Here is a 72,089-nt window from a genome sequence, read left to right as displayed (position 1 = left end):
GTGTTGCACATTTTAGCATCTTATTTATGTATACACAATTTTAACATTCAGATTTGAACTCATGCATGGTACTTGGGAGTGAATATGGGTGATGTTTAAAAAGGCGAGTTTTTGGGCAGGAGTGACCGTGAAGGGACAAGAATATGAAAGTGTGTGAATCGAGACGTGACTGACATCGGTAACTCGGTGATAGTACGCAGTTACAATAGTGCATGGAGGTGCCGGTTAGTTTAAAAAAACGTGAGAGAACTCAGTACATGAGTTTTCGAGAACTCGTGAAGGTTACGCATAAGTAATGTGCAAAGAATTTTTGAAGTCTGACCTGCGTCCTTAATGTACGAACTTCGTACATAAAAGTCTTTTTCACAAACTTCAGTTACCTGTGAAAAACTTTCCAATTAGTGATTGATTCACATTTACAAGTGTATGGCAACCGAGTAAAAAACGCTAGTAGCTCTGAGCAAATGTGCTTACCAGAGTGATGTGCCGGAAGGTTCTCCATTCGGTCGTTTGGGCTGGTAATAGTGCATGAACAACGCCATGAAGGAAGCGTCTCTGTTTATACGCTTCCTGTTATTTGATTGGACGGATGTAGTCATGTGACTCGGGCCAAGGAAGTGGTCACGGAGGATCAAAATACGTAGTTGAAGCCGCTAGTGTGTTGACTTCGATGTCAAAAAACTTTATTGAAACGTAAACGCGGTTAGTTCAAATCTGAATGTTAACATTGTGTATACATAAATAAGATGCTAAAATGTGCAACACTTGGTCGCTTTTAGCATCAAGTCCCCTGAAGAAGGGCAGTCGCCTGAAATGCATTGGGCAGACATTAAATGAAAACTATGATGTTATGAAGACAATAACATGAAACATCAATAATCTGAATAAAAGAAAAACAGAACTGTAAAAAACATCATTTGAAGAAAACCACAAAGAATTTCTATAGAGTGCGTTGAGGAGACGTTATTCCCAAGGGAGTCAACGCAACCAGATCTTTGCATCCCCAGCACAGGGGGGTTCACCTCAAGCACACCACCCACCGAGGACCTTAAAAATTGAAAACCTGAGTGCGATTTCCAATACCCGCTTATTGGACATTCAACACCCTGGTAAATGACATCAATGCGCATGTTTGACCCTGAGCCACATGGCCAATTAGATGACTGTGAAGGTGAGTACTAGCTGTGGCCTCATTGCACATGAACAACAATCTCGGTACCCCCCAGCGTAGGTACACATGCATGTATTGAACAGGGCTATGTGTAGGAATGACCAAATCGGTAGTAGGGCAGAAGTGGTGTCCTACAACACATATGACAACAGAACTTCACTTCGCATACCTACTCACACACATCTGTGTGCACACATTCTGTTTTGATTCATAACATTGCTCCACATGATCAGAGGTTGGACACCATACTCACATTGCATAAGACACATAAGTCCACAGGTCTGCCAGCAACTATCCCAAAACAATGTCAGGCTCACAGAGGTGGAGCTGTCAAAAGGGATCTACCCCCATTGTACATGCTTCAGTCAGTCCCTCCCTGTGTAGGGACCATGCTCATTGTGGTACACGATTTGTTAATCTAATCAACACTCATCACAGTTAGACACTAGTGAAGTTGCATAGACTTTATTTGCATGTGCGTGTCAGTACGGACAAGGAAACAGCCACAACATGCAGACCAATGCTTAAGACACTTACAGGCAGCATAGGAATATGTCGAGGTGCAATAAATGGGGAGGCAAAAATGGACATGAAATCATTACGGATGGCAAAGGTCTCAGCCCACCTTGCCTTGCTGGATGAGTCATGTGATGTTTGGCGTCAGCCCATTGCCCCGTGTGAGGGGACACGACTCACAGCCCATGGGATCCGCATAGTGCTGTGCCAATGGACTGCGCCGACTGTCTGCTCTGCCGACAGTGATCAGGTGAAAGGGTCCGACAAGGTCACATGTTGTGCTACATTGCCACGTGTGTACTCTCCCCCAGCAGTATTTCTGAATTGCGAACATTGCCAAACAACGCTGTGCTGCTCTGACCATGGAACTGTTTCACCAATTTGCAACACAGCCCAATAGGGGAACGCCTCAATGTGGTCACTGCACACAAGGAGATGTGCAATCTCCCATGCACATGTGCCAGTACATATGTCAAAGATCAGTGCATCCCATGCAACGCTATCTCAGTGACACTCCTGTTTTTGGTCCAACAGGCGGAGCACTGTTAGGTAATAATCCAATTCAGCTACTGTTTCATTAGATAGGCAGCCCTCCATGGGCCACTCGAATGTGCATGATCGACAGTGGAACCAGGGCTGGACGCAGGTGACGTAGGCAAGATGGAAACTCAGACGGGAACTGATTCACAAAACAGATGCAGCATTCGTGCAAGGTACAGTTCCACGTGACAGGGGTAGTGCATGTTCCCGGGAATGCCTGCCATTGCGTTTGTTGGTCTCGTAGCACCGGCACTCCTCAGACCGGTGGCAGTTCAGTGGACGATGTGCCACAGCTCCGGGCAAGAGTCGTATGTATGTGCAACGTTTGGATATATGGGTAGTTTTTAACCAATGTGTCAGGGGCATCCCTTGCAGGTGTAGGTCATGCAGGGACAAGTGTGTGTGGGGTGTGGTCACGTTGGTCTTTCATTAGCACAGTTCGTGGTGTGGGAGCCGTCGGAGGCTGGTATGGTATCTCACACAGGGCATGCCAGCTGCATTGAGAACCAAGGTCGAGGGTTCAGTTGGCCTTCTGCCTTGTGTATTGAGACAAAGGAGCTTTCATACCTAATTTTAGTCTGACCACTGCTTGCATTTCTTAAATTGATGTGGCCTTCGGGCTGACTTTGATGCGAGGCCTGTGACTTCGGGTGCACCAATTTTGAGACACCGCAGCTGTTGGGATGTTTGCATGAGCCAAGGGCTCGATTGGCCTTGTGCTCCTTGTTCAATCTCTCTCTTTCTCTCTCTTTCTTTCAGGGTACGTTATTTATCAGGTGCGATATATAACAAATATTATGAGTTTGTGGGGAATAACATGCAGATTTTGGTGTTTAAAGCACCAAAACCCACATGACGTGATGTGGTAAATTCCTTATGACTTTCCCAGGTTACATTTCAGCAGGTTTGATATGCCAAAATGTAATGCCAGTTGAAGTATTCAACTCATCCGATAATTACCGAATGTGTAAAATACAGCTAAACTCGTAATTCCAACCCGTTCATAAACAGGGGTTTGTGCTTTACTGGGCAGCTCGTAATCAGGCCCATAGTATTCAATGTTGTTCCTAAAGGGCAATCACTGCTTTATCAGGATCTATTGGTTTCCAGATTTCTGAGATGCCTATGGAAAAGAGTGAATTGCATAAAATGGAGTTTTAGGGTACCCGGTAGGAGGAACATTCAGCCCTCATTAACTAAAGAAGGTAAATATTCTTAGCAATGTTGTGCCAGAACAATCGGAGAAAGACCTGATTATGTGACTTGATATTCTATTAACATTACCTTAAAATATGCATAAAAGACTAAAATCTATTTTCCAATTTCAACTGTGCCTGATCTTCCTTTTTTGATTCTACTCATTCTTTCTATTGCACAACTTTATGTTCTATTTTCGTCTTTCGCCCGATTTTTCCACCATGTCTTTTCATGGATTTTTTCAAATAACTTTCAGTTTGAGCCAGGACCAGTTTCCAGAAGTTCGAGGTGAATAAATAAATAATGTTTTAAACTACCTTTGGTTTGTGATTTGCACGTAGGTTTAGGCCGAACATTTTCCAAGAAATTACTATTTGAAATTGAAATGGAGAGGTCAAGTGTTTTATGAATGACTCCCAACGAGTGTACAGTGTCCAAAGGTGGTCATCCAAGAACAGAGAATCACCTATTTAGCTTCATGGTCATTTCTGTCCAGAGGATGGTCAGTGGATGGTGACCAAATGTCGGTTTGACTCATCTAAGGACATCGCATCTTTAACTAAGTGGACACCTCTAACCGGCTGGGGCTTCAGAATGTGTTGGACCTGGCCCTTTTTGGCTGGTTCACCCCAAAACTTTTTGCTTTTTCCTAGCCTGTTTCTGGAACCTGGTGTTGGCAATTGTAGGCCTTGGCGCACTTTTTCACTGTGGTAAAGTGTAAAGTGCGTGAGCTATCTGTGTATGTGTGGTGAGTGACCTGCCCTCCCATAGGGATGAATGGGGAATATGTATGCCCATGGTAGTTCCTGATGTGTGGGGAGTGCAGGGTCGAGTTTGGTATGTGCGAACTCATGAGATTGAATGCTGCGCAATGGTATATGCGGCATGATTGTGTCTAGTGTAGAAGTGCCACTTTTAGAAGTTGGCATATTTGTGTAATTTGTGTCTGGCGTGTGATTGGCTGGGAGGGTCTGCCCCGGTGGTGAATGGAGTGTTTAGCATGCTGATGTGAGGGGAGGAGTGAGCCTGGGCCTGCTTGTGGATTGACTGTCTGGTCTGAGGGTCCTGAGTGAGGCTGGGTTTTCCCCACACAATGCTGGCTCCACCCCCTGGGGTGCGTCTGATGTCCCTAGCCTGGTCAGTGAAAGGAATTCCCTATAACCAGTTCTAGCTGGTTCTCACACTGCCTGCACCCTTTAGACAAAGGATTTGGGGTATAAAAAGGGTGCTGTGACACTCTAAAAATGTTCATGTTTCTGACTTGAATCCTGCCAGGGGCATGCTGCTGCTTGGGCCCAGGGGAATCCCTGGGCCCTGCCCAGCCCCTGGGTACCTGATGGACTGCTGATGTCCTGGACTCTGGAGACCTTTTTACTGGGTCCCGTTTGCTTCACTTTGCTGAAGGACCTTGATGGACTTGGACCCCTTTGCCTGGCTCTCCTGCCCCCTTCACTCATGGGGGCTGCTTTATTGCTTATAGCGCTGGGAGAGCGCTTTATTTTTGTCCCATAGCGCTTGAGAGTGCTTTTTGCTGAAGTGCGAGCGTGTCGCCGTCACGCATTTTGCGTGAGGATTGGCAGGTGCCTACCCTGCGACTTTGCCCGTATTTATTGAATTATCTAACGGGTGCTCACCCCGTTTCTACTTTTATTGTTGCAACCGAGAGTGCCCACCCCTCTTTGTGCCCCTCGGAATCACCGCCACAGCCCGGAGGAAACACCGGAAGAATAGGTCCGGCCCGCCGCCTGGTTGTGGGCAGGGCCGGGAGGACGTGTTTTTCGCTTCCCCCTGCCTGAGGGAAGCTTTTGCCTGTGTTGCCGGTCTCCCGTGCCCAGAGGGAGACCGGAGAAGAAGATGGAGGCAGCCGCTGTGGGGCTCCCGTGACCGAGAGGGAGCCCGAGAGAGGAAGAGTCGCGGCTGCAGGCGCCGGCAGGGCTCCGGTGTCATGGGGAGCCCCGCTGCCCAGCAGAGAGAGCCACCCCACCGCCAGCAGAGGAGCAGCCCGAGGAGCCCCGCACCAGAGACAGCCCGGTGAGTAGGAAGGCCGGGGGGGCTCCGTGCAGCTGCTGTTGGTGCCGGTTTAGAGGCACTGAGTCAGGGCGGCCCCGGACGGCAGTGGGCCGCCCCACCGCGTTTATGATTCAGTGAGAGGCTCGTGGGGGCATATTCGTTGAGCCTGTGAGGCTCCCTGCCCACATGATTGATTTAGAGCCACGAGGGCTCTGGGGGCATTTTCTGTTCTTCGAGCCCCGAGAGGCTTCCGCCCATATTTGATTTATGAGCCCAGCGAGGCTCGAGGGGCCATTGTTTTGCGAGCCCTGAGAGGCTCTTGAGGGACACAGTCAGGTGGTCGGAGCCCCGAGGCTCCCACGCTGTGTTTCTCCCCACCAGTTTAAGAGCCTGTGTGGCTCCAACGTTCTGCGCAATGTGACACAAGTGTTTTCAGAGCCTGTGTGGCTCCCACAGTTGGCGCAGTTCTGTCCTAGGGTCAGTGAGGACCTTGTCGCAGTTTTATTTCCCAGCTGCCCAGCAATTAGTGGGCAGCTGCACCATTTAGGTCTTGTGATTGTTCCCAGGTGCCCAGCAAGTAGTGGGCACCTGCAACATTTAGGTTTTGCGCCAGTGGCGCACCCCGGACTGGCGCTGCACTGGCAGCGCGCCCTGACATTCTGGACACAGGGCTCTTTAGTCCCTTTTTTTAGATGGGGGTTGGTATGTGATTTTATTTAGGCGCAGTGTGATTATCTATGTGATGGTAATTGCCTAATGTGAGTTTTGCACAATGTGATGTGGTGCTAGGAAATGTAATGCATTTAATATGATTACGCACCTTGATCTTACACCTCTGAATGTTTTTGGGCATCATGTGTTTTTGCACTATTGAGTTATGTTCTGGCACCTCTGAATGTTATTATGCATCATGTGTCTTCCTGGATTTTACACCTCTGAATGTGTTGGTTTATGCATCATGTGTTTTTCCTTCCCTGCACCTCTGAATGTGTTTTTGATGCATCATGTGCCTTGTTATTACACCGCTGAATGTATGTTTTATGCATCATGTGTTTTTCCTTCCCTGCACCTCTGAATGTGTTTTTGATGCATCATGTGTAATGTGTTCTTGCTTATACCCCTAAATATATATTATTCTTAGGTGGTTGTTCTTTCCAGTACAGGTGGTCCTAGTGAGGTCCTGGTTCCCTGCGTGACATTCTCCTAAGGTGGTTAGGGTTGCGTAGGTGGTACTTACCTGTTACCAGTAGTTACTGGTTGTGATTTATAACTGTTATTTTGTGCTATACTTATTCTAAGTTCTAGAAGTGCTATTTCTACTAAGTGCTGATTATGACAGTGGCCCATGTGGCCCTGTCTTGTACATAATCCCTTGTGAATATTGCCCGTGCCAGTTGGCACAATGTACATGTGTGATTTTTATCTGATGTGTTTTGACAATACAGAAGTTATTTTCATATAACCTTGTGTGGAGTTCCTTTTGTGGTGTGCCTAGGATGTTGTTGCTGTTGTGTGCTGGCGCAAATGCTTTACACGTTGCCTCCGAGTTTCGCCTTACTGCTCGTGCCAAGCTACCAAGGGGGTGAGCAGGGGTTATCTTGGCGTGTGACTCCCTTGCCCTGACTAGAATGGTGGTTTCTGCCTGGCTTTGGCGTCAGCCTGAGCCTACCAGAAATAGCCAGTTCTAACATTGTTGGTCAGCGGTGCGGATTAGGACTTGTGTTTGCGCAGTACCACAGCGACAGCTGGCTACATTACAAAACTCTGCATTTTTTAGATAGTCACATGTTTGGGATTATTGTTTGTGATTTTGTTTTTCCTCAAGAGTGTCATTTTCAGATGGTGTTCCTGCGCATTATGTTTAGTGGCAGATGAGAGAAAATGACAGGGCGGGACGCCAGTAGAGGGGGAGGTTCCCATAGATTAGGAATCCCTTGCTGGGTCCAGTGGCCAATCCCTGTTCCTGTCCCTGTGTGGGTAAATTGAAGAGAGGAAGTGTGGAGGAGGAATGGCTTGCTCGGGAGGGTGGTTATCCCCTGAGTGTATGGTGTGTGTCTGGATTCCCCAGTATGGTAGGATCCAGTGGTGGCAGCTAAAATGTCCAGTGCGTGAAGTCCCATTCCCAGTTCCCAGAGTATGGTGCCTGGTGCTCAGTAAGAGGGGTACAGGTTGAGAGTCAGGGGCAGTGAGGAACTGTCTCACCAGTCTGGAGGGGAAGTGCGTGGATGAGTGGTGTGTTGAACTAGAGGAGTTGGTGTGAGTTTTTTTTAAAGGAGCTTGCACGGGAGGTGTACCTCTGGTGGTGTGCAGGAGGTCCTGCAGAGGCACTGGACAAGAAGGTGGATGTCTGGCGGTGTGCTAGATGTCTTGCAGAGGCATTATGGAGTGATTCTAAAAGTAGTGACTTGTGTATCTGATGATCCTGTGTAGGGGAAGAGGTTCATGTGTAGCCCAGCTAGGTCCCAGTACGATGGTAGGGGTGTATGGGCTCACGCCCTGTCTCAGTGGAGGCGGAGTGAGTGTGGGACGGTGTGTCCCACGTTGACCCAAAACCCTGTCTCAGGGCCTGTAGGGTTCCCTAAGGGAGCGCCAGGTCAGGGGCCTAGGCTGTACTTACAGGTCATTTGAGGAGGATCTTCCTGTGTCCAGAGGACGGGGAGTGTCTGTAACCAGAACTCCGGCGGTCCTGGTGTTGGACAGTACCGCCCCTAAGTGGAGGGTGCAGAAGTCCTGGTTCGCTGGGCATTTGACCGTCTAGAGTGCTTGACCATTTTTGGGGCCTCTGGAGGTCGTTCCCCGAGGAGGGGGGAGGCCAGGTTCAGGTTCAGCCTGACCTGGAGGGAAGGGCATCTGTAATCAGTGTCCTGACCGGTTTTGGCTTCCAGGGGTACCGCTCCAAGGTGGGAGGGTGCAGAACTCTGGAAGGGGGTGCAGAGGGACGGTGTCCTTACTTCTGACCCCGGTGCAACCTGAGGGTTTAGATCCTAGGTTGGGAGATTAGGAAACTTCCAGGTCAAGAAGGAATCTCTGCCAAAGTAGATTAGCTGAAGAGACTGAGGAGGCTGCCCTTGCTGTGTGTTCTGGGGCCCAACTGCAGTTTGTTGTTTCTACTAAGGTAGAGGAAAGGGGGCTTTGCTGTGTGCTGTGCCCCCCCCCCACCTGCTTGAAGAGGGACTGTGCTGTGTGCTTTGTACCTCAGAAGTGAAATAGTTTCCAGGTGGTAGACCAGTGACAGAGAGAGGTCCTGATCTGGTGTCAGAGATGTGTTCTGGTGGGTGCTTCCCTGGGAGGGTGCGGAACCCCAGAAGTAGAGGTAGGGTAGGGCAGTCTTGCCCGTGACCTCTGGTCAGCCTGAGGGTGTGGTCCCTAGGTTGAAGGATCAGTGGTAGTTGTAGCTACACTGAGAGGGAGAGTGGAGAATGGCTATTGTGTGCCAGGGGTTACTGCCCCCCACTCTGTGGATTGGTCTGGACCTGTGAGATTTGGATGGCCTAGGGCCTGGTCCTGGCTGTGGATGACTAGAGAGTACCAGTGGGGTATCCTAGTTGTGCCAGAGAGCTCTTGTTGAGAGAAATACATGTGGGTTCAGAGTGGCGAAAAACCGGAGGGTGTCCCTGCCGTGCGGGCCCGTGTCCATGTTTTGTCGCCCAAAGCAGAGAAGCCCATCAGTGGAGTGATTGGTCTACCCTGCGTTTTGGCTGGAAGGGGGTTGTGTTGGACCTGGCCCTTTTTGGCAGGTTCACCCCAAAACTTTTTGCTTTTTCCTAGCCTGTTTCTGGAACCTGGTGTTGGTGATTTTAGGCCATGGCGCACTTTTTCACTGTGGTACAGTGTAAAGTGCGTGAGCTCTCTGTGTATGTGTGGTGAGTGACCTGCCCTCCCATAGGGATGAATGGGGAATATGTATACCAATGGTAGTTCCTGATGTGTGGGGAGTGCAGGGTCGAGTTTGGTGTGTGGGAAATCGTAAGATTGAATGCTGCGCAATGGTATATGCGGCATGATTGTGTCTAGTGTAGAAGTGCCACTTTTAGAAGTTGGCATATTTGTGTAATTTGTGTCTGGCATGTGATTGGCTGAGGCTGGCTGTTGAGCCTGGCTCCAAGAGTCTGGGAGGGTCTGCCCCGGTGGTGAATGGAGTGTTTAGCATGCTGATGTGAGGGGAGGAGTGAGCCTGGGCCTGCTTGTGGATTGACTGTCTGGTCTGAGGGTCCTGAGTGAGGCTGGGTTTTCCCCACACAATGCTGGCTCCACCCCCTGGGATGCGTCTGATGTCCCTAGCCTGGTCAGTGAAAGGAATTCCCTATAACCAGTTCTAGCTGGTTCTCACACTGCCTGCACCCTTTAGACAAAGGATTTTGGGTATAAAAAGGGTGCTGTGACACTCTAAAAATGTTCTTGTTTCTGACTTAAATCCTGCCAGGGGCATGCTGCTGCTTGGGCGCAGGGGAATCCCTGGGCCCTGCCCAGCCCCTGGGTACCTGATGGACTGCTGATGTCCTGGACTCTGGAGACCTTTTTACTGGGTCCCCTTTGCTTCACTTTGCTGAAGGACCTTGATGGACTTGGACCCCTTTGCCTGGCTCTCCGGTCCCCTTCACTCATGGGGGCTGCTTTATTGCTTATAGCGCTGGGAGAGCGCTTTATTTTTGTCCCATAGCGCTTGAGAGTGCTTTTTGCTGAAGTGCGAGCGTGTCGCCGTCACGCATTTTGCGTGAGGATTGGCAGGTGCCTACCCTCCGACTTTTCCCGTATTTATTGAATTATCTAATGGGTGCTCACCCCGTTTCTACTTTTATTGTTGCAACCGAGGGTGCCCGCCCCTCTTTGTGCCCCTCGGTATCACCGCCACAGCCTGGAGGAAACACCGGAAGAAGAGGTCCGGCCCGCCGCCTGGTTGTGGGCAGGGCCGGGAGGACGTGTTTTCCGCTTCCCCCTGCCTGAGGGAAGCTTTTGCCTGTGTTGCCGGTCTCCCGTGCCCAGAGGGAGACCGGAGAAGAAGATGGAGGCGACCGCTGTGGGGCTCCCGTGACCGAGAGGGAGCCCCGAGAGAGGAAGAGTCGCGGCTGCAGGCGCCGGCAGGGCTCCGGTGTCATGGAGAGCCCCGCCGTCCAGCAGAGAGAGCCGCCCCACCGCCAGCAGAGGAGCAGCCCGAGGAGCCCCGCACAAGAGACAGCCCGGTGAGTAGGAAGGGCCGGGGGGGCTCCGTGCGGCTGCTGTTGGTGCCTGTTTAGAGGCACTGAGTCAGGGCGGCCCCGGATGGCAGTGGGCCGCCCCACCGCGTTTACGAGTCTGTGAGAGGCTCGTGGGGGCATATTCGTTGAGCCTGAGAGGCTCCCTGCCCACATGATTGATTTAGAGCCACGAGGGCTCTGGGGGCATTTTCTGTTCTTCGAGCCCCGAGAGGCTTATGCCCATATTTGATTTATGAGCCCAGCGAGGCTCGAGGGGCCATTGTTTTGTGAGCCCTGAGAGGCTCTTGAGGGACAGTCAGGTGGTCGGAGCCCCGAGGCTCCCACGCTGTGTTTCTCCCCACCAGTTTAAGAGCCTGTGTGGCTCCAAAGTTCTGCGCAATGTGACACGAGTGTTTTCAGAGCCTGTGTGGCTCCCACAGTTGGCGCAGTTCTGTCCTAGGGTCAGTGAGGACCCTGTTGCAGTTTTATTTCTCAGCTACCCAGCAATTAGTGGGCAGCTGCACCGTTTAGGTCTTGTGATTGTTCCCAGGTGCCCAGCAAGTAGTGGGCACCTGCAACATTTAGGTTTTGCGCCAGTGGCGCACCCCGGACTGGCGCTGCACTGGCAGCGCGCCCTGACATTCTGGACACAGGGCTCTTTAGTCCCTTTTTTTAGATGGGGGTTGGTATGTGATTTTATTTAGGCGCAGTGTGATTATCTATGTGAGGGTAATTGCCTAATGTGAGTTTTGCACAATGTGATGTGGTGCTAGGAAATGTAATGCATTTAATATGATTACGCACCTTGATCTTACACCTCTGAATGTTTTTGGGCATCATGTGTTTTTGCGCTATTGAGTTATGTTCTGGCACCTCTGAATGTTATTATGCATCATGTGTCTTCCTGGATTTTACACCTCTGAATGTGTTGGTTTATGCATCATATGTTTTTCCTTCCCTGCACCTCTGAATGTGTTTTTGATGCATCAGGTGCCTTGTTATTACACCGCTGAATGTATGTTTTATGCATCATGTGTTTTTCCTTCCCTGCACCTCTGAATGTGTTTTTGATGGTACATGTGTAATGTGTTCTTGCTTATACCTCTAAATGTTTATTATTCTTAGGTGGTTGTTCTTTCCAGTACAGGTGGTCCTAGTGAGGTCCTGGTTCCCTGCGTGACATTCTCCTAAGGTGGTTAGGGTTGCGTAGGTGGTACTTACCTGTTACCAGTAGTTACTGGTTGTGATTTATAACTGTTATTTTGTGCTATACTTATTCTAAGTTCTAGAAGTGCTATTTCTACTAAGTGCTGATTATGACAGTGGCCCATGTGGCCCTGTCTTTTACATAATCCCTTGTGAATATTGCCCGTGCCAGTTGGCACAATGTACATGTGTGATTTTTATCTGATGTGTTTTGACAATACAGAAAGTATTTTCATATAACCTTGTGTGGAGTTCCTTTTGTGGTGTGCCTAGGATGTTGTTGCTGTTGTGTGCTGGCGCAAATGCTTTACACATTGCCTCCGAGTTTAGCCTTACTGCTCGTGCCAAGCTACCAAGGGGGTGAGCAGGGGTTATCTTGGCGTGTGACTCCCTTGCCCTGACTAGAATGGTGGTTTCTGCCTGGCTTTGGCGTCAGCCTTAGCCTACCAGAAATAGCCAGTTCTAACAGAATGTATATGTGATTTATTCATCTTTGACTGGAAACCACCGGCATCTCAATTGAAAGTTTGTTCAACATACACACCTTGACCTAGGTGGAACTGATTTTATTAATAATCCTTGCAAGTCAGAACGTAAACACTACTACATTTACTCATTTTAAGGATGCCATTTTGTTTTCTTTTGAGTAGCATTCTGATTTGCTCTCTAGATCAACATTTTAGATTCACATTGGACTATTTTGGTCTCAATTTTTTAATTGTGAATAATTGTGTCTTATTCCGTCACAACGTTTCAACTTCCTAGCTAAACTTCTCAATCTTGTTTTTGTGTTGATATTATTTTCATTTTATTTAAACTTAGTGGGACTTTTCATTTCATAACTTCGTAATTGTTTTGTTGTTCGGCTGAATTCATACAAATCATACCCAACATGTTCTCAAAGGACTGTAATGTTGCTCTGGCCCCTCCGCCATGGTCAGCCAACAAATTCTTAGGGAAAGCCGTTCACTTATGTGGCAAAGACAGTTAAGCACTTCCTGTCAGTCTATTTTGTTACAGTGGTCTATTACTGAAAAGGTTTGAATACTTTCTCGGTATTCAGATCTGCAATTAGCTAGGATTTGTTTTAGAGTAAACAGTAATTAAGAATCATCTGACTCAGAAAGACACTTGCACAGCCTCTTCTGTATTACACTTAGCGCCGCTTCTTTCCTATCGCAGCGTTCACTCATATTTATATGGGGTAATGACGCCATGCAATTAAGAGAAACACTTTTCCTCGTTACCACGCCCCTTTATGGAAGCAGATGCAGAGGCAAAGAGGCCATTAGGAGACGCACTAACTGTGCGCCCCCGAGGGTGACCGCTGCAAGGGCGGAAAGGTGGTGCCATGGACTACACCAAACATCCCCCTGCAGTCAAGTGCAGCTTCTCACCTCACTCGTCTGCAGGGGGTCACTGTCCCCTCTGAAAGCGCAGGCCAGGTGCTGCCTTCACTTTGAAAGATGGACTATTTGCTTTAAATTGCTAGTTCATCTTTCACTAATGCGCCGCCCTCAGGTCAATGTGAGTTTGCAGCAACCCTCGGAGAGGTGTACGGTCAGTAATAGGCACACTGGCCCAGTTTGTGTCTAGCACACCTAGTTAAAAGATGTGCTGTGGTGCAAACAAGGACAGTGCACCCTTATAGTGATAAGCCACTGATTTGCTGTGCAAGGAGAGACATGTTAAAACGAGAGTTATTTAAACAATGCCACTGGGAATGTTAAACAAATTGCTAATTATACTCAATTTTTTAGCCTCTGCCTCTTTAAGTTCACCATGTTGCTATGCTGCTTGAGGTCTATGCCGTGATTGGATAACCCTCTTTCACAGCTACATTAAACGTCATATATTAGTTTGGAATAATTCGCTATCAGTTCATTCCCCAAGATACTTTTCATGTGCATGCATTTTTGTATTATTGAAAATAGGAGTTCAAGATATCACCTCAGAATTCAGTCCCTAAGCGTATTTTCGGACCATACATTGGAGAACAGAACGAGAATGCAGTGGCCTGTCTAACGTTTCAAGTTCAGTATCCCAAAAGGAACAATTAATATGGAGAACTTTTGACTCCAATGATAACTCTGTCCACATGTTTGTATTATTTCATCTGTTTTCTATTTGATGAAGTAACCTCTAATACCACACCCGCTGTGAAACAAATGCTAAATGTCCGGAATTATTTTGAATTTACATACACAAATATGTGCCACAGAACACTGCATGCCTTAGGAATGGCTCAGTCTTGTATTTGCTGAAGACAAAAATCTCTTGTTGCCACAACACTTGTATTTCAGTCTTTTCCAATGGAACACGTGTAAAATACAATCAAAGTTTGTGTCAAATAAACATACTGTGGTTATATCACAGACTCTAACTTAACCATTTTGAAGATTTTCCCCAATGTCCTTTACTTGTTGTTTGGGCAGTTTGCACGTAAGCCTTCGAAACATTTTTTCGACCAAAAATATCCTATCCATTTTACGTGCTTTTTAGCGTTTAGGATTTGTTGATTACCCTAGAGGGAGCCAAGAAAATAGTAAAAATAGCAAACATGTAGCTAAATCATGATACTACTAAAAATGCCACTAACAATAATTTTGCCGTGCAAAGAGCACTCTCTTCCTAGCTTGCATAAACTGGCTAAGTTGTCAAAAAATCATCTACTTACAACAGTTATTTAACTTTTCTAAATGGTAGTAAAGTTTTCCTATTTTTTGTGGTTTCTGTCTATTTGCAATTCTTGATGGAAACCGGTGTGGAACCCTTGCATGAACCCCGAAAGCCATACATTTCTGAAAAGTAGACAACATTTGGAATTCATCAAGGGTATAGTAGAGTGCTTGTAGTTTTCCCAACAGTTGAAACCAAAAACTAATGCAAATAAGTTTGACAAAACAGAGATAGGTGACAATGTTTCATCTGCTACTTTTCACCCTGAATATTTTGTAATTAGACACTTCTGGTGCGGAGATGTTTGGGACATGTTTACAAAGCTTTCATTCAACACAGGTCAGCAAGAAAAGCTGCTGGCTGTGTTGTGTGAAAGGGAGAGAGAAAGGATATGGAGCATTTCTGCTCTCTCCTTGTGCTGGTGCACTGTGTGTAGCCTAGCAACGATGCAAGCACCCTTGCACAATAGTGCAAGGGTGCCTATGTTATGGGTAGGATTGTTTATATGCAGGAAGACTCACTTTCCTGCACAGAAAACTATACTTAAGAGGTATTTTGCTCTTGCTCTGTGTGCTGCAGAATGCCCCTTGTCAAAGCTCCCAGTTGGGAGCAGCTTTGTTCCAGAGAATCTTGGAAGTGTAGTTGCTTCCGTCCTAATAGGAATTTATTGGTGTAGCGCATTAGCTGCACCCCCTCCGAATACTCTTTAGTCCATCAACTCTGCCAAACCAGTTTACATGCCTTTCCTAAGATAACTTTACACCCTCACAGATGGCCTTTGTTCTGAAAATGTTTTCTTATTGCCGACCCACTTGGTGTTCTGCAGAGGTCCCTCCATTCACATTGATGTTCACCAACCTTCCAGCTTTTATGTTACTTTCATTGCCCATCACTTTCAGAACCTTGTATTAGCACCTCCCCTTCGCAACTTTACCACTTGTGTGATATTCATCATTTCTTTGCTTATCCCCCATGTCCAACTTAGTCATGTTTGCAGTGGTGCCCCGGTTTATAATCCTAACGTGTGTCCACCATAACTCCCTGGTCACTATTGGGCCAAAGTACACAGATTGTGTTGTCAAATTGCTGAAAACTTTATTCATTGTAAATATACCACCCTTGAACCATTAGGTCACTGTGAGTCAGGTGAACAAAATTGTTTTTGGGACTCATGTCACATGACCCAATTTTTTTATACAAATTGTGAAGAATCGCAGGGTAGGAGAGTAGTGTGGCAGGTTTATCCGCTTGTAATATATACAACCTGACCAGTTTCTGCCCATGGCATAGACCGACATACACACTGCCCCTCGTTTCATACACAAACCCTCTCTTATTCATGCCACTTCTACTCACACACAATCCTGTTGCCTAGGCTTCTGATCATTTACTGAACTGTCTACCTGCCCTTTCAGTCCGCACACTGCCTTCTCAGTTTTCTTTTATCCATGCTATCTGTTCTGTCATTGAACAGCTCTATAGAGACAACCCTCTGAGCAAGGTCTGCACAGACACGGTCACCGTTGGGGCTGCACTTCACAAATGGTGCCATGAATCTCATGATCTCAAGTAACTTGGACTTTTAAAATTCCATCTTTTACTCCTGGTGGCAGTGCAGGTTAGAGGGTTTGAATGATGGCCCTCGAATAACAGCACCACTCCTTTCGCTATCACTCAAACGCATTTTGTCATCACAGACGAAGGGCTACAGGGCTGTCTTCTTGCTCAGAGTCTTAACAAAGGAATGGCTCAATACTGCCTCTCACTGGCTGATCTCATCATTTCAACCGGTCTAACACCAAGGCTGGGATGGCCTGGTGCACAGGTTTAAAACCTTTTCTAAGCGGTTGGTAGGTGGGTCTAAGTTGAATATAATGCCTATGCGGAGATGGCTGATGGCTGCTGAGGGCATGCACCCTCTGTCCTGGATACAGACAAAGGTGGCTGTCTGTGGCGGCTCATTGTATGAAGAGGCGAGGTGGTTGGAGGCTGCTGCCAGTTCCCTGAGAGGATTTTTATGAGGAATCTAATAGTCTAGAGTGGTTTGGCACGGTTTGGATAGACAACACAGCTTTTGGCTTTTCCCTCCTCCTGGCAGTTTGGTACTTCGGCTGTGGGTTTTTTGGCAAGTCTGTTACCTTAGACTCTCCTGACAGCCTTATTTTCTTGGTTGCGTACCATGCTGCTGCTTCTAAAAGGTGAGTGTCTAAGCTTTGAGAATGTGGATGGACTAGCAAAGTGAGAACTGAAGAACACTTTGTAAAAAGTAAAAAAATTCTATTGACCATGCAACCTGTATGACTTCTTCAGCCATTTGTGGCTTTTCGGGAGGCAACACTGTGCATTTTAGGATTTTACTTGCAATGTTAAAAACACAGTTTCCTGAATGTTACTTCCTAGTGCCTGCCTAAAAAAAACAGATTGACTGAAGGAGTCACATGTGACAATGGATTCCTAATGAACAAACTCTTACCCTAAGAGGGATAGGCTCACGTGCCCGCTGGCATTGTTCCTACTACCATTGTACCTCCATTTGATACAGCTCTTCTTTACTGTATACTGTGCCCCCCCCCCCCATTGCCCGCTTACACCTGTTTTTGTATTACCCACCTGGGTGCAATTGTCCTGTAATCTGCAAAAATTTCTGTTTTTTTTCTCTCTCCTACTTGATGTGGATATTGCATTTATGTCCTTCCTCCCATCATATTGTAAAGCGCTCTGATATCCCTCAGGATCTTGTTCGCGCTATATAAAACGTTATAAATGGAAAAAAAAATGAAAAAAAATCCCACTCGAGGTCACAAATGCAAAAAGAACAATTGATGGGCAGAATGCAGAACAATGTCATACATTCACCCCAGTACAGAGATCTGGGCCTAAACCCATCGTTTTTTTGATCACCATGCCATTCCAGTTTGAAGGCAGCCATATGCAAATCAGTCTTGACCCTGTGCCCAATGGGAACAGTCCAGGCCGAACTGCCAGACCAGGTCCTCCCTGGACTGGAAACAAGCATCCTAGGATCGGTTTCGGGGTTCACCCCAAATCAGCAAATGGCTGGGTCTAAACTGGGGTGGCATGGTGAGCAAAAGAACAATGGATTTAACCCAGTTCACTTGACTGGGGTGAATGTTTTGATTTGTTCTGCATTCCGTCCATCATTTGTGTTTCTTTTGCGTTCTGTCTCAGTTTGGCACACTGGCAAAGTTCCTTGTGCCTGGGTGTCTAGAAAGTCTAATACTGGGCCATGCTCTAGAAAGAAAATTCAGGAAACATATCAACATGGAAAGCTGATGGAGGATAAATGTCTTCTATAGCCACAATATATTGAATCAGGGCAAGTTAAGACGAGGCTTCCAGTCGTCGGTTCCAGACCAGGAATTAGGATACGACCAAACCCTGTTCGGTTGCAATCCTATACTTTGCTATGAGAGCATGCATTCCAAAAGGAATGCATTCTCTAATAGCAAAGACCTGGGTGCAATTTATCCCTGCCTGCCTGCCTGCCACCGGGTGATGGGCTCAACAGGGGGGCGCCATCGATGTCCCCCCTACACCGCCATTCGGTGGCCTTGCACCTATGAGGGTCCTGCTGTGGACCCCCAAAGACAGTTTCCCATTGTCTTTCTGTGTCAGAAAGGCCAGCACAGAAAGGCAGTGGGAAACTTCCATAGTAATCCCTCGGCCAGAAAGAGCTGTAGGTTTTCCGGATGGACCCCGTCAGGAGCCATTCAGAAAACCTATTCAGAATCCCTTCCAACCGAACCCATCTAAATTGCTCGGTCATAAAGGAATCCGACCGACCTAATATTGTGCAGGCTGGAGGGCTCCGACCGATGGTCTGAGACGTTCCAGCCTGCATCGTAATCGGGCCCTTAGTTGGGAAACAGAAATGCACGTTATTTTTCTTTGGTTTCAAATACCAGGCGCTCTGACATGGTTTTTCAAGACATAAAAAAAGCATTTCCTTATCTATTTTGACATCGGTTTTTTTGTGACATCAATTATCATTACAATTGCTTTATGATGCCTAACCCTGAGCAACTGGTGTCTGCTAAGAAATGTGTGTGATCCATCAAAGTTTGAGGTCTCTGTAACCTGAACGGTAGTGATAGAGCAGAGATTACACTTGACAAAATCTATGACAGAAGAGAGGATTATGACAACATTAGCACAAATGATGACAAATGTGTGCTCAGATTTCCACGTGTTTGAAACTGATATGTAAGTTTATTCATACACTGCATCGTAAAAGCATGCAGAAGAGAGAATAGTTTATGATATGTTTAGGTTTAAACTTCAAATAGATGTGAATAATAACGAGTATTAGAACATTGGAATGTTGGGAGCTCCATTGAAAACAATGGAGTGCTCCGGGCTTATAATTGCTGGTATAAGCCTGGAGCTCCACCATTTCAATGTTTCTTTGTTCACAGCTCTGGCTGTGAACAAAGGCTTCAAGGACCCTGAGGGGATTCCAATCCCCTCACACTTCCATAAGGCTTTGTTCTTTTTTGTTAGAACATTCTGCCTTGTAGTGTCAGAATGTTCTAATAGCCTTATAGCCCTTCGTAGCGGGCTATACCGGCTATTAAAGTCCCTCTCTCTTGTTAAAGGCCCTCGCCTTCTGCTCGGGGCCTTTAACGCTGGAGAGGGCCTTTAATAGCCAGTATAGCCCTCTACGGCGGGCTATAAGGCTATATTAACAGTTTAATTCTATGATTATGCGTACCATATAAATTAACATGTGAAAAAGTAAGAAACCATTGTCTCATGTTATAATGTGTGCATCGAAAATGACAAAAGTAAAGTAGGTGTTACACTTGGTTGTTACAGATGTTTGTAAAATGCCCTCATTCATACATTTCTATATATATGTGTGCTATGAATAACATTCATATAAAATAACTCAACATCAAACAAATGTCAACACTGCAAGCATTCTGGAAAAGCATCAAGACCTGGCTCTTCAAATGACCGGCGCTGCCTGAAACCCCCCTACCGCCAGTGCCTTGAGACCTTCACAGGTGAGTAGTGCGCTCCACAAATTCCTGATTGATTGATTGATTGATTGATTAATATTTGTGTTTCATATATGTGTAATGCCGACATGTACAGAAAAAAAAATATGGGTATCCTATACTTACCTGAATTTATTATGATTTGATTGAAATGTTAATAATGTGCTCATTTTTAAAACCAATAACACCAATTGTTATTAATGCAGGATTTATAATTGCCATAACTAGGCCTCATTTCTTGTTCTCCTTTACTCAATGTGATCTTGTGAACTGAACATTCTGAAGCCAGTGGGAAAATACAGCAAAGTTGCCTCTGTATGACTCATAATTTATTCTATTGACATCTTCCGTACAGCTCAAATACAGGTGCAACATTTCTTGCTACATTCTAGAACAGTTGCCCGAGAAAGCAGTGCGGATGAATCCGCATATTTCTTCTCTGAAATATCTCTTTGTTAATATGATTTAAGCTTACATTACTTAAGGAAGCCACGTAATGGTGTTACTTGATTTTTCCGGATTGTATTCTTTTTCCTGCTGCATCATCCTCATCCCATAGAGATTGACCAATGGGAGTAAGTGGTCTGATATTTTTGGTGAGGCCCAGTGGTGTCACCCCTGAAACTCATGGAGTATAATTGATCAACTTGTGGAACTGATGGGAGCAGCGACACCCATTCTGATGATTGGAGCTGGCTCATTTTGAACAATCAGGATTTCGGCTATTTATGACAAAACATTGCATTTGCTACCAGCCGTTGTGCTAGTGCAGGGATGAACCTTTTGGCTGAAGGGTTCTTATGAACTTCCCAAACGGTCTGTATTAGGCTTACCCGAGTTCCTATTTCGTTTTAACTCATATATTGGGTTGAACTCTGATCTGTCACTCTCAGATAAGGTGGATATAACCTTGACTATTACAGGAAGTGTAGTGTTATTAAACCATATTTAACGTGATAACTAGGGCTGAATTTTATTATTAATCTAAATGCTAAGTGCCATTTAAATCCACATTTGAGTAACTAAACTTAAATCATACAAATTCTGCTGATTCTAGCTCATCATTTCATTGGGGTTCAAAGCTATGAGGTGTAAACTGATTTTAGAGAACTTTGACATATATTTGACCTGTAGTATAGTTTAACGGTAGAGAGCAATTATCCCATTTCTGGTCCTCATTGGATGATTGCCCATCCTCCGGATATTCTAGTCCCTTTCAGCACAGAGCAAGATCCAACGGAAGACTGAGTAAGAATATGTGGTAGCAAGAGATAAAAGGAATTCATTAAATAGATAATACCAGAATATTTGAAAACTGAGCGCAGAGCAACGCTACAGCAGTTGCTTTTGTATTGGGTAACAATTCCGTCACTCATCTAAGTTTGTAATTTACATTTAAATTTCCATTATCTAACATTTTCTCGTCAGTGTAGAATTTCCTTCATAGCATGCATCTTTGAATATCTTGTTAAGGGACAGGGCAACAATCATAAAAATAAAGTTGTATGTAAAAGTGAAGGAAAATGTTTTACACATAGAAATTATGAATAAGCACTGTAGGTCATAAAAAACTGCATACCTAGATTGTTTGTACTGATTCTGATTTTTCAAACATTTTCTAAAGTCATTGTAGACAAAATGCACTGTTCTGTTAGCATGGTTTCAAACTGCTTTATAGAGCAAAATCCCCCCTCGCCTAATGCCCCTAGAGCAGGTTGGACTTTTTCATCACACCACAAAAAGTATTGGTATATTTCATGAGCATCTCTTCAGAACAGCCTTTTAGGCCTGAAGATTTTATTGGCACATTTATTCGATCATTGTCATATAGAATGCACCATTTGGCCCTAGTTTGTCAATTCTTTTCTACCCCACACCCACTTGGAATGTTGAGCTGTCTTATTTTGATTACTCACTTGCTACTCTTCAAGACTCTTGACCACCAAGACCCAAGGAACGTAGAAATAAATGATAAGATCACGAGGCACACCAGCCTCTTCAAGTATTCATTACCACGGATGTATCACAACCTATCATGAGTCCACTAGTATAGTACAAACAGATGAGTCCACATGAGGTATTCATTTATTTTAACAATTCATACACCAGTTGTTTTTTGTGTATGGGTCTCAAGCATATATTTAGCTTTGATAACTATTTTACGGTCAGGAAAATGACTGAGTATGTAAGCTAATATTTCATCTATCAGTGGTACTGCCTACTTATAAAATAAATGTCTGACTTTTTGCACTGCCAACTAAACTTCATCAAAATATAGTATTGTAATGTGTGAAGAAATTGCTTCTTGGGCTGTCTCACATAAAGAATACATTAGGTTATTGGTTGAGGAGACACAATCTCCACTCAGGCAGCAACCACAATCCTTGTCAGGGTGAACTAGAAAAAGTCACTAAATTAACCTGTGCTTTGCTCTCTGGTAGCTTAGCACAAAGCAGCCAGGCTTAACTTAGAGGTAATGAGTAAAGTATTTATGTAGTAAAATAAACAGCAATAATAACCCGAAAACACAACACAAGAAGAAGCCCAAACCAATTTGAGAACAAAGTGTATATTTGAATAAATGTAATGATACCAGCATAACAAAAATCCAGTTGGTAGAACCAGTGATATGCATTTTTAAACTTTTTAGTAAACATAGCAACTAAAAGCGCAAAGCACCACTCGCAGTCTTGTGGTCGCACAAAATGGGGCGGAATCACGAGTTCAGGCTGACTGCGATGGAGCGCGGGTCGGAAACAGGGACCAGGTTAGTCCAACTAAGAGAGTTAACGTCTCAAAGTCCAGCGCGAAGACTTCAGTCTGTGTTGGTGGAGGAACGAGGAGCAGAGAGAGTGTGGCAGATGGTCATCACTGTAGTGCGAAGTACAGGACAGGCACTGCATGCTGTTGTCACTATAGTGCCAAAATACGGTCGCAGACAGTCATTACTGGAGATTTGCTTTGGCGATCACCGCAGGCTGTCGTTGCTGTATCTCTAAGTGCCGATCTCACATTGCTGGTCATTGATGGCGGTCGCTGTGGCATGAAGAGCAGTTATTCACCAGAGTTTCGTACTGACAGGCATCCTGGATGGCAGAGTCTCGATGCATAAGTACCTGTTCTTGATAGCAAAGTGTCCATACTACAGGAATTCACCTTTTCTTCTTGGGAGGACCTCAGATTGACACCTGCCACAGTTCCAGGATCTGGGGCCCCTATTGGGGATAAGGAACCAGTGACAGGTCCAGGCAGTCCAGTTGCAGCAGGTCATCTGGGCAGTTGCAGGAAGGCTTGTTATGTCCTTGTACCTCAAACAGGAAGTCAGCCATCTGACCATCTCTGGTTCGCCTGGGATAAAGGTACGCAGGTTCAATCTTCCTTCTAAGACAAGACAATAAGGCAGTCCTTAAGCAACAGGGCAGAACTCTCATTGTACAGCAGTCCTTCTTATGTAATGTCCACAGGTCTAGGAGTGTTCTGAAGAGTGGCTTTGGAAGTCCAATATTTATACCTGGTGGCAGCCTTTGTGTGTGTTGCAACACTCTTCCCTACATTTGGTTCTGGGAAGTTCTTACCTTCCCCTGTCAAGGCTCCAAGATGTCTGAGGTGAAGAAAGGATGGTATCAGGTTCCTTTGTGAGTGCTGGAGGCAGGCCCTTCTTTGAAGTCCAAGTAGGGCAGGTCACAGATCTTCACCCAGCTATCCAGGCAGGATCGGCCATCTGGCTCACTCTTGGCCCCTGTGTATCACTGTCTGGGAGGAATTTCCAAACCTAGACAGCAGAGCCATTCACAGTCTTGTGACCTAGGACACTGGCAGAAGGCACAAATGTTTCAGACATAAAAATGCCCACTTTCTAAAATTTTCCCACATTTTCAGAATTGTTACTTGAGATCTGACTTTACAATTAAAGAGGATTTTAAATTGCAATTAATTTTACTGTAAACAACATATCTCTATTTTTTCTCAATCTAAAGTTACCACTTATAAAATGCAAAAGGGTGATACAGTGTAAGTCAATGGGAGAGATAATCATTACACCAGTGAAAAGCAACGTTAGGAGCTTTTTACTGCTTGAACTTGTAAAACATAAACCCACGTGTTTTACTTTTTAAATACAGTGCCCCTGTCCTATGCGTCTTCAGGTACAGCCTTAGGAGTCACAGGAGTGGAGGAGTGTGGCTCAATGGTTAGAGCGGCAGACCCTGATGCAGAGTTCTGGCCAGGGACCAGGGTTCGATTCCCGCCTCGTTGGGGTCTTGGGCTCAATTTCCTCGGACCTGTTAATTCTCGCCTCAGTGCCTATTCTAATCATAGGCCCCACGCTGCAACTCTGGGCAATAGCTTGCTTAGCCTCCACACCGGCCCCAACAGCGCTAAGGATGCATGGCTTCATCCTGGGGTGCCCAGGAGTGGACACCTCACAGGGAAAGCCAGGAGGGGTTCCACAGCGGTATGAGTATCAGCGCCAGGAAGCTGAATAGGCGACACCGCAAGGTGACTGTCTGGTGACAGTGCGCTCTATAAGTACCATGACATTTACATTTACATAAAAATTAAAAAGGAAGGTTTAGGCCTAGTAAAAGGTTTATTTTGACAGGTCGAAATTATAGATGCAAACTGCCTTGCAGGCTCCACTGGCAGGCCTGAGACATTTTTTGAAGTGCTATTTGAGCGGGTGGCACAATGAGTGCTGCAGGCCCCTTAGCAGCATTTAGGGGCCGATTATGATGGCGGACGGACCTGAGTCCGTCCGCCACCATAGAGTAGGAGAGACCGTCCACAGGGGCTGTGGCGGTCCCTCCGTGCAGATTAGGATGTGACCGCCAGGGTGGCGGTCACATCCTCAATCTTTAACATTGCGGCGGGTGCAGCTTCAAGCTGCACCCGCCGCAATGTTAAAAATGCAGGCACGGCATTTGCGTGCACAAAGCAGCAGGCACCGCGCGGTGCCTGCAGCTTTGTCCACGCAAATGCAGGGGGGTACCATAGGTACCCCCCATGTGCACCCCCCACCCCCCTTCACCAAGGGGGCCCGCAACGGGCCCTCGAAGTCAATGTCCGTATGCTTTTCCACGGCGGAAAAGCCGCCGTGGAAAAGCATATGAATTCCGCCATCCTAATATGGCTGGCGGTGTCTGATAGACACCGCCAGCCATGTTAATGCTTTTCCGCCGCGGTCGGAAGGCGACCGCAGCGGAAACGCGGCGGACAGATTCAAAGACCCACCAGCCATCCTAATTTGGCGGTGGGTCTTGCCAGCATCCGCGGCGGTTTTCCCGCATCCTCCAGGCCGGTGGTGGCTTCCGCCGGCCCGGAGGATGCGGGAAATCCGCCATCCTAATGACCCCCTTAATATATAGCCCCAGGTACTTGTACTACCAAATACTAGGAATTTACAAGTCAGCTTGAGCCAATTTTACCATGTTTTAGGGAGAGGACACAATCACTTCAGCAGTGGTTAGCAGCAGTAAAGTGCATAGAAAACTGAAGTTAACAAAAACAAATCCACCAAAACAGGAAGGGAGAAGGGAAAGCGTTGGGGGGAATACCATGCCAAGGGTGTCAGGTCTAACATGTGTTCTGCCACCCAGCTGAAATCAGGTAGAACTACCCACCCTCATAGATGGAAGAACCTGGAAAGAAGATCAGAATTGGTGGTCAGTGTGGTCAGCTCCAGGGTCAATGTTCCACTGTAAAGTCCATGACTCATAGATAGATTGACTACTCAACAGTTTAATATCCTCACTTTTCATCTACATTAGCCATCTGAGGGGTCTGTGGTCTGTCTGAACCTAAAGGGAGTCCAAACAAGTATAGCCTCAAACTCTTTAATGGCAAGACCACTGAAAAGGCTTCCCTCTCTATATTATTCCACCTCTGTTCCAGGGGAAGTAGCTTCCTGCTAATGAAGGCTGCAGGTTGGTCTAGGCCAACTCCATTCAGCTGTGAGAGCACAGACCTTATACCATGCTCTAAGGGATCCATCTGAACAATTAATTATCTGGAGAGGTCCGCGGCCATGAGAACAGTTGCTGTACACTGCTCCTTCAAGCTGTCATTAGCGTTCTGGCAAATCTCTATCCAGATCACCTTTTTGGGCTAATTGTTCGATGTTAACTCTGTCAAGGGGGCAACAATTGTGCCATAGCCCTTGATAAATCTTCTGTAATAACAAGTGAGGCCTAGGAAGGGCCTCACCTCAGTCTGGGGCTTAGGGGTTTCCAAGCCAAGATGGTCTGCATTTTACCCTCCAGGGACTGCACCTTACTCCCACCAAATTGGTGTCCCAAGTAAGCCACAGATCCCTTTCCTATTTGGCACTTACTGGCCTTAATAGCGAAGCCTGCCTTCTGCAGAGCCTGAAGTACTTCCTGTAGGTGGAACAGATGGGCCTTCCAGCTGAACAAGGCAATGTCATCTAGGTAGGCAGCACTGAAAGCCTCCATCTAACCTAGCTAGGTCTCTGTCGACCAACCTTTGGAAAGTGGCAAGTGTATTCTTTAACTCAAAGACCACCACCTTAAATTGAAAGTGGCCCTCTAAGGTACAGAATGCAGACCTCTCCTTAGCCCCCTCAGTTAAAGCAATCTGCCAGTATTCAGACATCAAATTAATCATGTTCAATCAGTCCTGGCTCCAGCACCTTGGTCACTCCCTCTTTGATGCTTCCTCTTTAGAGTCACAATTCAAAGTACTGACTTCTGCTTTCTTTGGCCCCTTTAGAAACCTTAAAAGCAGTATTAATTTCTCTTGCCCCAGGTGTGACCGATGCTCACCCTGTCTTTATTCATCTAATTCCTCGATTACTGCAATACCTTGTGTTTGGGTACCAGCAGGTAATGAAAAACAGACTGAAGATTGGTCAGGACCTTTCAGCAAAATCATTACACCACTTGCCAAAATTCTGATCAGTCTCCTAGCAATTTTATATTCTGCATTGGCTTCCGGTAGAGAAGTGTATCCAGTTCAAAGCATTGTGTGTGGTTCATAGGATCATGAACAAGCAGGACATGCCCAGTTTTCTACTACTGCTTCAGTCCTACAACCTGACCAGGTCATTATTATTAACGGACTCAAATATGTCAGTGGCAACCTGCTTTAAACTGGCTAGGAAGGAGGATGCACCTTTGGCAGATAGCTCAGATGCTATGGAATAATTGCCTACACATCTACGGAAAACATCGAATCACCTCTGCTTTGGAAAACAGTTGAAGACTTGGCTGGTTGAAGCCTAGGTTTTGTTTTATTCTGGGTTGTCACTGTAGAAGCAGGTAGCACTGGAAACCCCTTTTGGAGGCAGTCATATTCAGTTCAAGTCATTATTACATAACATGCTGGCTCTCACCTAGTCCGATAGCCAGTAGATCTTTTTCTTTATAGGCCTACTGTCCCCAGTGTCATTATCATGGTTGCACCAAGCAGTGATCCCTGAGGTTAGTGAGAAAAGGGAGGCAAACGTTCCCGCAAGTGATAACAGCCCTTCTGTTCCTCAGGGGTCAGGACACTGGAGAGGCCGACACCTTCCACTGACCCGTCCTGCTCCATGAAAGTTAGGAGGTCAGGGAAAGGTTCACTCTCCTCTAACTCATCACCTGTCACCAGGAGCATAATTACCTCAGACCTCTTGAAATGGAGATGGAGCGGGTTGACATGCAGGACCCTGTAAGGGTTCCTGTGGGTCCTGAGGTCGATCAGGTAGGTGATCTCCCCCTTTTTCCCCTTTAGCTCAGAGGGCCCAGACCACTGGTCCTACAAGGCCCTGGGTTCTACTGGTTCCATCACCTACACTTTTTGACCAGGATGAAACTCAACCAGAGCGGACTTCTGATAATGCCAGAGTTTCATGACTTCCTGGCTGGCTTCCAGGTTCCCAGTGGCTGGCTTCCAAAAGCGCTTCATCAGAGTCAAAAATGTAGATGACTACATCCTAGGAGGCATTCTTGAGCAATTGCCCCCATCCCTCCTTTACAAGGCTGAGAGACCCTCTGAAAGTGTGGCCATACAGGAGCTTAAAGGGACTAAACCCAAATCCTTTCTTTGACACCTCCCTATATGCAAACAACAGGCATAGCAAGAGGATGTCCTACTTCCTCTTCACGAGCTCTGAAAGGCCCATAATGGTGCATTTGATTGTCTTATTGAATCTTTCACAAGTTGACTGGTTAGGGGATGATAGGGTGTGGAGAACTTGTAAGTTACACTGACCTAAAGATGTTGCCTAGCCATATATCTTCTATTTAGGGGGCCCACTTGATCTCCATCAGTGCCCTGGCTACTGTGGGTGCAGTCAGGGTCCTCAGGAGGATAGCCTCTGGGTACTGGGTGGCATGCTTTATCAAGACCATGATGAACCTGTTGCCTAGGGCAGTCTTGGGGCCCCGGACCAAATGTAGATGCCCCCCATCTCTAAGAAGATGCATATGACAGGAATGGAATCAGGGGAGCTTTCTGTTTCCCCATGACTACCCACTGGCCTGACAGGAAGGGCAAGACCTGCAGAGTGCATCTAAGGTCCCTCTCATCCTGGTCCAGTAAAAGTGTGTAACAAGTCTGGCAAAAGTCTAGTTTGCAGCAGATGTCCTGCCAGGGGTACATAATGAGCAACACCCAGTAGGAAGACCCTGTAGCACTGCAGTAGCACCGAGACATGGGCTGCACTAGGCTCAGGAACCTTAAACTCACCATACAGGAAATCATTCTCCCAGTAAACCAGGTGCTTGCCAGAGGTGTTGCCAGGTGCTTGAGCCTAAGCCTGTCATGGTAGGCCCTCAAGATTAGGGTACTCTTTCTTGGCTTTGCAGTACTCATCCTTGGATGGGCCAGCTTCAGCTTTCCAGCCAGCCAGCTCAGGTAGGTCCCCCAGTGCAGCAATGTCTTCCGCTGTAGGTTTCGACGTGTCACCCTCAGGCTCAGCCTCCTCCCACACCGTGGGAGTCTTAAAAGTGGGTTTTCCTGGCCATGCACTTACTCTGTTTAGCAGACTCCAGGTCCTCATGACTTTCTTCTTGGGCTGCCATGGATCGTGTGGTCAGGCACAATCACTCAGGCAACCCTAACATCCCCAGGTACGACTGTAGTGTGTCCTCGTGCCAGATGATGTGTTCCATGTAATTTCAGAGCAGACAATCCCCAACCATGACTGGAATCACAGCTACCCTCAGGGAACCTCAGATCCCCGAATTCAAAGGGAACTAGAGCCAAGGGATAGTGGATCTTGCGGTCATCAGTGACTACAACCTGGTACAATCCACTAGTAATTACCTGCTCTGAGGACATCAGATGACACCTTACAGTAGTCATACTGGCTCCTGCGTCTCTCAGAGTCTCCACTCGCTGCCCATGGATGATGACCCACTGGCTGTACTTTCAAGTAATGCTAGGCATTACAGGACACTAGGGTAACCTCTGCACTTCCCCCATGCTAACTGAGGCAACCTCCTCGCCACGCCATCAACGGTGTCTGCCCATCAGTGGGGGACTGTGGCCTCTTAGGGCAATTGGGATCCCCCTTGATATGCCTGTACCCGTTGCCTTTGGGGGAGGACTTTGCTGGGGATTTCTTCTCAGGGAAACCATTTTTCGTTTGCCCAGGTTCTGTCTCAATCCTTCTACTGAGAACTGTTTTGGAGGCCTTTCAAGATCTCCTTGTTTTTATTTTTGTCTACCTCATCTTTCTTCTGGTGGGGACCTTGTCCACCCTTTAGGCATCCTACCCATACCTTCTTGGGCACTATGATGCTGACTCTGTGGTCTGCCTCCTTGGCAAGATCACTAGGTGAATTAAGCTTATTATCAATTGGGTGTTGGTGCAACTCTGTAAAGCAAGTACTGAGATATGCTCTCTCAGAATCAGGTCACACAGCCCACTCACTTTACTGCCACCCAACCACTCAGTGTCTTACTGGAGTAATCAAAGAAATCCTGATTTGACAATTTCCAGCTGTCTCTAAATATCAAGTGCTACTTCTCTGGTGTGAGCCCACATTCAGTGATAAGAATTGCTTTCATGGCAGCCTATATAATCTGGCCATCGACCTCTAGTGTCAGCAAGGTAGGCCTTCCTACTGTAGGTGTGTGTTTCTAGATATGTGTACCCCAATGGTCCTCTGGGACCCTATGTATCATGAGGTCTACCTATTAGGCTGAAAACCACGTATCAATGTCATCCCACAATACATAGCTAGGCACCAAGTACTGAAGAATGCGTTCCCTCCTTTCTCCACAGGGTACTGTAATGTTGCTGCCACCAATGATGTAGGACCCTGTATTTTGCTTTGCTTTCAGGTCCAGCTCAATGAGATTCACATCATGAGCCAACAAGAGTTTCTCTTCCTCCAAGGCTCTGTCAGCCTCAGACATTTTCTCCTTTGCTGCCAATTTTAATTTGGCCAGCTGCAGCTGAAACTCTCTCTCTCTCTCTCTCTCAGCCTTCCTGTCCTCCATGCCTCAGGGGAGAGGCTGTGGGAGGACACACTGCTCCTGACTGGGGACCTTGCTCAGTGGGCAGGTTTTCTTCCTCATCCTGCTGCAGCTCTGGGTGTGTGGCCATGCCATCTACTGCCTCATCCTCCTCCTCTTCCACCACATCCACCTCCTCATCATCAAGGCGAATGCCATCCAGCCCTCTAGTGGCAGCCTGCCTCCTGCAGACCTTATCAAAGGCTCTGAGGGCTATTTGAAAGTCCACTTTTGTGCCTACCCTTCTCCAAGGTAGCCCCTTGCAGAGCTTCTTCATCTCCGCCATCTTGAGGTTGTCCACAATGCTAAGATGACACTCCATTTTCTGAAGCAAGCAGGTATTACAGAAGAACAAGTGTGAATCAGGAATTAAATTTGGAAAAAAGAAAATGTTGCCAATGAAAGGGACATTTAAAAAAAAAGTAAAATCGGATGTCAGATTATTTATACGAGATTTTTAGTTTTGCACAATTAAATTGAGTGGCACTGCACAAACACAAGTGCTAGATCCCACCACTGAAAACCAAAGAATGTGGCTTATTGGTAGAGGGGGTGGAAGCTCCACTCAGGCAACAACCACAATCATTGGCAGGGTGAACCACAAAAACTCACTAAAGTAATCTGTGCTTAATTCCCTGGTAGTGTGTCACAGAGCAGTCAGGCTTAATTTAGAGGCAATGTGTAAAGTTTATATGCAGCACACAAACAGCAATAAAGTAAAAACACAACATAAGCAAAATCCCACACCAATTTAGAAAACTAGAGATACTTTTAACATATAAAATGATACGATAAAAACTCAAATCTAATCAGTAGCTCCAGAGATGTGCATTTAAAAACGTTTTTAATGAAGTTAGAAAAGGGGAAAGTCACAAGTTAAGGCTGACGGCAATGGAGCGTAGGTCAGATACAGGTAAATCTTGCTGGAAGAGTTATCTTCTTAATGTCTGGCATGAAGAGTTCTGTCTACCCTTGAGGCAGCCAAGACAAGCAGGGAGAGTGTTGTGGATGGTAATCGCGGAAACATGAAGAGGAGGCAAGGTCTGTGTGCAGTCATTGCTGCAGTACAAGGAGCTGGTAAGGTGTCACTGTGTGTCTTTGCTGGGGCTTCCCATTGGGGAGACCGTTGGCTTTTGTTGCTGTAGCACGAAGCTCAGATCTCGCATAGCCAGTCTTTGCTGAAGATTGCTGTATCCCGAAGAGCAGGTCTTCTCTAGAGCTTTACATTAGGAGTCGATGCAGGCAACTTAGTCACCTTATCTTCTTAGGGTAGCTCAGACTCATGCCAGCTAAGGATCCAGTACCTAGAGGCACCTCCAGGGATCAGGAATTCACTCCAGCAGAGTCCAGAAGGGCTGAGGCTTTTTCAGTGAGAAGTCCAGTGGCAGCAGGTTAGCCTAGTAGTTGCAAGGAGGTCTCTGAAGCTTTTTATGGCCCTGTATCTCAACCAAGAGGTCAGCCAACTAATCCTTGTAGTCACTAAGGTTAGCCTGAGATGAAGACAGAGTCGCCATGAAGGGCACCCCGTAAGAGATAAATCAAGGTCCAGGAATGCGGGGGAAACAAATCATCAAACAGCAAAGCATTGTTCCTGCGCAACCTATTTACCTTAATAAGTGGAATAATACCAACCCAGTGTCTGATCGTATAACAAACCAAATCATTTTTTATTTCTTTTGTATAAATCACTTTTATATTTTGTTATACTTTTTTTTAAACATATCTTCAATAATATACACATCCATTATATCTCAAAATGTCATGATGAAATACATTAAGCCACCAACAATTGCAATACAAGTTTCAAATAATTACTAAATGTCCATATCTAGTCAACAATTCACAAACCTACTTGAATCATCATCAATCCTTCTGAACTACATTCATCCACACTCAACACAAACACACTCTCTTTGAAAACCCCAGAAAGCAATTAATATTGTACAATTTTGCTTAATATGGGTATCAATTTTCATTTAGCCCTCCGATGATCTAGGGTTTCCCTGTCATGTTGGTTGTAGCTTGAGATGAAGTTGAGCAGGTCCATTCTTACCTCTCAGAGAGCAAAGTTGTCCTGAAGTAGCAGGTCTGCAATCTGACTGGAGGGCAGTCCTTCTTCTGTAATGTCTACAGGTCCAGGCAGGGGCGTAACACAGGCCCCCGCAGCCCCTGCAGTGCGGGGGGGCCCCGTGCTCCAGGGGCCCCGCGCTCCTCCAGGGGCCCCCTACGTGGCTGCACAGTCAGCAATCACTAGCACTCCACACATGATCCGATCCTTCTCGGATGCTGGGAGTTAGGTAACTTAACCCCTTCGACGCTCATGACGAGCTGGGCTCGTCATGAGGTAGCCTCCTCGCACGCTCATGACGAGCCCAGCTCGTCATGTAAAGTGCGGTTTTAAAAATCTCAGCACAGGAGCGGAATTTCGCTAGCGTGCATGTGTTACTTAACGCTCGCCATAGTTGCAAGCGCAGCCGCATCTTCCCGGTCTTCACCTTTGAGCACACCATGGTTGGGCTGGTTATTGATTCTCATGCGCATGCGCATATGCGCCACTTTGCGCAATTTAAAAGTGCGCGTGACGGCATTAGGTAAGGCGGCTGAGAGGGACCGTGCGGCTAGGCGAGTCAGAAAGTTAAAGTAAACAACCGTGCAGGGCAGGCAGAAAATGCACAGGGCAAAAGAGGACGAGTAATTTAAAGTACCGAAGACATGTAAAAATGTTTATTAATAATAGCAAACGGAAATGAATTGATATTTATTTTAACAAGAGAGCTGTGAGGCCTTGTCCCGTTCTCCCCCTGAGCGCGCCAGGCCCGGTTTCAATTAAACGCAGTGTTGGAAAGCACCTCGGTCCCCAGCTGTTCTACTTTTCACAAAGCTGCCTTATAGCAAGTGATAAGAGTCCTTGCTTTCAGCCGCGCTAACCAACAGCACAGGGGCAGGGGTCACTGGCAGCAGACTGCAGGTTTACTAATTAATTGGCGCTCTGGTTCCAAAATTAATTTATGGGTGCAGCAATTAGTTTTTTTTTTAAAGTAAGGCAGTTGTATACACATATTCAGGTACATCTTAAAACGTGCATAAACATTCCTTATATTTTTGGGAAAGGCAAAGAGGGGTCAAATTAAGCACCGGGAAAAAACGGAATTGTGAATATTTGAATATCTCACAGTACCACTGCTGGCTGCCACTGTGTGGCGCGATTTCAGGATCAGAAGGGTTTGGTCTCTACTACTGCATAAGGACATTGGATAACAGTAAAACTATACAAAGACAGGTTGATAACGAAATGCATATGGAAAGATAGATGGGAAGACATAAAAAGATAGACAAATAGGCATACAGGCAGAGGAGATACAGATGGGCACAAAAATAGATGGTCGAACTAGAGATTGGCACGGATACACACATAGGTAGATAGATAGCAACAGATAGATGGATACAAGGAGGGCAGGCAGAAGCAGTGGCGTAACAAAGGCCCCCGCAGCCCACGCGGTGCGGCCCCCCCCCCCCCCCCAGGCTTACCCATACTGAAGGGGCCCCCCTCATCCCCTACAGATGCGAGTGTGAAGGGGCCCCTGTCATGAATGTCTGAGCTCACAAGAGTAGTGCCAATCACAAGCAACACTGCACCAAACCCTACCCTTGGAGTCTGGAGCAGTGCACCTCAACGCTTAATCAGGGGTAGTAAGCACTACATACAATACAATATGATCATCTTGTAAGTGTGGTTTCTGCACGTGGGTCGACGTGACTGTAATGTTGCCCCTATGACGCAATAGGCGCGACCCCCTGGGTGATACCATTGTTAACCCAGGGTCTGTACTGTATGTGGCGAACCCCCCTGTGACCCCGCCAGTAGTGGGAACGCCAAGGGGTGGTCACGTGACCAAGCTAATAAAGATAAGCCCTCGCGGATGTGACGGTGACGCCAGAGGCGCGAATAAGCGAGAGCTATTTGCCTACCCAACAACTGGTGTCCGAGTTTTGTTTTGCGGCCTGCGCCACGTGTATTGCCACACTCTCCAGCGAGGAATCAAACTCTGAGTTTCGATTCCTGCTCAGACCATGCTCAGGGAGAGGCGCCTCCTCAGATACACTCAGCCCCGCTGACGCCCAGCTCTGTCACCCACACATGCCCATACTGTCACTAGTCGGCTCGAGCACAGCAGGCCAGCCCGGCAGTCAGAACTACAACCGCAGAGGCACTGTGTGCTCCTGGGCAAGTCTCCAGGGTCACCGAAAACCGCAGGTATGTGATCAGCAAAGGCTCTATTGTGGGGCGACCGAGGGTGGGGGGTGTCTCCAATGAATGCTCGCCTCTGATATCATCTATAGCCCGCACGACTCAGCCTTTTACCCTCTGCAGTCCATATATTCCCCACCTGAAATAGAGTTATAAGAATATCTTTTATCCACAGTACCTAGAAACGGCAGAAGCGCTGTGCAGTTAAGTGAGTTATTGTGTCATATTTTGTGGTGCACTCGGCTCCATCCCCAAGGGTGCAAGTGTTGAACATGCCAATCTTTATATGTACTGGACACCTCTGTGTGTCTGAGACATCCACGAATCGCACTGGCAGGCTTCGAGGCACACGGCACAGTGTGTTTGTGCATAGCTCCGACCTGGAGTTTACTCTCTTTCCAGCGACTCCAACTGATCATAGGACTGACCCGGGGCACGGTTACTAGCCCAGGCTCATCCGAGCAGGCCCACACCATCCTCACCAACCGTCCCCCTCCCAACGCATAAATATGAAGCCCCAGGCCGGTGACCATAGGCGCTGGAAGAAGGGCTACTGCAGCACCCGCATAATAACCATTCTGGAGTTCAGAGGATGAATGGGAAATAAACACGAGTTTAACTCTTGTTTTTATCTGGTAAAAGTTGCTGTGCCTCAAAGACTGACGTCAAAGTCAGGCAATAGCTTTTCCCTATGGCTGTTTATTATGTTAACTTGGAGTTTGGGTTTACTTTCTCTAACTGCAAAGTGAGATGATTTCTTAAACTGAATTTAGTGGCCGTCCTGCTTGGATATAGTACAAGTCATTTTTTTCTGAAACACAATGAAATCTAAATACCAGTCTGGAAAGCACAAATTAAACACATCTTTTTTCTTAATTCTAAAGTATGATGGAAATAAAGATGTTACTAGGAACAAAATAAATCAAGACATCATTATTTCCTGGAGGCGAATTTGCATGCATTGTTTACTCTCTTTTTAACAATAAAAAATGGTCTCTGACCAAATTTAGTGGCCATTTAAATGGTAAATATGCACTCTGTAAATGACTCTTCACTACCTTGCTTTAGTAATATAGCTGCGACAGACTTGTGCTAAATAAGCACCACCAGCTAAGTACTACACCCTTACCACTGTCCTGGTGAACACCTTTGCGTTCTTTGTGTGACACTTAGAATTTTCACACTCCCTATGACTTCTGTGATGTAACATTGATGCCAACAACCCCACTCTGTACCCTAATACCCCCTCGCTGCCTCCACACCACTAGGTGGGGGAGAGTTTGCATTTAACAGGGAAAAGGTTAGACATACATTTTTGACATCCTGTGCCACTTCACAGTAGAGACAGTAACACACCTTGAACTGCAACATTCACAGTCCTGTGACGTCCTCCCACGGAACAAGTCAATCAGAAGTGTATGTTTGGGGCGCTACACCCCCCTCCCCCCAAATAAATGTATTCACTAGTCTAGTGAATAGTTGGGTACAGGTGCTTTCAGTCAGGTATGGTGAGGTGGCTGCAGGATGTCACCAATAATTTTTACCTGCACACAGGGACAAAAACTCACGCAAACACACTCCTCTCTGCTCCAAAAACTGTTGGTTATTTTACAACATTTGCAACATTTTACAACACATTTTCTTTGAAGGTGCCAAAAGGGGACTGCATAACACAATTGGGCCTGCGGAGCTTTTCAGCACTGTGATGAATAGATTCCTTCACTAATTATCTTTTTAGTCACTTCAGCGGGAGCATTTTCATGTGGACTCCTCCGATTTAACAAGCCGTTTTGGTATATTGTATATATTTTTGTATTTGCACTGCTCCTTGCATTTTCCATCTTGTATTTTGTTGTATGTATGACTTGACTGTTAGCTGCACAGCGCTCTGATACCCTGAAGAGTCATGTTCACGCTTTATAAAACTCCACAAATAAATAAATAACATGGTTAATGCTGCACAGCTGAAATTTTGCCACTGACAGCAGAGATTTCACATAATTCACACAGCCTTTTGATTTTCTTGGGGACTCAGAGGAGGAAGTGGGTGGCTGTATAATTTGCGGGAGGCTGAGAACAGCGGGGCAGATTTACAAGCCCCCTGCGCCACCAGTACGTCACTTTTTGTGACGTACTGGTAGCGCATGTCACTGCTTCATATTTACAAGGACAGGAAAAGCCACTTTGCGTGGCTTTTCCTGCCCTTGTAAATATGAGCGTTTTAAGCAGAGTGCCCTCCGGCACTGTGCAGGAGTGGCTGGCCCCGCCCTGAGAGCTCCTGAATGGGTCGAGAGCATGGGGGCCCCCCTCCATGTACTTTGCAGGGGGGCCCCCTCAAGTTTCGTTACGCCACTGGGTCCAGGAGTGTTGTGAAGAGTGGTTCTGGAGATTCAATATTTATACCTGGTGTTAAAATGGGTTCTCTAGCTGGCAGTGGGCTGCACCCTGTCCAGGTAGGAACCCTCACTCCAGTCAGGGTAAGGGAGTCACACTGCTAAGATAACCTCTTCTTACCCCCCTTGGTAGCTTGACACGAGTAGTCAGGATTTACACAGAGGCAATGTGTAAAGTATTTGTAAGCGTTACAATGCGTGCAGTTACACTGCATGCCGTTGCAATGAAAAAGGTGTGCAGCAGTGGGTAGAAGGTGTAGGATTTAACTCTAACACCTTCCCTACTGTTGCACACACTGGAGTTGGAATAGAAAATATATCTATTCCAACTTCCAGCACTCCCTGACAGAAAGTCGGGGTAAAGTTTGGCGTTGCCACGGCATGCGATGTAATGGCATGCACTGTAACATCTCATATCAATTTGTAAACACACTCACAGTAACACAGTCAAAACACTACAAAAGGAATCCACACCAGTTTAGAAAAATAGCCCATATTTATCTGAATAGAACCAGACTAAAATGACAAAAACCCAACATACACAAGTCAAAAGCTCTCTCTTAAAAGGATCAGCTAGCTTAGTAGATAGAATCAATGAATGCATTTATTTTAGCACTAAGTACCTTAGATGTGTCAAAAATCACAGAAGAGGCAAGACGCAGGGGAGCTGAGATGCTGGCAAAGCAAACCAATGTGTCAGCTCCTAACTACACAGGGGAGGAGATGCATCAATCCCCTATTGGCAGGGGAGGTGATGCCTCATGTCCTTACTGCGAGGCAGGGGAGGTGATGCGTCATTCCTTACTGGCAGGGGAGATGGTGTGTCGGTTCCTTACTGGCAGGGGAGGTGATGCATCTATTTCTTGACACGCTGCCTTGGTACCTTACTATGATGGGGTGTTGATGAAGAGTTGGTGCCCGGGATTGATGCATTCGAAAATCCAGATGCACTGCGTCGATGCGACGGTGGTGAAGCATGCACTGCATTGATTCCTCAGCTAAGTCACAGGTGCTGCATCAGAGTTGTAGCGGGTGTCATGGGCATCAGCAATACAGGGCTTGAAACTCACGCTGCAGCAACCCTTCTGTCATTCTTTAACGGCGAGCTAGAGCCTCCGGTTAAAGCTGTGGTGGATGCAAGGATGCATCAATCGGGAACTGTGCTTAACGGCAGGCTGCATCTATGCATCGATCTTTTGCAGTGATGTATCAATAAAACAGGTGGTGGAAGTCGATATGGGGGCATTCGCCATAAGATCACCAGGTTTCACTTCCAAAGGAACAGGAACTGGATTTGGCACCACTTGGCAAGTCAGGACTCTCAACAGACGAACCCAGGCACTGGCAAGTGAAGTCTTTGATGGCCTCGAGTCTCCTTAACAGGAGGCAAGCTCAACTCAAGCCCTTGGAGAACCTTTGAAACAGGATTCAGAAACCAAAGTCCAGTCCTTTCACTCCCAGGACAGAAGCAGCAAGTAGCAGGCCAGCACAACAAAGCAACAGGAAAAGTGTCAGTCCTTCCTATAGCATCTAGCTCTTATTCCTGGCAGAACATCATCAGTCCAGAGGTGTTCTGATTTTGGGGAGTCATAGGTCCAATACCTATTCCCCTTTCTGTCTATGCAGTAGGCAAACTTCAAAGGAACGTCTTTGTAGTGCTCAAGACCCTACCTTTTCCTGATCTTGCTCCAGACACACTACAGGGGTCTGAGACAGCTTTGTGCGAGTACAGCCACAGCCATAGTACGGTGTCAGTGACAACTACTCCCACCACTCTAGCTCAGGAAGGCCCATCAGCCTGGTGATGGCCCATCAGGAAATGCAAGGCACACCTCAGCTGCCTTTGTGTGACTGTCTATAGGGAATACACAATAGCCCACCTGTCAACCAACCCAGACATTATTCTACAGACAGAGGCACAGATGGTTAAGCAAGAAAATGCCCACTTCCTAAAAATTGCATTTTCAAACTTACAATTCAAAAAACAACTTCACCAAAAGATGTATTTCTAAATTGTGAGTTCAGATACCCCAAACTATATATCTCTATCTATTCACAGTTGGTAGACACACTTGTAAGAGGTTACAAGGTAGCTCCAATGCTAACCTATGGGAGAGATAGACCTTGCTATAGAGAAAAACTAAATTAGCAGCATTTCACTACCAGGACATGTATAACACAACAGTACATGTCCTACCTTTTAAATATATTGCACCCAGCCCTATGGGTCTACCGTGGGCCTACCTTAGGGGTGTTACATGTATGAAAAGGGAAAGTTTGGGCCTGGCAAGTGCTTGCACTTGCCAGGCCCAAATTGCAGTTTCAAACTGCATATACAGATACTGCAGTGGCAGGTCTGAGACATGTTTGCGAGGCTAATCATGTGGGTGGCACAATCAGTGATACAGGCCCACTAGTAGCATTTGATTTACATGCCCTGGGTACACCTGGTGCACTAAGGACTTACTAGTGAATCAAACATGCAAGCATGAATAAATCAATCGCCAATACAATGTAGACATGGAGCACTTGCAATTTAGCACTGGTCAGTAGTGGTAAAGTGCCAAGAGTCCTAAAACAAGCAAAAGCTAAATGCAGCACACAATCGAAAGGAGGAGGTCAGAGGCAAAAAGACAGGTGAAACCACTGTAGGAGATTGCAGGTCTAAAAGGGCGCCCAGTGCAGGTAAGCGCTGGGGGTGAGGAAGTCGGCAGAAAAGGGAAAATAAAATAAATATTCTATTCCGTCATCTGTTGATTCCCTCCCCACCTTACCACCCTTGTGCTTATCTGCACTGGCTGCGACTGCAGGTCTAACACCTAGTGTCAGCCTTTTTGTGTGTGGGGGACTCTCTGTTCTTCTCGTACACCTGGTTCTGGGAAGTTCTTCGCTTCCCCTGTCAAGGTTTAAAGATGTCAGTTTTGACAAAAGGCATGAGTTTCGTTCCCTGTGCTGGAGGCAAGCCCTTTGAAGTCCAAGTGGGGCAGGGCACAGCTCTGCCCAAGTCATCCTGGAAGGATGACCCATGTTCCCTACTTCTAGTTCCCTTTATGTCACTATCTGGGAGGCATACACAAACCCTAGGTGCAGAGCCATTTGAAGTAATGTGACCTAGGATACTTGCAGAAGGCACAAATGTTTAGGACAAGAAAATGTCAACTTTCTAATTGTAATAACAAAAAGGGTTTGGCCCTTAATCAGTAAGGCCGTACCAATATACTAAGACCAAACATAACAAATGCCAATACTGATACTCATTCAAACCTCACATTTATATCAGGGGCCAGAAGACCTAAACAGTCTGGTCTGAAAAATGAGTTTTTTTCTTTTTCATTAAGTATTTTTTTCCATTTCATACTTTTGTTTTGATGATGAACTCCTTCTTTTTCAAAAATGTCAATATATTCAAACACAATAATGAACATACATTGAAGACAACACTTCATTTAACAAAGAAGAACAAACAAATGTGACAAATATACAGTGCACATCACTATACAATTATAAACAAATACAGTACAGTTGTAGCTATAATTCTATCAGGTTTATAAACCTCACTTTTATAGATGTACAATGCCTCTGATCTTCATTTTAAAGTATATCAATGTTGCTTTAAATTCGGAGGCCAAAACCAAATGGTGAACCTACTATGCAAACTTAATATTAAAAATATTATATACACAAAAACTCAGGTGAGCAGCAAGTGATAATCTCATCCTAGTGGGCACCTATTTGGTCAAGAATGAGATCAATACTTGAAAGAAAAATCAAAAACACATTTTTCAGACCAGACTGTTTAGGACCTCTGACCCCTGATATAAATGTGAGATTTCAATGAGTATCATTGTTCTAAATGTGGCATTAACAGAATTGTGAGTGAAGATCCAACTTTACCATAAAAGAAGGATTTAAATTACAATAAATTTGAATGTAAGCAGCATATCTCTATCTGCTCTCAATCAGCATTTTTCACTAATTAAATGTAGTAAACTAACCAAGTGTAAGTCAGTGGGAGAGATATGCATTAAAACAATGAAAAAATGACTTTAGGAGTTATTCACTGCAAGGTGATGTAAAACGTAAACCTACTTGTCCAGCATTTTAAATACAATACACTCTGCCCTTTGGGCCTTTAAGGCCTACTTTATCGGTAACTTCTAAGTATTAAAAAGAAAGATTTTGGCACGGAAAAATATTTATTTTGCCAAGTTGAAATGGCAGTTTAATACTGCACTATAGTCTGCAATGGCCGGCCTGAGCCATCTCCTAAAGTGCTATTTGAGTGAGTGGCACGATGAGTTCTGCAAGTCCCAAGAGCATTTAATTTTCACGGCTTGGATAACTGTAGTACCATACACTAAATTAAATGTGCCAATCAGGTGTAAGACAATTTTACCATGTTTTAGGGAGAGGGCACAGGCACTTTAACACTGGTTAGCAGTGGTAAGGTGCACAGCGCACTAACACCAACAACATCAGATGGGGAAATTCTAGATGTTTGGGTGAATAGCACACCAAGAATATCGGCTCTAACAGTAAATAATGGTGATAGTTTTACGCTGAATGGTTGGCTGGTGTGTTGAGCAGTTGATGTACAGCAGCGGTGCTACACGTCTGAACGATGTAGACGTTTGCATGTCACAGGAACTTTCAAGGCATGTGCTGCTTTTGGCTGGAAATATTGCAGTATTTCTTGACATATCTAAAGTGTACTACACATAACACAATAACATACGAAAAGCAACATAACACCACAATTAAAACATAATGTGACACATCTCAGCAAAACAGAACTCAACACTATATCTATAACTGCAGATTAGCAAAAAAGTCACATTGCAATAATGCAACACAAAAGCAGAACATATCAGAGAACTAATCACCAGCACAACAAAAAGTCACAAGCCAAAAGTGCACAATTGGAATTATCACACATTACAACCTCAAGAATTCTGTGGCTTATTTATGGGAGCCCTTGGTCACTTTTACATCACGTAAAGTTGTAGATGAGTGATGCAGGGCTCTTATAAAGATGTATGCAGACATTCAAAGTCACCCTGCGTGGCTTTGAGTGGCCTCATAAATCATAAGTAAGGGGACGCAGCTCAACTAGCTGTATTGCCTTACTTTGCTTCTGGTAGGCATTCTATGGGCATTGTGGTGGGTTTTCCCACGCAACACCAATGGACTTTGATGTTGTCCCAGATTTACAAAGTGATATAAACCTGGGAAAGCATCAAATCTGTACGCAGCCCGAGGTGAGGAATAACAAGGAGAAGTACCTTAAATTCTCCTCTTTTCTTTCCTCTTTCCATGTGTGCTGCATTCTGCAGCAGACATAGACAGATGAGAACACCTCTTAGGATTGTTTTTGCGTAGGAAGGTTCCACTTCCTGTACAAAAACAATTGTGCCTGCTAAGGAGGCACCCTTGCACCATGGTGCAAGGCGGCCTATACAGGAACACGGAACAGGATTGTGTTGTATTGCTTAAATACAGTGCATTCTTGCCCTTTCACTTTGGAGTAGAGCAGCAAGCAAGGTGCCTTGCTGCTCTGTCCTATTTCAAAACGACATAACCGAGGCCCCCTGTATTTCTAACATGGTGGCGAAAGGTGCATAAAGCAAGCGCTATTTAATAGCGCCAGTCAAATAATATTTTGTGTTCCGGACCACAATCTGCTATGAAAATAAGAGCAGGTCCACATTCACATGTGATGAAGTTTATTTCTTTTCAAAAAGGAAAAAAATCGTAATGTCGTGGCATTGTTCCACACTTTCATTGTGCTATCATTAACAAAATTGTCAGGACATCATATTCTTACAGCTGGCTGCAGGATTCCTTAAGCATTAGGAGGATTACCGTGTGTGTCTCTTGTCGTTTTATTGTTTCTTTATTGAAAGAGCCAGAAACACATATTCACATATTCAAGGCACTGATTCATTTAGAATTGTTGGGCCCTAATAAAATTATGCTCAGGAAGTGTGACACACAGAGAGGAGGACTTTCTATAAACTATAGACCAGACCGAGCCTTCCTGTAAGGATTACTTGCAAACAGGATGTTAAGATGTTTTTCATTAAGGACCGTGGGCTTTACTTCCTTTTTGTGCACTAAAATGATGATTCATGACATTATAAACCAAACGCATGTAGACAGTGCACCTGCGCGCACATCTGCAGCTTGTAAACAGACGCAGAACAAACCAAACACTGCGGTACAACTTTGTTCAAGAAGCTTGTTTTGTCCTCCATTTACTAAGAAAAGGGTAAAGGAAAGAAAAGCACTGCAGCGCTGCGCAACCCCTTTAATTCCCTCAACCACATGTTTAACATATGCACGTTTGGTGTTTCACAGTCCTCTTAATAGACTCAGGCGGATTGTACTCACCCTCACCTGTCTAGTGATGGTGAAGGCAATTAAATGGTATTTGAATTTGAATTTTGTTGATTGCCCTTGAGGAATCGAAAGATGTGGTAAAATTACATGTTCAAAACAAGTACTGGCCAAGCCAATTGGCCTGTTGACTTTTGTCAGTGCTTGCTTTTTTTTCGTCATGGTTTTCGTAAAACTTGATTGCCAAGGAAAATATACTTTGGTTTCAAACAGCGCACATGCCTACAGTAGTTTCTAGTTTCTAGCACTGAAGGGAACTACTTTTTTGTGTGGATGTGCTTTTGTGAAAGAGCAGAATGCCTTCACTCACAATAAAGCTAGACAAATGCTGAAGTTAGTTGATGCATTGCCTCATGCTGTTTGCAGTAGTTACCGGAAGTAAAATGTGATTTACACAGCAACAGACCAATGGTTGAAAAAGGCTGACTGAAAGACCCTATGTTTTTTCTATATATAATTTTGGTAAAAAAATAAAAGGTTGTAGCTAATACCAGACCTAAAAGAATTAAGAGAGATGTGAGACATTGGAGTATAAGTTGAAGGGCCAAGTGTCCACCTCAAACAATAACCACAATCCTTGTCAGGGTGAACCACTAAAGTTACTCAATCATTCAAGGATTTATAAAGTGGGGTAAATCACCCGGAAGGGTGTCAAGGCGCTGAAGTTGTTACTTGCTATGTGGGGATCTACGAACAGCCAGGTCTTGAGTCCTTTCTTGAATTGCTGGAATGATGAGGCAGACCTGAGGTGCAGGGACAGGTATTTCCAGGTTTTGGCCGTTAGGTGCGAGATGGAGTGCCCTCTGCTATTGCTTCGCCAAATCCAAGGGTTGCTTGCAAGGGTAGCTGCTGGTAGGTGTTTGGATGGTTGATAGAAGGTTATGCTTTTGTTGATGTATTCTGGCCCCTCGTTGTGCAGGGCTTTGTCTGCATGGGTCAACATCTTGAGCTGGCATCTATTCTGGATCAGGAGCCAGTGTAGCTACTTGAGGTGGGGTGTGATGTACCCAGCTCTTGGAAGGTCAAGGATGAGTCTCGGCGCTGAGTTTTGTACTGTCTGTAGTCTCTTCAGGAGGTGATCCCTACACAGAGTGCTTTCCCATCGTCCAGCCTGCTGGTTATAAGGGCCTGCAGGAGGGTTCTTATGGGGTTGACTAGGAGCCACCTGAAGATGTTACGGTGCATGCGTAGGGTGTGGATGCAGGTGAAATAGACTCCAATTGTCTGATTCTTCTTAAATAGCTTGCTGTCCAGGAATATACCAAGGTTGCAGGCGTGGTCTGTCGGGGAGGGGGTGGTCCGTGTTGAGCATGCTACCATGCATTATTCCATGGCGTGGTGTAGTTCCAGAAAATTAGGACTTCTGTCTTGTCCATGTTGAGCTTTAGATAGTTGTCCTTCATGCAGTCGGTGATGAGCTGGGTGTTGTCAGCGTAGGAGGTCATGTTGAATTTGTGCGATCTGACAGTGTTGGCCAGGGGGCTCATGCATATGTTGAAGAGGGTGGCGCTGAGGCATGGCCTTTGGGGATGCCGCTGATGATCTTCTTTGGTTTCGAGGTGAACAGTGGGAGACAGATTCTCTGGGTTCTTCTGGTGAGGTATGAGGCAATCTATTTGAGGTTGTCTTCCTATTTGGTGGTGTCTGTTGCTCAAGATAAGGTAAGGTAAGAGACGGTACCAAAGGCAGCAGACAGGTCTAGGAGGATGAAGACTGCGGTTTCACCATAGCCCAGGAGGGCCATGATGTTGTCAGTGGCTGTAATCAGGGCTGTCTCAGTGCTGTGGAATTCGAATTGAGAGGGGTCCAAGAGGTTGTTGTGTTCCAGATGTTTGGTGAGTTGCTGGTTAATTGCCTTCTCTAAGACCTTCACTGGAAAGGGGAGCATGGAGGTGGGTCGTTAGTTCTCAGGATCTGCTGGGTCAGCTGATGGTTTCATCAGGAGGGGTCTCACTTCCACATGTTTCCAGTCCTTAGGGAAGGAGGCCGAGGTGTTCAGGGTTTCCTTGAGCTCTTCGTCTATCGTCTCACTGCTGAGGTTGAAAACGTGGTGGTGACAGGGGTCCGTGGGTGCTCCAGAGTTCACAGAGTTCATGATGGAGACTGTAGCTTGAGTTGTGAGAGGGTCCCAGTGTGTGAGCAAGTGATTGGGGTTTGTGCTCGTGGGTGTGAGCAGCTGATATTGTTGTTGGCGGGAGTTGGGGTTTGAAGATTTCATAGATGGCTAAGATCTTGTCATTGAAGAAGTCTGCCTGGGTGTCACTGCGGGGTTGGAGAACTCCTTCATGATGGCGAAGAGCTCCTTGCTGTGGTTTGCACTGTCTTTTAAGTGGTCTGCTGGGGCATTCTTTGTTTCTTTCAGGAGGTGGTGGTACTGTTTGAGTGCTGTTTTATAGGTGGTATGGTCTCCTCTCTCTTTTCTGGTGTGCCACTTCCGTTCTAGTTGTTGGAAGTTGCTTTTAGTGGATTTCAGCTCCGCAGTGAACCAGTTGGTCCCTCTGGTGGGTCCTTTGGATTTGTCTGGCTTGGCAGGGGTGATTGTGTTGGCGTTCTGTGATCCACTGGGAGAAGTACTTCGCAGCCTGGTCTGGGTTGAATGTTGTGTCTGGGATGTGGGAGTTGAGAAAGGTGTTCCACTGGTCTCCTGGTGACTTTTTCCACTTTCTGCACTTGGAGTTCGGGGGCATGGTGCACGTGCTTGGAATCAATGGCAATCAGGGTGATGAGATCAGAGATGGTGTTGTAGAAGCTAGGGCGTGGTCTTGGGGGTCTGTAAGGGAGGGTGAATCTGATAGTATTTTTTCCATCTATGTAGATTTGGAAGTTGAGATGCTCCATTATCTGGGATGAGTCATCTGAGGATGTCTTTGCACCAGATGATGTCCTTGTAGATGATGGCAATTCCACCTCTGTGTTTGTTGGTTCAGTCCCAGTGTGTTATCTTGTAGCCTTAAAGGTGGCGGTGGTGATGTCCAGTCCAAATGTGGGGTTCAGCCAGGTCTATTTGAGGAAAATGACATTCGGCATGAGGAAGGAGATTGTACCCCAAATGTTCATGGCGTGTTTGCTGAGCGATCATGAGTTGAGTAGGATGCACTGGATCTGTGCTGCTGCGGTCTCTGTCAGCATGATGGATGCAGTTGTGTTTGCAGTGTCTCCAGCATAGTTGCTTGCTTAGGTATTGCAGGTGAAGAGGCAGTGCTGGTAGGAGAACGATCCTGTGGTGGTACATGGCATTGTGAGGCAACAGTTGCTGTTTTTGATGAGCCCGGGATCCAGGCTCAGAAGTCTGCAGCTGTATAGCTGTGGATGATGGTAGATCCAGGGTTTCTGGTGCTGGACGCGGTCCAGCAAGGACGAGTGTAGATGGGCTTGCCTTTGGGAGGGAAGAAGAATGGTGGGAAAACAGTTGGCAATGGGGGAGTGTTAGTCAAAAAATAAGAGAGAAACAGGAAAGTTAGAGTGCAAAAGAATGCAGAGCAGAGGAAAAGTAGAGGCAGAAGGAAAAATAGAGTAAGAAGGACAAATATGGCAGAACATAAAATTAGGCAAGAAGAAGGGCAATGCTGGCATACTTGAGCAGCAGGAGCGGTGTGCAGAGGGAGAGTTGTCTCAAGGACCTGCTTGCTACTAAATTAATCTGCTCTCAACACCCTGGTAGCTATGGCACAAATCAGATAGGCTAAAAATAGACACATTGGAACTGATTCACTAAGGTAAACTTCCAGTTTTGTGTACGTTTATGATTGTTTGCTATTTACAAAGGTATTTTATGAGTAATATCTTTATGATGCTGATTCTCCTCACATAAAACGAAAGGACTGTCCTATCTTTTTATGTGTAGAGACTCTACAGTCATAACAATTCTACTCATGAAATACTTTTGTGAATAGCAAAAAATTGTAAACTTACACAAAAGTGTACATTTATCTTTGTGAATCAGACCCCCATTATGAAGCATATATGCAGTACTCAAACAGTAATAAAGTCAAAATACAATACTAGAAAAATCCCAAGACAGTCTGGAAGAATAGAGAAGATTTTGTGTTAATATACAATGACAACCAAATAACAAACATCCAATGAGCAGAACCAGAATTATTCATTTTTAAATTTGATTTAAAAATAGTGCAAAAATACATTATGCGGCAACTGCTTTCATCTGGTTGTGCTTGACAGGGATAAAGGTATGTTTGAAGGCTGGCCATGATTGAACGCAAGTCATGTACGAGAATCAGGTTAGTTCTAATTTAAATATTACCACCTGATGTTGACAGTCTTTGTGGAACCAAGCAGTTGGTTGGCGTTGAAGGGGGGGCTCGAAATAGCGGATTCCGATATTGGGATGGAGTCTTGGCAATGCAGTTGGTTTAGGTGAGGAAAGCTTCAGACGGGAGGAGGTCCAGTTTCATGCTCCAGGAGGCATACTATCTAGGAGATGCGATAATTATCGCAAATTGCGCTTAGCGCGATTTACTCTATCGCTGGATTATATCGCCTTAGTAGCGACGTATCATCAACGTTTTGCTAACAGGAAATGTAATTCCAGTGCTAGAGGCCGCTTCTCAGGAATAGCGAGTGAAATCCAGCGATGATTTCACAGCGTTAAGGAGAGCTTGCTGATAGGGGAGTGTGGACCTAACCTGGCAATCTACTTCCCATTATCAGTATGCCAAGCTCACTTTTAAAGCAGGCGTTACATTCCTACGATAACCGCGGTTACCGCAGTTATTCATATCGCTTCGTGGGTCTGCTGCATGGCTTGCTAATATCGCGAAGCCGTGTTAACGAGCATTCCATGTTGTTTTACAAAGGAACACCTACTTTGCATTTCATTAGCGATATTGATCGCTGAATGCAAAATCGACAGTAAACACGCGCTAACGCTTGTTAGCGTATCCTTGATGATCGCTGCTTTTTCAGCGCTATGTGCCGAAAAAGCGGCGATATCTCTCTTGATAATATGCCCCCAGAGGTCTTTGCGGTCGATTAAATCCCCCTTGACTGCGGCAATGCTGAAGCTCTGGGTTAAAGTAAAAGAGGGCTTTGCGTCAACAGATTCCAATGTTGAAAGTAAACATTGAACAAAGGCAGGACCAATGGGGATGGATCACTATTGGATTTGCTGGGCAGGTTAGTCACAGTCTCCGTCTCCTGATAGTTTTCCAGGTAAAATGTTGGCAGAAAGTTTCTAAGTCCCAGGTTTAGGAAGCGTACAATCTGACACCAGCCAAAGATCCAGGAGATTGTGGACAGTAATTAGGGTCAGGACTCACTCCAGAAGAGTTAAGCAACAGGGTCTAAGGCAAGTCCAGTTGGAACTGGTTAGCTGGGAGTGCAGGAGGAAAGCTTTCTTGAAGCTTGTTGTCTCCCTGAAGCTCAAAGTGGAGGTCAGCCTTATGACCCTCACAGTCACTTCTGGGGTCCTTGATACAAGTGAAGCAAGTCCAGTCTTATCGGGTCTTCAGACAGCAGGCCAGTCCTCTTTTGAATCTTCTTCAGGGCCAGAATTGTTCTCTGGAAGGGTGCTGTGTGTTCCACATTTAGGCCCAGTGTGAGCATGTGCGTGGGTAAAACCTTTGGACGCTCAATAACCAATGGGGTATATGTTCCCAGGGGAGACCCTATCCAGTTTTGCAGCACTTCCTGTGTATTTTACTGCAAACAATCCCACAGTGTCCCTCTCTCCCCAAAACCAACATGGTGGAAACTTTCTTCCTCTGTGCTGAGCTCTCGTGCGAAACCCTAGAGGTGTTTACTGGGTAAATGAGCAACCCCTCCTCTGTGGTCACTCGAAACCTGTTCTAGCTGCAACTCCTCTCCCACTGGGCTTGTTGCCAGACTGGCTAGCGAGAAACAAAGAAAGGGGAAGGATTGGGTGTTGGCTACATCTGCCTGTGACAGGAAAGGCCCCATTGCTGTTAAATAAGTTCCCCGGGTTCAGTCAAGATGGTCAGCATGCCAGAAAAACAGAGCATATTCTAACCCCTAAGGCCTTTGTCTCTGCTCTAGGAGCAAGTTCATCTCTATTTAAGGGGGCTATTCAGCTCTTGTCAACAGTTGGATGTTCAAGAAAATTGGCTTCTTGCATCTTTAGATTGGTACCAGGCAATGTTTTCAAAGTACTTGTTCTAAAATATTTATTATAAATTGGGCGTTACAAAGAAATTGGGTTTGTAATAAATATTTGTAAGAGTCCAAGAATGAACTCTGTAGCTATTTCCTAATCAGAGATGCCAATATTGAACTCAGAATTGTATCCCAATTTGTTCCTATGGAACAGCTAACCCTGCTACGGTGAAAATAGCCTTTTGGGTCTTTTCACTTTAGCCCCATCGCCGCGGCCCTAATTCCCCCGCTGCGCGGGGGGAAGGGGGCCGTGCGCGGCGCCGCAGTGCTGATGACGAGCTCGGCTCGTCATGCAGCACGGTGGCGCTGTGCTGATGATGAGCTGAGCTCGTCATGGCCCCGCCTGCTCAATGAAACGCCCAGCACAGCGGGGGAATTATCCCCGCGTGGGCGTTCCGCAGAGGCCATGACGAACTCAGCTCGTCATCAGCACAGCGCCACCGTGCTGCATGACGAGCGGAGCTCGTCATCAGCATGGAAGAGGTTAAAGCCATGTTTACCAATAAACTTTTATATGTCCTACTCGTAAAATACCAACTATGCAGCCTGCCTTAATAGGCAGTAAGTACTACTTAGAGGTGACTTATTGATAATTAAAAGGAGGGGTTAGGCCTGTCAAAAACGGTTTGTTTTGAAAAGTCTAATTTGCAGTTAAAACCTGAAGCACTGTGCTACAAATGACAGGCCTGTAGTCATGTCTGCTCTTTCACTACAGTGGGTGGCACAATATGTGCTACAACCCACAGGGGGCATTTCACTTACAGGCCCTGGCTATACTTTACTGGTTAGCTGGGGTTAAGTGCACAGAATTCTACAGCCACCAAAAACAGGTTAAGTAAAAATATGGGGGTGCACAAGGCAAAATATTGTCATTTCCAACAAGCGATTCTGTGACCCCCCTCCGAATGTACATTTTAGATTGCCACCTATTAGTAATATAGAGAAATGCCAAATCATAAGCAGGTCGCAAAAGTCGATGCATAATCTGTAACTTCTATTTGAGACCCGTCTGTTCATTCATTTGGGCCCCTGATTCTGTAGTGATTGGGCGAGCTGGAAAGATGCTGACATTTTCCCACATGTCCACATACGTTTATGGAAATGATGTCATTTTATGCCTATTTTTTCTGAAAGTGTGCAACTCACCCTGAGCTATTTCCAGTGCAGAGAGATACACCTCCAAATGGTATGTGTGAGGAGGCATGAGGGCCAATCTTTTTCATCATACTTATATACATATCCTGATTTCAGAGCATGGACAATGCCCCTATGCTACCTGTTAAGATTATCTGTACCAATTTACCAGGATACAATTTTTTTTATAGCGGTTGCTGGACTCATACTCGCGCAAGGAGACATGCTTCCTTTACTGAATTCGCTCCTCACACTAGACAGATGTTCTCACTCGACCTAACTGTCATGAGCTCTTTTTGTGTTTTTCAGGATTATAAGTTTCCTAACCTTACCTCAGTGGAATTTTAAACTGTAACCATTGAGGCATCAAAGACTACTTAACTGTGCCAATGAACACCTAAAAGTGTTAGAATTAAAACTGAGTAGTGGTAGATTTGAAACTTTATTTTGAATGTCTCTGACATCAGGATGAAAGAGAAAGAGGGCTGCTAGTCCCTTCAGTGTCTTATTAAGGCAGTAAACATGTTTACGCCTTGTTCTTAACAAGGGTAATGTCTTTCTCTATGACTTGGACTCCTTCACATTGATGTAAACCATCCCACATGCACTGTATGATTTAGTGATGAAAGTAATTGTAATTGTATTTATATAGCTCTTACTACCCCATACGAGGCCTTAAAGCGCTCTAAGGCAAGTAGCACGCTACTCCGAAACTTAAAAAGTATCAGTTGTGGGTTAGTACAGGGAAATAGGGGAAAATATGAAAATTGAAGCGGTAGACATGCGAGTCTGTTAGTTGGATTGAGAAGGATAATGAAGGGATAGCTGAGGGAAGAGTCTAGACTGTGTTATTTAGGCGATTATAGTAGTAAGACCCCCGATGGAGTGGCAAAGTGCTTTTCAGTGAGCAGCACGCTGATCCAGAAACCAAAGACTATTAGTGGTGGGTTAGTGTAAGGAAATATGTGTTAATTTGAGTGGTGGACCTGTGAGTCTATTAGTTGTATTAAATAGGATAATGAAGGGATAGAAGAGGGAACAGTTTAGAAAATGTTATTTAGGAGATTATAGTAGTCAAAAAGTCAAAATCATCTATTATTATAGTAGAAAGATGGAGCTTGGAATGAGTAAAAAGAGAGATGGAGGAGCGACAAGTCTGTAGAATGGGATTAGGGAAATTATACTAGTAAAATGTGTTTTGGAATATATGAGGGATGAATTCAGAAAGGGTTGCTTGGAAGATTATATTAGTAAAATAAGGGTTTGGGTGAGCGAAGCAGGTTTAGAGCGTGAAGAGTTTAGAAAGGTGTATTTTGGCAAACATTGTAGTAGAATTACATTTGGGATGAGTCCTAAATTACGTATTTAATGGTATGAAAATTTCCATTATATTGTTTTGTTACAAAATAGATAGGATTTTTGGGGAATTGAATTTGCTATCGCTGTGAATATGTGATTGTTAAATAAATAAGATTTTCCCTTAATATTTTTTTATTTACTGAAGCAATTTAAACAGAAAACAGAGCAATTTCTTACTTTCTGGCTTCCCATCTTCGATAACCTCTGAGGAGTCCAGTATGCCTTATGGGCAGTAAAGAGGTGATTTTTTCTTAGTGGGGCAGATCTCATGTAGCGCCATAAATAAGCCATACATTCTTGCCATAGTAGCTCATGATCTTTATCCGGCAGTTCCCGCTTCCAGCTTTCCATCAGTGCATTCCCGGGTCCTTTCTTCTGCCTGAATAAACAGCCAGTATCACTCTGCAATTTCTTTCTGTACCTTGGGTCGTAGTTTATCCTGGATTCAGCCTCAGAATTCCCCTCACCCTTTTCTTCTAATGTTTTTGCCCAGTTGGCTAGTTGGTAGTATTTGAATTTAAAGACAGTGTTATTAGTTACCTCTGACAGCCTCTGCCATGAAGTGGAGTGGAGTTTTCCAGGAGTTGACCCCAGTAATTGATCCCACTCTCTCGTAGAGGGATTGCTAATGAGTCTAAAAGACAAGCCGGCGTACCCGGGGAGTCCCAGATAGGGGCGGAAACACTGTAGTACGGTATTTGTAGAGTAAGTCTTGTGTAGTACCAGATCTTGGCTGCATTCTGGAGAATTTTTAGTTTAACTTAACATTTTTTTTTAGGGTAACCGAATTATAAAAAGGAAATGATCTGGTTGAGCTTGGGAGTCCTTTACTAGAGCCTTTACATAGGGTGCCAAGCTGGATCTATCCTTTACAAGCTGACAAAAGTTCTTTAAATTAAAGGCTTGATAGTATAGATATAGATCAGCAGTGGCTATACCGCCTTGTTCTTTCTTGCTGCGTATTTTCTTCAATGCGATTCTGGGACATTTGTTTACCCAGATAAAATTGGTGAACTCTCCTTGAATTTTTTTGAACCATGCTTTATTGAACTCTAGAGGGATAGTTTTAAAAAGAAAGGAAAACTTTGGAAGCACCGACATTTTTAAAAGGTTAGATCTGCCAAGAAAAGACAATGGCAGCCCACCCCAAGCCATCAGTTGTTTTCTAACTGATACAACTAGCTTCTCAAAGTTTGTCTGTGCTAGTTTTTCCAGATTATGGACAATTTGTACCCCCAAATATTTTATTTCTTTCCTTATCAAAATACTACAGTGTTGTGTATTCCATTGCATCAACTCTGTCTTTTGTTGGTTTACAGAGTACCCCAAAACACCTGTGAAAAGTTCTAGGGCCAGATGTAGGTCGCCAAATACTGGTCGTTAACGGCCGAAATTACCGAATTTTGGCCGTTACCGACCGGTATTAGGCTACTGAGATGTAGGTGGCCTAAATTGCAAATTCGGTAATTTACCGATTCGGTATTTTAAGGAATCGGTAAATTACCGATTCCTTAAAATGCCAAATCAGTAAATTACCGAATTTGCAATGTAAAGAGCACTCAAATGAGTGCTTTTCCCATTTTAGGATTCATTATTTATCACCAACTATAAGTTGGTGGTAAATAACGAATACTTTTGAAAATGCAAATCTGTGCATTTTCAACTGTGCCATGTGCTATATAAGCTCAACTACATTTACATTTACATGTGGCAGACATACATGCCATTAGGGCATGTATGTGTGCCACATATGCACACAAGCACGATTCAGGGGTGCAACAGGGTGTCAAAGTGACACCCTGGCACCCTTGAATGTGTCCCCCATTTTACCGAATCGGAAATATGAATGGCAATTACTAGGTGGGCAACTAGAGCCAAATTTCGGGTGGGGGCTGGAAAATATTTCTGGGGGGTCTAATTCTTCCAACCACGGACAAAGTGGCTGTAGGAAGGGGTGAACACACTACAAAAGCTTCATTTACAACTAAATGGTCTTTTAAAGACCTGTTAAGTACTCGGGTGCGGCTGCAATTAGGTGCTCGCCAGCCCGCAAAGCTGTCTCCGCCAGGCTGACAGACACGATGGGGGGCTGAAGCCCCGTGAGCCCAATGGGAGTTGCGCGCCTGGCAATTACCGAATCGGTAAATACCGATTCAGTTAATACAGAATCTTACTGATTCAGTAATGTTTACCGATTTTTTTTGCTACATAGCATTTACCGATTCTAAAATACCGAATCGGTAAAATTCGGTATTTTAGAATCGGTAAATGTACTTTACCTACATCTGTCCCCTAATGTTTCCCAAATAGCCGAAAGAGAATTGGGGAGATTACCTGTAAAGAACATTAGATCATCGGCATATTGACCAGTTTTTTCTGACCATCCATTACAGACAAAGGGTTGGATATTTTGATTAGCTCTCAGTTTACAAGCCAAAGGCTCGATATAAATCTTAAAAAGGAGAAGGAAGAGGGGACAGCCCAGTCTAGTCCCTCTTTCAATTTTTATCAGTTTAGACAAGTTCCCATTTACCAACACCTTTACCAATGGGTTTCTATATACTGCTTTTATTACTGCCAAGAAGTTTTCGCCAAGGTTAAGGCATTATTTATTATTATTTGGAAGTTTTATATAGCGCGACAGCTGCTTCAGCAAAGAGGCGTCCTGGCGCTTGTAGCCATGTCAACAGAGTGCAGGAGCTAGGCCCTAGGAAAGGAATCTAGGCCCTAGGAAATAGAAAAGTTTTAATTGCTTTACGGAAGGACAGAAGGCAGTATAGGCGGCGAATCTGCACAGGGAGGGAATTCCAAAGTTTAGCAGCAAGGTACCGAAAGGACCGACCCCTAGCTCTGAGGTGCTTCACCCGGGGGACCGTGGCCAGGAGATGCTGGGCCGAGCGCAGCTGGCGTGTGGGTACATAGGGGATCAGCAGGTTAGACAGAATCTCAGGAGAGGACCATTTTAGAATTTTGAAGGTCAGACAGAGTGCCTTAAATTGAATCCTTTGAGGCACAGGCAGCCAGTGCAGGCGTCGCAATGCACCCGACGCAGAGCACGTACTGGGGAGCCGCAAAAGGACTCGGGCAGCTGCGTTCTGGACTATTAAGAGGTGCGTAACTTCTGCCTTGTTGGCTCCCAATAGAAGTGAGTTAGCTTAGTCCAACCTAGACAGAATGGTTGCTTGGACTATCAGCTGGCGGGTGGGAGGGTCAAAGAAGCCTAGCATAGGACGCAGACCCCGGAGGAGACCGAAGCAGGTGCCAGCGATCTTCTTGGTATGTTCTTGGAAATCCAGCTTAGAGTCGAACTAAACCCCTAGGTTTTTTGCAGCCGACTCAGGGGTGGGGGCACTGCCCATAGAATCCGGCCACCAATGTTTGCTCCAGAGTCCCTTGTCTTTCCCCACCAGCAGCACCTCTGACTTCTTGGCATTGAGTTGCAGGCAATTGGCATTCTATCCTTCCATACAAAAAGACCCAACTAACCTTGCCAAAGGCCTTAGCCGCGTCTAATGTCATTACTGTAAGGGGATTCCCACTCATTTTCCCCAAGTCGATGGTTGCAATAAGTTCCTGAGTTTACTCATGAAGTTGCCTCCCTCTTATAAAACCTTTTTGATCAGTATGAATTAAAGACCCTATCACCTTATCCAATCTCTTGGTTAAAGCCTGCGTGAAGATTTTATCATCACTATTAAGAAGGGAGATAGGCCAGTAAGATTCTCAAGCCCTCGGGTTTTTGTTTGGTTTTAAGAGTATTGTTATAGTGGCCATATGCCAGGATGACGGGAGGCTCTGTTTAACCAAAAGGACAGAGTTGAACAACTGTAACAGAGTCGGGGCAAGTTCTTCTTTAAGCAAGGAATAAATCTCATTAGGGATGGCACATGGACCTGCCGCTTTCCCCTTTTTTAAGCCCCAATGATAGAAAGAATCTCATCAAGACTGAAAGGGCTGTTTAGTCTCTCTTTTTCCAATTCTTGCAGAGGCAAGAGATCAATATCTTTAAGATATTCTTCAATTTTTTTATTGTCGGCTTTAGCATCTTCCTTATAAAGGTCTTGAAAAAACAAGACAAATGCATCCTCAATCTTTTCCTCATTGGAGATTAAGTCGACGGAGGTTTGGCATCTAAGATCTGTAATAACTGTATTTCTTAATGTTGCCGTGTATGAACTCCATCTTGCTCACAAAACCCTTTCTTGACCATTCACAAAATTGTCTTCTACGTGACCACGTGTTGATGCCCTGAGCCGGTTTCTACTGCACCCACGCATTTATCTCTGGAACCTGTATAGACAACAGAACAGGTCTGTCGCTAACCGGTCTGTCTGCCAACGGCCTAACACCTGGCCAGGTCACGAAACCCTCCTCACCTGCAAGGCATGAAAGCTGCCTCCAAACAGGAAAATGTCCAGTGCACTCCTGAATTTCCACATTCCATTGACTTTCCGTTGGCCCCAACACCTGAAATCCTGCTGCACACACCTAAATTCCTGCATACCAACTGACATTTCTGTCGTCCCCCCACCTCAGAGGGGAGGGTCTACATCCTATAAAAGATGCTGCATGCCAAGGACACGTTGAACAGTCTCCTGACACCTACGCACTCCGTGGGTCTCGGGCACTCTTCCATCTCTAGAGATTATCATTTTGTTGTATTAAAATAAATCTTTTGTTTCCTTGCTTCCAGAATTGTGGTCTCCCTTTCTTTGGAATTACAAAATTGGCGCCCACGGTGGGGCCCATCAGAGACTTGGTGGCCCAGGCTTGACGACCCGGAGAGGAGGGAAATATCGGTAACTTAGGAGCGCACCTACGGAAAAGCAGATTCAAGTCCCCGTAGCCGACGTCGCCAATATCTCCTTCCCTCAACGGTGCCTCTACAACAGTGCCCCGGTCCTGACTGGGGATCCTTTCTTGATCCACCTGATTTGTTTTTTGGGAAAAAGAGGAGAACCCGCTGGGAGCAGGACACATCAGTATTCTGGTAAAATCGTCTTGAACGACATGTTTTTTTTTTTTCTATTCGGAAAGTCATACTAGACATGCCTTTGGCTATTCTGATTTTGGATTAAATTATTCGTTCTTTGCAAACACCGAAGGGCAGGTAATGTGTTCTCAATTTTGAACAAACTGCAGTCATAAGAGAATATCCTTGTTAATACCTATATCTTAGACATGCCTGCCTCTAACAGATTAAGGAAATTATGTTGCTGTTTCTATGGCCAAAGTACTCTCAAAAACAGTCAGGCGGCTCCTCCGGAAGGAACTCCTAATAAGGAAATGTACATAAAGTATGGTAATTCCGGCATTATTTACACCAAATCGTGGCTGAAATACACAAAATCAAATATAGAATTGCAATGGCCAGAGTTTGGATCATTTGAAGTTCCGCAAATAACGTACCTAGAAGAACAACTTCACCGATGGAAGGTTAGAGCAAGTATGTTCGATTCCTTCGGCCTTTGGAAGAAGGAAATACATGAGAGAATTAGGAAGGCCCAGGCTAGAGAGAATAACCAGAAAAAGCGAACACCCCAATCAGACATAGCAGCCCTTAAAGGGAAGGAAATAGAGCGGAATAAAGAGAGACATGACAGAGAATATGGGTTAAATAGAACAAGCCAATATCCGGTATTACCAACTAAACAAGATGAAGAGGATGCACTATTGTATTCTAGACCCCCTGCCTATCAACCGCAACTGTTAATGCCACCGCTACAGCCTCCGCCCGTCATCCCTAATGTACTCTCAAACGCGCAAAATCAATCTGCTCAGCCATCCGAAGCAACTGCCCCGATTCCCCCGGTTAGCGATTCAGATTCCATGCCTCTTACCGTTATTACCGCTAACGAACCAGTGGTGAGATTAAAAATAAAAAAAACAACAGAAGCGAGCCCTATCTGCTACAGATTCAGACTCTGAGTCAGAATCCTTGGTACTAGGTCATGAATCAGATACTAGCGAATATAGACAAAACCATCCCCCACGATTAAGAGGCCACGAAAGGAAAAAAATAAATCACAGAGCCCAGCAGCTAATATACAAAGGTGCCACCCCAGCGAACATACACAGTGCAACCGATGAGCAGATCAAAGTAGAAGGGAAAAACTATCTAATAGAGAGGATGGCTTATAATCTAATGGCTAAAACCAATGATACATATGTTGATACACCAACGGTGTTTCGCAAACTCTATCGTTCAGTAGAAAGTGGTGGGTCAACAAAAGATGAGAGAAATACCTTATTTGCAATGATTAAAACAGCTTTACATAAAGAAAGCCTTTCCAACGAGGTAGAACATATTGAAAAAATACAGCAAATGCCTGTTAAAGAGGCAGCACCCGTTTTTTTGTCCCTCCTTTTTGTCTACTGAGAGAGAGACTCCTGAGGCGGAAAGCCGGGAGTGTGGACATAGAAACCACTCGTTTTTTAAAAATTGTATTTTGTGTTTTAAATTGCTTTCTACACATTGCACTGACCCTGGCACCCACCTCTACAACGCCGAGCAGCTGATCTACTTGCTGTCTTGGGCGAAAACGCTTGTTTACCGCCGCCATTACCTCGCTCGTGGGAGCCACGAGGCACGCCCACCTCGGCTGGCCACGCCCCCTCCCACAGATATAATTAGAGCGCGCTGACTGCTAGCGCTGCTCTACTGAGAGAGAGACTCCTGAGGCGGAAAGCCGGGAGTGTGGATATAGAAACCACTCGTTTTTTTAAAATTGTATTTTGTGTTTTAAATTGCTTTCTACACATTGCACTGACCCTGGCACCCACCTCTACAACGCCGAGCAGCTGATCTACTTGCTGTCTTGGGCGAAAACGCTTGTTTACCGCCGCCATTACCTCGCTCGAGGGAGCCACGAGGCACGCCCACCTCGGCTGGCCACGCCCCCACTCCGACGCCCGAGCATCTACTATAAAGCATGAGTTTATGCCGGAAGCGCAGCGGACGAGCGCAGCGGGCGCGTCGTTGGCGCGCCGAAGGCGCGCTTAAGGCAAGCTCGTCTGCGCTCGTCAGCGCCGAGGCAGCGCCAGACGCCAGACACCCTGCCACTCGTCAACATGGTAAGCCTACATACTCTAGAACTGAGCTACTTAATCTACGACACCTCAGGCAAGGATGCGCTATCCTCAACCCCTCCCTCATAGACTCCCCCCAAGTATGCTCATGTGGGTTCTCCCTTCCGATCCCCCACCGGCAAACCCCCCACGCCAGAGCTGAATGCTCAAGAATTAAAATCGGCCACTTAAATGTCCGATCCATGCCCAAACACCACGCTGAAATCTCCGACTTGGTCACTAACCATGCCCTGGACATATTATTTCTTACTGAGACGTGGCTCCATGATGATATGGACTCTGTACTGAACCTGGCAACCCCTACAGGCTATACTATCCACACTCTCAACAGAAATTCCAGAGGCGGTGGTATCGCTGTGATGACCAAAGCTAATTTTACGTGCCAGCTAACTAAAGCTGGCATTTCAGATAGCGAATGTACTCGCTACAACATTAAAATTAACTCTCAGCTTAGCTTGGTAGGTTTCCTGATTTATAGGCCCCCAGGAAATGATGGTAAATTCATCGCCTCACTCCTTGAGAACCTTTGCTCCCAGATTACGGATACTGCCAATTTCACTGTTATTGGAGACCTGAACATTCATTTTGATCAGACGGGGGACTCTAAAATTAACACTCTATTAGCAGACTTAGGAGCGCTACAATTAGACCAACTCATAAAGGGCCCCACTCATACAGGTGGTCACCTCCCGGACCCCATCTTTTCGAACATCACCAATGCACTGGTCGAAATGCCCATCCCCATGACCTGGACTGATCATTATTTAGTATCCATGTCAATTCCCTGTAAAAACCTCTTGCTCAATGTACCCAGCAGGTCCGGAAAAGACCCTGGAGGAAGCTCCGCCTGGAGGACTTCCACGGTCTCCTCACTATGTGTCCTCCCCAACTTAGTGAAAACCCTGATCATGGATACGACCAATTCTGCAACTGGATCAGCCAAGCCCTGGATACCTTGATCCCTACTAAATGGATCAAAGCACGTACCCATGAATCCAGTCCCTGGTATAATAAAGAACTGGCAGCACTAAAAAAAGAATGCAAAAAAGCTGAAAGGTGCTGGAGAAAAGACTATGATCCTGCCCTCAAGCTCCTATATACAAAATCCCAAAAAATCTACCATCGTAGCATATGCAAGACCAGGGCAACCTACTACGCCACGGAGATCAAAAATAGCAATAACGCATCAAAAACCATCTTCAAAATTCTTAAAGAACTGAGCACCAAAAAAACAATGGCTAACCCAAACTCCTCACCTACGCTATGCGATAACCTGGCCTCCTACTTCTTAGAAAAAATTCGGAAAATCTACAGCACTTTTCCCCCTACCCCAGAACTCACTCCTTCTGATGATCCTAATAAACCCAACCTCGCTAACATTCCGGCCCTCAGCCAAGAAGACTTTTCTAAAATTTGTAATAAAATCAAGTCCGGCTCACCAGCAGACCCTCTCAAACCTGAAACCTTTAGAGAAGCAGATGAAATCGTTCTAGGCCCTCTGCAAGGGATCATTAACAAATCCTTGTCCACTGGTATAGTCCCCTCCAAGTGGAAACAGGCCCAGATATCACCTATTATCAAGAAGCCCACACTTCATCCCAACAAACCCGAAAACTTTAGGCCAATATCCCTCCTCCCTTGGCCAGCCAAGGTAGCAGAAGCTCATGTTAACAACATCTTGACCAATCATCTGACATCTAATAACATCTTAGATTGGTCCCAACATGGCTTCCGGGCTGGCCACAGCACTGAGACAGCCCTACTAAGTGTGACTGAACACCTCCGCACCATTTTAGACTCTGGTGGAACGGCAGCACTGATTCTCCTCGATCTCAGTGCTGCCTTCGACACGGTGTCACACGAGGTTCTGCTGTTCAGGCTAAAAGAGGTCGGGATAACAGGGTTAGCTCTTGAATGGTTCAGAGACTTTCTTTCGGGCCGGTCCTTCCGAGTCTCCACCCCCCCCCACCTCTCCAGGGAATGTCCCATTGAACAGGGCGTACCCCAGGGCTCTGCTCTTAGCCCCACCCTGTTCAATGTGTATGTTCAGCCCCTGGCTGAAGTGGCCAGAAGACATCGACTGTCGCTCGTTTCCTACGCTGACGACACTCAGTTGGTGGTGGCACTGAACGATGAAAGTGGACTTAGTACCCAAAAATTCCAACGCACCCTCGTGGACATCACAGAATGGATGACAGTGAACTACCTTCAGCTCAACGCCGGTAAAACCGAGGTGCTGGTAGTAGGAAAAAACACTAAAGCTTGGGGGGACAACTGGTGGCCAGTAGACCTAGGACAACCACCGGAACCCAAGGACTGTGTCAAAAACCTGGGAGTCTGGGTAGACTCTGCCCTTAAATTCACTCAGCATACAAAAAAAGTGGCAGCAACCTGCTTCGGAATTTTAAGAAATCTCAGACCCATCCTTGGATTCTTTGACAACCAAACCCGTCAGACGATAGTACAGGCAGCCATCCTCTCCAGATTGGATTATGCCAACTCCCTTCTCCTAGGGACTAACGTAGCTGAAAAAGCTAGACTTCAACGAGTACAGAACGCTGCCGCCAGGGCGTTGGTAGGCATCCCCCGCCATGCGTCTGTAACCAGTACTCTCACCAAACTCCACTGGCTCCCAATGGAGAAACGAATTCAGTTCAAAACACTGTGCCTAGCTTTTAAAATTCTAAAAATGGCTTCCCCACCCATACTCAGCCCCCTTCTGTCTAACTACGTCCCTCGACGTACTTTACGCTCAGAAGGTCAAAACCTTGCAATAGTACCTCGTATCAAATTATCCAGGATGGGCGGCCGCTCCTTCAAGTACTTGGCCGCAAAACTTTGGAACAACCTCCCTGACCTTATCAGAGGGATTCAGGACCTGCAGTCCTTTAGGAAAGCTATCAAAACTCACCTCTTCTGCTAAACTCCTCTCCCCCCCTTCCTCCTGATCCCATCTCCTGTCCACTCCTCTCACAGTAAGCGCCGGGACGCCCCTTGGCTGGAGCATCTGCGCGCTTTACAAGCTCTTTTAACATTAACATTAACATTAACCTCGGGGTGATGGGTTTAATGTTACTAACCCTAATGATCCCAATGCGTGTTCCAGATGACTGTTGAATTTTGTATACACCCCCTGGACCAAAGCAGAAATGTTGCAACTAGAGAAGGACATCCTTGATTTCCGAAAGAATCCCACAGGATTCTATGAAAGCGTCCAACAGGTTCTAAGTTCATATACCCTGACCTTAACAGATATAATGCAGTTTTTTGGACTTATACTTCCGGCCGAACTGTGGAAACCCCTACGGTTCACAGATGACCAAGCAGCCCTTGGAGATACATGGGAAGAATTGGCACTAAAGGATACAAATGGGAAACCGGGCGAAAAACCACACAACAATATTTTAAAATTGCCCCAAAGATTGTTGACAAAATTGAAAACAATTGCCCCTGAGAGGAAAATAGACTGGACATTACTTGCTGCCTGTAAACAGAAACAGGATGAATCATTCTCTGACTATTTCACAAGGCTGGGAAAAGCATATGCTAACTTCAGTGGTCAGGATGTGACCACTGAAACTGGCAGACATCTCTTAATCCAAACATTTGTAAAAGGTATGTTACCTTCAGTAGGGTACAGACTAACATCTAGTGAAAGTAGTTGGCCAGCGGCCACTCCGGCCACTATTCTGACTATGGCTCAATATTACGAGACACAGAATAAAACAGCGGAGGATGAGAAAGAGAACAAAAAGAAGAAATTAAAAGAAGTGTTGCTTAGTCAAATAAATATGCGTCGCACAAACAGCAATATGCCCAGACCAACGGTCTCATACCCCCAACCCAGACCATATACCTCAGATACCCCACGCCAACTACCCAGACTAGGCCCCAACCTACAGACATCTGCGCCTATTGTAAAAAACCAGGACACTGGAAAGGTGATTGTAGGATTCTAGCAGCCAACATCGCTTCGGGGAAAACTCAACCCAGAACACATAATACCCCGACGCGAGCTACACCACTTTACAGGGAGAATAGATTTGATAGAGGCCCAAGACAGCAGGTACTTCAAGCTACCCTTCAGGACTATACCGAGGATGATCCTGAAATGTCATGTATAGGGCAGCATAGGACAGTCTAGGATGGGGGAAGGAACCAGTGGAAGTACCTGTAGATCAACAGGGACCATATGTTACAGCATCAGTTGTAGGGTCAGCGGGACCTTTTCTAATAGACACAGGAGCATCCCGTAGCACTCTAACCACACCACTGATCCAGAGGGCTCCTCCATCCGGCAAACTCATTACATCTACTGGATTCGATTGTCAGCCCACTGTCAATTCCCTGTCCTACCCAACCCCATTCTCAATGCATGGTGAACAGACTTCAGCTACCTTTTTACTATCTTCCCAATGCCCAGAGAACTTGCTAGGCTTGGATCTGTTGAAACACTATAGAGCTACCATTCGGTGTTCACCAAATAACGTTCGGCTAATACTGTACGATAACGTTACACCTTCTGCCTCTGCCCAGCTTTTACAGTTATCACACACACAAGATGATTTGGCGACTGTTTCCCCCTGTCTATGGGCGACCTCTGACACAGACGTTGGGTCCATCCAAATGCCTCCAGTGCATATCACTATAAAACCAGGAGCAACTGTGCCAAGGATCCCACAGTATAAAATATCTAAAGAGGGAGAGGTCGCCCTCCAAACCATTGTTCAGGACCTCATACTCGCTGGTGTAGTGGAACAGGTATCAGGAAATGTCTGTAACAGTCCTATTCTCCCAGTTCTTAAACGTTCCCCTACAGGACAAAAGATATATAGATTTGTGATTGATCTTCGAGCTATTAACAAAATAGTGCAGCCTCAATTTCCTGTAGTTTCTGACATTACCACCATTCTCACCATGATCCCACCAACAGCTAGAGTATTCACAGTTATAGACCTTAAAAATGCATTTTCTCTATTCCTATACATAAGGATTCCCGTTTTCTCTTTGGATTTACATTGTTGAATGTCTCATATAGATTCTGTAGAGCACCTCAAGGCTACACTGAAAGTCCCAGCATCTATGGCCAGGGTTTAAAAACACAACTGGATCAGATTCAGCTTCCACAAGGAGTAGCATTAATTCAATACGTTGACGACATTCTTTTAGCAGCAGACACAACACTACTTGCCAGCAAAGCATCCATGATCACACTCCAGTTTCTTGCTACTAAGGGACACAAGGTCTCTAAAGACAAACTACAGTATTGTAAACAACAAGTGACCTACTTGGGTCACTTATTGTCTGAGGAGGGACGCACTCTTACACCAGATAAGATTCAAACTATTCTGAATTTTCCAACTCCTGTCACCCAACGAGATGTCAGAGCACTCATAGGACTTCCTTTTGTAGACAATGGGTCCCTAATTTCTCCCTCATCATTAAACCACTCCTTTCTCTAGTCACCAAAGATGTATCTGACCCCGTCCCCTGGACCACCCAACACACAGAAGCATTCACGACACTATGCCAGGCCCTGTGCTCTGCTCCTGTACCAGGTACCCCGGACTACCACAAACAATTTCTTCTTTTTGTACACGAACAATCTGGATGCAGCCTTTCACTCGTCTGTCAGACACATGGCACACACAAGCGACCATGTGCGTACTTTTCTGCAGTCCTGGACCCTGTTGGTTCTGCTTTGCCCACCTGTCTACGCGCAGTAGCGGCCACTGCAGTGGCAGTGCGCCAAACGGAGGGCATTGTTTTGGGATCACCCTTGACGGTTTTTGTCCCACACTCAGTGGACATATTGCTCAACAAAACCAAGACACAACATCTCACCAGTGCCCGATTACATGGATATGAACTCACCCTTCTTTTTTTTTTTTTTTTTTTTTGTAAAAAAAACTTTTATTGTGCAATAAAATAAGAGTTACAGAGATGGGCCTACAACCACACGGGCTGGCCGCTAGTAGCAACGCACAACATAAGTAGCGAACGATCATTCCCGTGGCCGGGCACAAGGAAGGTACCAATTATTGCTCGAAGCATAGGACAGGACATGACAATTTTTATATTAATCATAAAAACAACAAACTCTAAACAAGGCGAATGCACAGTAATCAAGTCAGCCCAGGAGGCGGAGGGGAAAGCAACTAATCAGGAAGACAAAAGCAAGCAATGAAACTCGGCGTGGCCGGGGGGGGGTGGGGGGGGCAGCGGGGAGGGCAGGAAAATCCTAAAACCAGGGTCACATCTGGAGCGTCAACCAAGGGAGGGGCACAAATATCTCCCCGATATGCATTCCACTGACCCCAAATCTTCGTCCACGCCCTGGGTCTGCCCCTAGCCACATAGACGGTCTTCTCTCGGAACATGGACCAGTCCATGTTATCCTCCCACACCGAAACTTCGGGAGGTCTGGATGCGCCCCAAAGTTGCGCAATGTCCCGCTTTGCGACCATGTATCCCAAGGTCGCCCATCTGGTCTGGGCCACAGAATAGTCGGTGGGTTCCCACACGTTCAACAGGCATCGTCGGGCCTCAGGCCGCAGGGTAACACCAGTCACAACAGTCATCACCGCAAGCACATCAATCCAGTAGGCTGCTACCACCGGGCACTCCCAAAGAATATGCAGAAATGTGGCACTCATCCCACAACCACGCTTACATAAACCATCCGGGGAAAAACCCATCACAACCAGACGCGGACCAGTTACATACACCCGGTGGAGGATCTTAAGTTGAACCAAACGGAGACGGGCGGGGATGGCGACCTCTTTCGGAGAAGAGAGTGCCGATTGCCAATCCAAGTCCAATCCGTCACCGACCCAAACCTCCCGAAGTCGGACCAATAAGTCAGCGCGATTATTAATAAGTTTCTTGTAGATAAGGGAGATAGTGCTATCGGGCAGGTGTCCATCCAGTATACGATCCTCAAGGGGAGAGGACTCGGGCAGGGTCACATCAGGAGTCAGAACTGAGGCCAGGGCATGCCGGATCTGCAAATACCGAAAAAACTCTCTATCACTCAAGTCATATTCTGCCTTAAGGGCCTGGAAAGACTTCACTCTACCCTGCACACAGACGTCACCCACTTTACATATCCCAATCATATCCCAACGGTCAAAGCCCTTAGTAGACCAGAGACACCCCAAACGTTCAGAAGCATAAAGCGGGGTCGCCATCGTCAGTCGGTTCTCCCATCCCAAACTCACATTCGTGGCGCGCCACACATTGACTGCGATCCTGGACGGGCCCACAAGATGGCGCCCGGCCGATCTGGAATAAAGCGCTCTATTAAAATCCCCTCCCGGCAGCTGGAGTCTATCCATCTCAAAGGCCGGATCTCGACCCGGGGAATACATTACGTGGTTAATGGCAGACAGCTGGGCAGCCCAATAATATCTCTTGATATCGGGGAGCGCCATGCCCCCGTCATACCAAGGGATAGTAAGTTTCGCAAGGGCGATACGTGGACGCCCGTCCCAGATCAGTTGCCTTTGAAGACTCTCAATCTCCCGGAAATAGGTAGCGGGAATGTCGTCATAAGAATTTTGAAGCGCGTAGAGGAATCGCGGCAAAGACATCATTTTAAAAAGGGCAGCCCTGCCCAGAGGAGACAGGGGTAGCTTACGCCAACGGGCCACATCCAGTCGCAGTCTAAGAAGCGGGGGAAGGAGGTTACGCTCGAACCGGAGTGAGGAGTCCAGCGTGATAAAAATCCCCAAATAGTTGAAGCCAGAGTGGACAACCTGGATCGGAAACCTGTTCTGTAATGGGGGCAAAACACCCGAGAGAACATATACACAGGACTTAGCCCAATTAATAACCAGACCCGAGTTAGCACCAAACGAAGTAAGAACGTCGAATAAGACATTTAAAGATTTACGCGGGGAAGTAAGATACAGAAGAATGTCATCCGCGTAAAGCGAGACGCGGTCTTCAAAATCCGGTGACCAACGGATCCCTTTGAGTGAAGGTTCCCATCGAAGCCACGCAGCCAACGGTTCCAGAGCAAGCGCGAAAAGCAACGGAGACAGGGGGCACCCCTGACGGGTCCCCCTACCAAGACAGAAGGGGACAGAAACCCGTTTACTACTACCTGTGCCAAGGGTTCGGCGTATAACAACTTCACCCAACCAATAAACTCAGGCCCAAAACCGAATTTCTCGAGAGCTGCCCAAAGATAGGGCCACTCTACCGTGTCAAAGGCCATCGAGGCGTCCAGCGAAGCCAAAATGGCCGGCTCCGTCAGAAGCCCCGCCCTCGCAACAGCTCCGTGGAGACGGCGTAGATTAAGAGCCGTGTTGCGATGTGGGATAAATCCGGACTGATCCGGATGAACCAAGCCACTAATGACCGTCAAGAGGCGGGTTGCCAGGAGCTTAGCCAGGACCTTGGGTTCAACATTCAAAAGGGAAATGGGCCTGTAAGACGAACAAAGGTCCCGAGGTTTACCTTCTTTGGGAATAACAACTATCGTAGCCAAACGCTGATCATATGGGAGAATACCCCGTTCGCGGGATTCCAAAAACATGGCACGAAGATAGGGCGCCATCTTGTCAGGACGTAGCTTGTACAATTCAATTGGCAATCCATTCGGGCCCAAAGCCTTGCCCGAACGGAGTGAGCGAATGGCCGTCGCTATCTCGTCCGTAGTAAAAGGGGACTCCAAAGAGACACGGTCTAAATCGGAAACACTGGGCAGAGCTATATCATGCAACAAAAGGCGAGAGTCATCAACATCCCGTTCAGACACAGGGGTATAAACCGCATGAACATAATACGCAAAACATTCAACTATTTCAACCGGGTCTGTCACTCCCACGCCACTCGAAGTCTGAATCACAGGCACCACACGATTCGCCCTCTCCGTCTTGTCCAACCATGCCAGTAATTTACCCGCTTTGTCCCCCACATCATACAAACGACCCTGTTGCTCCCGAAACATCAGTTTAGCCGCATCTGTGACCAAAGACTTATAAGCAAATTTCTTCAGACCCAGGGCGTGGAGTTTATCAGATGTAACGTTCGATTCTAGGTCAGCCTCTATCTCAGCAATCTCCCTCTCAAGGTCTACCACCTCCCGATTCCTCGCCTTCTTGGATTCGGCAATAAGGGCAAGGGCCTGCCCGCGAATCACTGTCTTAAAGGCCTCCCACAGGGATACAGCAGAGGAGACGGAACCCTCGTTGTCCAAAAAATAATTGTCCAAAGACTTAATCAAGAGATTGCGGGTCTCGGGGGAGGTGAGGTACCATGGGTTGATAGGAGCCACCCGGCCCGCCGCCTCCACCCCCACCTCAAAACAAAGCCAGAGCGGGGAATGATCAGAGATGCCCCGGGGAAGGTGCCTAATCTCACGAACCGCTGGCGACTGCGCCGCAGGCATCAGGGAATAATCCAGTCTAGACAGACTCCCATGGGCCCCAGAGTGGAAAGTGTATTGAAGCTGAGTAGGATGCATAAGTCTCCAGCAATCCACCAAGCCGAACGTATCCAGAAACCCACCCAGCCACTGTTGGGACAAAGGGGTATCCCTAGGAGGGTGACGATCATGTAGACCGGAGAGCACAGAATTAAAGTCACCTGCTATGAAGAGAGTACTATCAGGGAGGTTCAACAACACACGGCCCAAATCGGAAAAGGTAGAGGTCTGTAGACCGGGGGGCACATAAACGGCAAACAAGGAAAGGGTTCGACCCTCATAGCGACCCACGATGACGGCGTACCGCCCCCGATCATCAAGGATCACATCATCAATAGCTAGGGGGAGGGAAGCCCGAACAAGGATACCCACCCCCCTGGAACCCGTGGTAAACCCTGAATGTGCGGCAAGGCGATAGCCCCACCTATTCATTGCACGACATGTATTGCCTACCAAGTGAGTCTCCTGCAGAAAAACAACATCTGGAGACAAACGTCGTATACATCGCAACACCACAACCCGCTTAACACCTTAGGAGCTTCGTAAACAAACCTCCCCAGTGCTGCGCTGTCCATTATCCAGTGCTGAACTGGACGTCCAGCGGTCGCACGCAGCACTGGGGAGGTAGTGCCCGTGACGACCGTTGGCCGACGGCAGCACCTAAAGGGTTAATACGATCCCCCAGACCATTAACATTCCACGAAATAAACCTCAACCCGCTACCCCCCATCCCATAAAGTAACGCCGCAACCCCCCTCCAATGAGCATGACATCAAAAACATCATTAGCAAGATAGAATCGCCTTGAGAACACAACACACAAACATCAAACTTCCCATCCACCCACCCCCCAACAGTCAAGGAAACACCCCCCACCCTGCACCCCTGCAAGAAGCTAAAAAGCCACCCCAACATGCAGTGTGCCTGTCACCCAAGAACCCCCATTCTACAAAAAGACCCCGGAGGAGGAAAGGCTCTGACCCACCCGCCACCCCAACAAAAAAAACAAAGAGATCACTCAGACAGCAGAGGCACTTAGGCATGGAATCCCAGAAGAAGTTACTGTACACGAGGACCCGGGCATAAACAAACAGTTCAGCTCTCTACACCACCCTCAGCACCACCCGGGTGGGCGGCGGACTCAGCCGCAGGAGGTCGGTCCGGCAGGGAGTCCAGCCAGTCATTCACAGAATCAGGCCGATCAAAGAAAAAGGTTCGGTCATTGTACTCCACTCGCAGCCTAGTCGGAAAAAGCATAGCGTAGCGCAATCCCATGTCCCGGAGACGCTTCTTGACTCCACGGAAGCCCATACGCTGTTTCTGCACCAGTTGAGAAAAGTCCGGATAAAAGTTCACCGTGGCATTCTCAAAGGCCACCGGGCCCTTCACACGTGATGCCTGCAGGATAGCGTCCCGATCCCTATAGTGGAAGAGTTTCGCAACAATAGGCCTCGGCGGGGCGCCAGGCTTACCCTGGCCTCCCGGAACACGATGGGCACGTTCCACTGCGAAGAACTTACTCAGCCCAGACGGAGAGAGGTAGTTCTGGATCAGGTCCTCAACCAGGAGATCAACAGAGTGCGGTTCTGGATTCTCCGGAACGCCAACCACACGCACATTACAGCGACGTGCCCTGTTCTCAAAGTCCTCCAAGCGCCGGGTCATGAAATCGTTCACCCTACGGAGATTGCCAATCTCTGTCTGAATCTCCGAGACGTCTGCCGTGAGGCTGGATGACTTGAGATCCAATGACTTCACCTTCTCATTGGTTTTAGATAGGTCGGCCCGAATCAAGTTCACATCAATGGCCACGGTGTCGATTTTGTGGGCCAAAGCTTCATATTGTTGACCTATCGTTTCCTTCATGCCAGAAATGGCGCCCATGATGTCCTGCAAGGTCGGTTCCGTAGATGCGTCTACGATGTGATCAACCGCACTTGGGCCAGGCAGGGCGGCTCCGGGGGACCCCTTCGCATGGGTGTAACGGTCCATAACGTTAGACTGGACCGGGCCCCCACGCAGGGGCGTCTTGGTCTTTCGTGTCTCTCGGTCCCCTCTGCCCGCCATGTCGGAAACCGCGCCACCAGGAGACTCACTCGACCCGATGGAAATGGCCACAGGAAAGTAGGGCGTCGGGACCAAAAGGCCGCTGCAAGGGTACCACTAGGAGAGGACCAGCTTGAAAGGAGAATAAGCCAGCCAAAGGCCCGACAGCCGTACCGCATGCCGGACCCAGCCCAGGCCAGACTCCCCTGCCAGATGTCTCAGTCTGAGGCAGAATCAAAACCGAAACTTAAGAGGGGGACCCACAAGTCCAATTCCCCTGCCGTTGTTGTTCAACTCCGAGACGGCCAGAGAGCCTCAACCAGTCCCGGGCGCACCCCAAGGGCGGACCCCGAAAGTTCAAATCGCCATATCTTCGGCGCCCCGGGTCCAAATCAAATTCCAAAAATCACAGGAAGATCAGCCCAGCGTCCTCTACATAAATCCTCGTGAAGAATCAGGATATGTTCAGGATATCATGCCGGGAGTGGCGGGGGTCCGGAGAGCGCTGTGCTCACGCGGCCATCACGGATGCCCGCCAAGCTCCTCCGAACTCACCCTTCTTAACCCTCATATCACAATACAACGTTGTACCACCCTTAACCCAGCCACACTCTTACCCTTACCAACCACTGATCCCCTCACACAGCCACCCCACCATGACTGCGTATTCCATACTGAAGCTGAAACAAAAAGTCGGGTGGATCTGAAAGATACTGCTTTCCCAGAGGCAGAAGGCCACTTATGGGTGGATGGGTCTTGTCTAAAAATACCGGATGGTACTACTTCCGCTGGCTATGCAGTCACTACAGCCCTTACAGTGATAGAAACAGCTAGAATTCTCCAGAAATCAGCCCAGGCAGCAGAAATAACAGCCCTCACACGAGCATGCATCCTTAGTACCAATAAGTCAGTCAATATATATACCGACAGTCAATATGCCTTTGGCGTGGTACATAATTGTGCACTGCTATGGAAAGAACGAGGTTTCCTTACTTCCCATGGCACCCCTATTCAGCATAGCGACCTTATCAATGCCCTTTTGGAAGCAATCACTTTCCCAACCAAATTGGCAGTAATTAAATGTGCAGCTCACAAAAGGGTGACAGATGAAGTAGGGCAAGGAAATGCCTTAGCAGATAAAACAGCGAGACAAACAGCATTGGGGGAAGTACCAGCCTGAGTATACGTCCTCAAGTCACAAGCTGAGAAATGGCACGACGCTAAACAGCAGATAATTGACATACAGTGTTCAGCCACTCCTGAAGAAAGGGCCCAGTAGGAAACAGATGTGATGATGGACGAAGAGGGGTGCTGGAGGTCCCAAGATATGCTCAAATTGAAATTACCACAGGCCTACGTAATCCCCTTGCTCACTATGACTCACTTACCCGCACATATTGGTTCCCAGGCCATGTGTACCATGCTCAAGGAAGTATGGGATTACCACCGACTCCGCCCAACAGCAGAGCGGTTTGTCAAACAGTGCCTCACATGTCTCCGACACAACATAGGTCAGGGAACTAAAGTCCCAATGGCAGGATTCACCCTTCCTACTGCACCATTTGAAGTCCTTCAGATGGAATACATACAGTTGAACAGAATCAATAACTACAAATATGCATTGGTGGTAGTCTGTGCCTTTAGCAAATGGGTTGAGGCATACCCCACAAAGGATAACACTGCCATGACTACAGCTAAAGTCTTATTGAAATAATTTTTCCCTAGATATGGCCTTTGTAGATTATTGCAACGTGACATAGGGTCCCATTTCATTGGACAGACAGTTAAGAACATCTTGGGAGGGCTTGGGGTCAAACAAAAATTTCATGCAGCATTCCACCCACAGGCAGCAGCACTAGTGGAGAGGTACAATGGGATTCTTAAAGA

This window comes from Lissotriton helveticus, chromosome 4_1 (genome assembly GCF_964261635.1).
Source record: "Lissotriton helveticus chromosome 4_1, aLisHel1.1, whole genome shotgun sequence".
Taxonomy (NCBI): Eukaryota; Metazoa; Chordata; class Amphibia; order Caudata; family Salamandridae; genus Lissotriton; species Lissotriton helveticus.
The sequence above is the reverse complement of the archived record's forward strand: the minus strand, read 5'-3'. Positions refer to the sequence as shown.